This window comes from Capra hircus, chromosome 26 (genome assembly GCF_001704415.2).
Source record: "Capra hircus breed San Clemente chromosome 26, ASM170441v1, whole genome shotgun sequence".
NCBI lineage: Eukaryota > Metazoa > Chordata > Mammalia > Artiodactyla > Bovidae > Capra > Capra hircus.
This window is the reverse complement of record NC_030833.1, coordinates 13,355,892-13,427,980: the sequence shown is the minus strand read 5'-3', so window position 1 is coordinate 13,427,980 and position 72,089 is coordinate 13,355,892. Positions and strand designations below refer to the sequence as shown.

The 72,089-nt window shown below is 40.4% G+C and overlaps 1 protein-coding gene across 4 annotated transcripts; it reads right to left on the bottom strand.

Moving 5' to 3' along the window:
- On the bottom strand, positions 23,022 to 50,658 carry FAM204A (family with sequence similarity 204 member A). Of its 4 annotated transcripts, XM_018041524.1 has the most exons (9): positions 50,580 to 50,625; positions 45,034 to 45,071; positions 44,336 to 44,574; positions 43,727 to 43,814; positions 43,570 to 43,600; positions 43,288 to 43,387; positions 36,012 to 36,101; positions 23,939 to 24,045; positions 23,022 to 23,631 (listed from the first exon to the last, which is right to left on the bottom strand). In XM_018041524.1, exons 3-9 carry the CDS (start codon positions 44,567 to 44,569, stop codon positions 23,580 to 23,582), a joined length of 702 nt encoding a protein of 233 aa, XP_017897013.1. In that variant the 5' UTR covers positions 44,570 to 44,574; positions 45,034 to 45,071; positions 50,580 to 50,625; the 3' UTR covers positions 23,022 to 23,579. The 4 variants fall into 4 exon arrangements, with proteins under 4 accessions (XP_017897013.1, XP_005698583.1, XP_017897014.1 ...); XM_005698526.3 differs by lacking the exon at positions 45,034 to 45,071 and having other exon boundaries at positions 50,580 to 50,658; XM_018041525.1 differs by lacking the exons at positions 45,034 to 45,071; positions 50,580 to 50,625 and adding an exon at positions 50,216 to 50,261.

The window sequence follows — 72,089 nt, the reverse complement described above, 5'->3', positions numbered from 1 at the left end:
TTTTTGCTTTCTGATAGACCTTTCTTTCAGAGTTTTTGGAGGTTGGTATCAGTTCTGCAGTGTAACAGACCATCCAACTCTCAGTGGCTTAAAGTATCAATGATTTATAATTGCTCACGTCTTTGGATCTTCTTGGATCTGGCTGATCTAGTCTGGGATCAGCTGCTGACTGCTTCAGACATCTTGGTAACTCTCATTGTAGGTCTGTTGGCTGGTTGGGACAGCCACATTCCATATGTCTCTCATGGTCTGTTGATCTCCTGCCTAATGTAGGTATATTTCTCTTATAGTGATGGTAGAGGAACCAAACAACAGGCTCAGGATCAGAAAATACAAGCCCAGGATCAGAAAATACAAGCTCAGGGTCAGAGCTGGCAAATTGTCCTTTCACCCATATATCACTAACCAATACAGGTCACATGGCTAAGGCCAGATTCAAGGAGCATGAAATGATATTCTGCCATTCTGCTTGTGGAGCTGGTGAGAGAACTACAAAGTCACTAAGAAAAGATGAATACAGAGAGAGGTAAGGAATTGGGGCCAATAGTATGATCACCCACGGTGGTTCAAGGATAAACAAGAGATCTCTTGACTTGGGGATCTGCCTTTAAGGATTCAACAGAAAAGACCACAAAGAGATGGTCTGAGAGGAGGAAGGGTATGAAGGTGGAAGACTTCACTGAGGAGCAGCCCAGTCAATCTTATCTGTCTCTCTCCTTGTCCAGGGTTTCATCCCATCCTCCAAGGAATTCTCAAATCAGTTATTATCACAGCCTCTCATAGAGCCAGCTGGTTCCAACCTACTGATTCTTTCCCTTGGAGTCTTGCAAGGGAAAACCTTGCAATGTTAATTTCCAAGCCAGTCCAACCAAGCCCATTAGACCCTTCCTTCTGCATATGGATCCACTCTTACACATCTGAGCACAATTTTTTGACTGTGACTTCCTAGAAACCTCATTGCTTTTAATTGCAAATACATGCTTCCCAACTGGTACAACGAGCAACTCCCTAATGGGCTTCACTGTGGCAACGAGGAGAACTTTTTGTGCAGAATAAAAATAGTTTCCCCAGAGAACAGAAAGTGGGGAGATCCACATTGCTGAATATTTACATGGCCAAATTACACATATCTGATGATGATGCTTCCTGAAACTCAGCCACCCAAAATGTAGATATAAATTAGAGTAGAATTGTGTATCTCTACTTTCTGTAAATAAATTGTACAGAAAGAGTGAGTCCTGGGACAAGAGCTTGGGAGCTTGGGTTCTGGTCTCAGTTCTGCAGCTAACTAGTGTGTCACCTCCATCGGTTCACTGCTTTCTGGGTCCTCTTTCCTTTGTTGAAGACATAACCTACGTCAGCTAACAGCTCTAGCCACTAAGCCATTCTCTATACTGTGGGGTGGTATTATCACAACCACATGATCACAGTCTTTAAGGATTGATAAGTCTATGCAGTTGAGCAGACCCCATTTCTTTATACTGCAGGCTATCTCATTGGTAATTATGAGTAACAGAAGGCAGCAACTAGACACTGTGTGGTCAGAAATGAGAACCTAATGGAGAAAATAAATAAAAGTACAGCTATATGGGGATATTTAGTGAAGGTGTCAAAGTGCTGTATACATCCACCCCATGGACATCCCTGACATCACCATACAGATCTACAAATGATGATTATAGTGATTACTCTGATCCATTACCCAGTCTCAATTATGTTCAGTTAAATCTGGTTAAGAAGGAAGAGACATTTATCACTCATTTTAGAAATACTTCCATAAAGTGTTTATTTTCAACACTAACTATTTTAGGCTCCCTGGATAACCTATCTGTTTTATTTCATCTCCCAGTGATGCAAGATACATTGCCTCCTGTTAACTATGTCTTACACACAGAGTTAAAATTTACCCACATGTTTACTCAACAGGTAGAATGCCACCTCTGTGCAAAGCACAGTCAGTCCACGAGGGGTATACAAGGGCTAGTGGAGAATGGAAGCTGAGATCGACGGCCAACTTGAATTTCACGGAGGCGATAGCCCTTCTTCCATTGCTGTAATAGCTGTAATTCCTGAACAGCTCATGAACAGTGATAGGGGAGGCTCTTCTGGATCCACGAGTGTGAAGGGGGCTTCCAGAGAGTGGGTTTGATGTGACCAGAGGAGAGGTAGATTATGAGTGATGTGAAAAGATATGTGAATGCTCTTGGCAATAAAAAATATTGACTTTTACTTATAGACTATGAGACGTCTTTAAAGGTATGAGATCAGAGCTGTGCATTAGGAAGAATGTTCTGGAAGCAATGTGCAGGCTATACTGGCATAGGGAAAGGTTGCGGACAGCAAGACCCAGTAAGTGGCTATTGAAATAGCTAAATTAAGAATGAATGAGGGGCTTCTCTGATGGTCCAGTGGCTATCTGAGCTTCCAGTGCAGGGGGCCCAGGTTCAATCCCTGGTCAGGAAACTAGATCCCACGTGCCCCAACGACAAAATTCACAATCCACAGCTAAAGATTCTGCATGAGATCCACGTGCTGCAACTAAGAGCTAGCACAGCCAAATAAATAAATATTCTAAAAAAAAAATGAATGAGAGTTTCCATGCAAAGATTGGTGCACAAATCTTTACAGCGGTTTTAGTCATGATAGCCCCAAACTAGAAACAATGCCCTTTAGCAGGAGGATAAACAACTGGTGGTATACCCACACAGTGGAAGACTACGTAGTAATACAAAAGAGTAAACCACTGTCTATGCATCAACAGGAATGAATCTCAAAATCATTATGCTGAGTGAAAAAAAAAAAAAGCCAGACCAAAAAAAGAATAAATATTGCATGATTCTATTTTTATAAAGTTACAGAAAATATACACTAATCTATCATGATAAAAACACTATCCCCATGTGAGACACTGGAGGGAGGTTTGGACTGTGAATGGGGCACCAGGACTATTTGGGGGTGATGGAAATGTTTTGTATCTTAATTATGGTAGAAGTTTCTAGGTATATACTTCTGTTAAAACTAGTGAATTGCACATTTTATTTTTTAATTTTTAAAAAAATTGATTGATTGATTTGGCTGTGCCAGGTCTTAATTATGGCACTCAAGATCTTTAGCTGTGGCATGCAGGGTCTAGTTCCCTGACCAGGGATCAAACCCAGGACCCCTGGATTGGGAGCATGGAGCCTTGGCCACTGGACCCCTAGGGAAGTCTTTGAATTGGACATTTTAAATGGATGAAGCTTATTGTACATATATCACATTTCATGGAGTTGATTTTAAACAACTAAGAATTCTGGACAAGAACGGTAGATGGAACATATCAACTTTTATTCCTTTCACCAGATAGTAGCAAAATCATTTTTCAAAGGATGTATCTACAAGGACAATAAATAGAAAAAGAGTCATTAGCAACCAAGTTAATAGAAGCTGAAAAGAATAAAGTAAACCTGAGATGATTAGATCCTTAAGGGGCCAATGGTGAGAGCCAAGACCCACTCAGTACACACAGGGTATAAGACATTATAATAACTCCAGTCGCCTCTGGACATGGGGGTGAAGGGTGGTTGGACAAGTAAGGGGCACAGATGGAAAATCTGTTTATAAGCATGTGGCTTTTATGATATCCTTCCCCACCCTGTCTGTGGAGAAGACAAACAGAATGTCTTTGGACTGAGATATTTGACATGGTGGTGGTGGTGTGGTTTTTGTACTGGGCAAGTCATACATAACTCTTTGTGATCCCCTGGACTGTAGCCCATTAGGCTCTCCTGTCCATGGGATTTTCCAGGCAAGATTACTGGAGTGGGTTGTCATCCCCTCCTCCAGGGGATCCTCCCAATCCAAGGATCATATCTCCTGTGCCTCCCGCATTGGCAGGCAGAGTCTTTACCGCTGCGCCAACTGGGAAGCCCACTGGACATGGTAGGGGGAGGGAAAACACACCAAACCAGGGGGATAAGGGGAGGTACACATGCCGGAAGCTGAGATGCCCACCCATTTAGTCATTTAGGTCCCGGAGTCTTGGTAGGCAAGCCTTCAACCTCTAAGGAAAGAAAGGTAGAGTCTTCAGAGAATTCAACTCATTTGGAAGGAAAGACCTAAAACACTGTCATTGAAATCACAGCCCAGTTGGGTCATCAACACGCTGTGCGAGTGGGCCAGACTTATACTATACCTGACCTGCAGCTTTGCCCCTGACCTATCCACTCCTGGATTTCTCTTAGTTACCCCAACAGCCTCGAGCCTCCAAGTGTGCCACTTCCCTGCCCCAGGGGGCCTCATGCAGACTGTCCCCTTGTGTGTCCCCTCGCTTCCATGGACTCGCCTTTTCAGAGCTGAATCCCACTCCCCTGACCTCAAGGACGTCTCACAGGTCCTCCTGGATCTTGATCCAGTCATGTCCATTCATTGTGGCCTCGCCTAGAATCAAGAGTTCCTTTACACCATTTACCCCAGTTTTTGTTTGTTCTTTTAGTTGCTAAGCCATGTCTGACCCTCGTGACCCTATGGACTATAGCCCACCCAAGCTCCTCTGTCCATGGGATTCCCCAGGCAAGAATACTTGAGTGGCTTGCCATTTCCTTCTCCAGGGGATCTTCCCTGCCCAGGGATCAAACCTGCATCTCCCAAGTCTCCTGCATTGGCAGACAGGTTCTTTACCACGAGCCACCAGGGAAACCCCTTACCCCAGTTTACCGTTAATCTATTTGAGTGAGTCTGATAACTTTTTTCTCCTGCACTGGACTGTAAGCTTGCAGAGGAAAGTGATGGCAAGAGGGAAGCCTACATTCTCTTTTCTTTTTTAATGTAAAGATAATTTTTTAAAGAGCAGTTTTAAGTTTCTAACAAAATTGAGAGGAAGATTCAGAGCTGTCCCATATGCCCTGACCCCACACCTGCATAGCCTTCTCCATAATCAGTATTACTTCTCAGAGTGATACATTTGTTACCAGGATGGACCTAGACTGTCACATCCTAATCACCCAAAGCCCACCGCTGACCTTAGGGTTCACTCTCGGTGTTCATTCAAACGTATGACCCAGATCCGTCATTATATCATACAGAGTGCACTCACTGCCCCGCAGGTCTTCTGTGCTCCACATTTTCATCCCTTTTCTTGTCCCTCAGCCCCAGCCCTGGTAAACCCTGATTATTTTTACTGTCTCCAAATCTTGGCCTTTCCCAGAATGTCATATAGTTGGAATCATATGGTATGTATACTCTTCCAGTCCAGAAGAAGTTGCGTTTAGAACACGTGATACAGTCTGGAAGAATAACAGACATCTGAAAGGGGTAACGCGACCCAGCGTTTCTCTACAGTAGAGAAGCACTGTTGGTAGTGCCGGTGGCTTACTAGCCACAATAAGATAATAATAATGGTGACTGCAATTTACTATCCATTATATCGTTTAGTTCTCATAACAGCCCCGATGAAGTAGGTATTATTACCCTCACTTACAGATAAACAACACAGGAAAGCTGCCCAAGGTCACACAACTTATGAGCAGAAGAACCAGGCTTGGAATCTAGTTAGCTGCACGTTTCACTCTCCCAGACCTTATACCCACTCTCATTCCTTTATCTTGGATATGTGTGGAAGTGAGAGCTAACTTTATAAACGCAGCTTTAAGTGTTTGAGCCCCCGTCTGTGGAATTCACCTTTTTCCCCCGAATCCCTTCCCAGATAGGTCCCCTGAGCCAAACAGTGAACCCACTGAAATTCAAAAAAAGACCCTCTGTGCATGGTCCACGGCAGGCTAACAGTAAATCTCCTAGTTCTGATTCTGTACCCTTTTTGCTGAGTACCTCCTCATCCTCTTTTGTAAAAGTCACAAATGTATCTCTAAAACTTGAATGCACATGAGTTTCTGAACAAAGACTCATATTGTCTTTCGGGTACTTTTCATTTTTATGTTCCAGAAATTGTTCCTTACATAAACAGGTGGTCTTTCCCTATCTCTCTGCTCAGATACTGTGAATAACGTGATTTCAGTTGCCTGCAAAGCTGAGCAGAGCCAGAACTCCATTTCAACACCTTGAACAGCCATTCTTTGCTGATAAACTTGCTTCACAACAAGCTCTAGGTTGGGGTAGGTCAGAGCAGAGCACTGAGAGAATGAATCAAACTGAATCAATGTAAAAACCTGTGACCTTAAGGTTTACAACCTTCAGAGATTATCTTCTGTCTCCAGTGTTATTTTTGGCACAGGGAAACATGAGGTCAAGTGATGAAATGTTTGAGGGAAGAGGTTTTAGTCAACGGTCACTAATTTTAACATCTTACCCAAGAGTGATCTAACCTTTGCAAAAACCTTTACCTCAAATGCATTTTTAGTGTTAGGTCACACTGATAATTCTCTGTTGTCTTACCTTCCGGGTTTAAAAATATAAATTAAAACAATCTAGGAAGGCAGATAATGTTTAATGGGAAAGGGCAGAGCGATGAGCTAATGGTTGCCTAGCAACTACTAGACATTGTTTTGCCGCTTCACTCTAGAGAAGCCAAAATGGCGGCTCTAATCCTCCTCCAGCCCCCTGGACAGTGCAGGTATGAGCGACAGTTCCCTCCGGGCCCAAATCATTTTCTTCTTTGTCTTGGGCAGTAGATCATTCTCTTTTTTTAAGCTTCCAAATGGAGAAAATTCGCTGCCTAATTCGTGAATACGTGAAAGCCTATACTTTCATCCTAGAAAATCTATGCCTGAACTCTCAGGTTCTTCCTTTGGACAGTTTTATGTATTTTCATCCATTCCCCACGTCTCCCTTTGAGTTTTCCTGTCAATCAATCACCAACCCTGGTGAAGTGTTTTTTGAGGTTAAACATGGCACTTAATGTGATGTGTTTTAGAAAGTCTTCTCCCGTTCAACTCTCCTTTCGGCTTCCAGAAACGTCTTGACTGCCCAGCTTTCTAAGGCCCAGAGAAGGCTGATAATTCTTTGATCACTGGGTGTTCCCACAACTAGAGAATGGAAGGAGAGGGGAAATATAGAAAGTACATTAAGACTTCTCGGGATGATAAGCATGATCAGTGAGACTGAATAAACCTATTTTTACAAATAACATTTCCATGAGCTTATTCAAAGATCACAAGCCTATTTTAAGGAACCTAAAGTATCTGAATTCCTTCAGCTTGGCTCCCCTAAATCACAAGTAGATGGGAAGTAGGTTTTATGTAGACTTGGCTTTTGCTGTGGTTCAGTTGCTAAGTCATGTCCAACTCTTTGTGACCACCCACCCTACCCCCTGCACCCCACCATGGACTGCAGCATGCCCAGGCCTCCCTGTCCCTCTCTATCTCCTGGAGTTTGCTCAAATTCATGTCCATGGAGTCAGTGATACTATGTAACTATCTGAATCTCTGCCCCCCCTTCTCCTTTTACCTTCAGTCTTCCTCTTCACTATGACACGTCCATCTTGGGTCATCTTGGGTGGCCCTACACAGCATGGCTCATAGCGTTATTTGAGTTATGCAAACCCCTTCACCATGACAAAGCGGTGATCCATGAAGGGGGCAGACTTGACTAGAAGGTTGAAATGGCCACTGTGTTATATAGGTTGTCCATAATAGCTTGTTGATTTGGAACAGAGGGGATGGGCTTTCTTGGCCTTCTTATCTTAGTGGACTGTGTCCTGCAGAACAGAAGTGTTTAAATGGGGTCCTCTAAGTTGGATGGGTTTAGGAGAACCAAGAACCACTGGGCTCATGCCAGAATGCTGTGTATATGTTCACGTGTGTGTTTTTTCACAGAGAGGGTCTTTCTGTGGCCTCCACAAGTTTAAAAGCCAGTGGCAGAGAGGAAGTTGAGGAAATGAGGAGCTTTGTCAAGAATTGTTGATTTCAGAAAAATGTACTGAGGTCATTTTAGAGCAGAAATGTCTCCAAAGGAAGAGAAAATAGGAATTTATTAATTAGGGACTTCCCTGGCTGCCCAGTGGTTAAGACTTTGTATTTCTAGTGAAAGGGGTGTGGGTTCGATCCCTGGTCAGGGAACTAAGATCCCACATGCCACATGGCATGGACAAAAACCTTTTTTTCAGATTTTATTAATTATATAGTAGATACTTGGGTTTGTTGAGTCAGTCATTTTTTTTTTTAATTGAACCCCTGCTATGTGCCAGCCATTATAAAAACTCTTTGGGACACAGTCATGAAAGGGAATGGTCCACTAAACCACACTGTTGCAGCCAAGGGGAGTGAATAACATTGACTGAATATAAATTATGTGCTAGAGTTTTATGTACAGTAATAAAATCTTTACAAACAACCAACCATATAATTGGGAAAGGGGTAAGTTAAGGCTGTATATTGTCACCCTGAATATTTAACTTATATGCAGAGTACATCATGAGAAATGCCAGGCTGGAGGAAGCACGAGCTGGAATCAAGATTGCCAGGAGAAATATCAATAACCTCAGATATTCAGATGACACCACCCTTATGGCAGAAAGTGAAGAGGAACTAAAGAGTCTCTGGATGAAAGTGAAAGAGGAGAGTAAAAAAGCTGGCTTAAAACTCAGCATTCAAAAAATGAAGATCATGGCATCCAGTCCCATCAATTCATGGCAAATAGATGGGGAAACAATGGAAACAGTGACAGACTTTATTTTCTTGGGCTCCAAAATCACTGCAGATGGTGACAGCAGCCATGATATTACAAGACTCTTGCTCCTTGGAAGGAAAGTTATGACCAACCTAGACAGCATGTTAAAAAGCAGAGACATTACTTTGCCAACAAAGGTCCATAGTAAAGCTATGGTTTTTCCAGTAGTCGTGTATAGATGTGATAGTTGGACCATAAAGAAAGCTGAGCCCAAAAGAATTGGTGCTTTTGAAATGTGGTGTTGGAGAAGACTTTTGAGAGTCTCTTGGACTGCAAGGCGATCCAACTGGTCCATCCTAAAGGAAATCAGTCCTGAATATTCATTAGAAGGACTGATGCTGAAGCTGAAGCTGCAATATTTTGGCCACCTGATACAAAGACCTGACTGACTGGAAAAGACCCTGATGCTGGGGAAGATTGAAGGAAGGAGGAGAAGGGGATGACAGAGGATGAGATGGTGGGATGGCATCATTACTAACACTACTTGACAAATAAGATATTGAGGCTTACAGAATTCCCATAGTGAGTAAGAGTCCAGAACCTAGATTCAAACCTGCTTTTACCATCTTTCATGTCATCTTTACATAGATAATTTAACCTCTTTGGGTCATTAGGAAACTCTTTGAAGGCTGGAGTCACCAGGTATATTTTTGTTTATTATGAAATTTGGTACATAGGGGAATAACGGCAGCAACACTAACACATCTTCAGACAAACATTCATACAGTATCATCAAGAGCTCTGAAAGGGCTGAGATTTCACCCCACTTAAAGCCAGCAAGTCAGCTTGCTACTGTTTCATGGATGTTGGTAGAGGATACTAGACCCCTGGGTCAGAGACCAAGGACAATTTACTACAGTAAATCCCCTGCATATGAATGAGTTCTGTTCTGAGAGTGTGTTCATAAGTCCAAGTTGTCCATAAGTCCAACAAAGTTAGCTTAAGTACTCAGATAATACAGTCAGCTATATAGTACTGTACTGTAGTAGGTTTATAACGCCTTCACACAAATAATATATAAAAACAAAAAAAAAGTAAACATTTTTAATCTTATAGCACAGTACCTTGAAAAGCACAGTAGTACAGTACAATCACTGGCACCCAGGAGCTGGCAGTGAGTGAACAGGCAAGAAGAGTTACTGACTGGAGGAGGGGTAAGAGGTGGGAGATGGTAGAGCTGAAGGGTCAACAGCAATAAGAGACAGAGGGCAAGCTGCAATCTCGCTCACAACTGATGTTGATGGCATAAGTTCTGGTTTCTTGCTAGATTCAATTCTATCTATCCTGTTTTTTAAAAAAAGAAAATCCAGTATGTCTGAGTAGTAGTTCTTCTCTTCTCATCATAGAAGACACGGCAGCACTGGATTGCATTCTGTATGGCTGTTGCAACCTTCATGTACAGTTTTACGTTTGGGCCCTGTGTCTCAAAAATCTAACAGTGCCCCCTCAAGTCAAGAAAATCCCTTTGCCATTTCTTGCATCGTGAATCTCTTTGGTCCTTCAGTTACTTCTTCTTCCTCTTCTCTCTCTTCATCCTTCCTCAAGGCCTTCAGTTTTATCAGATCTTCATTAGTAAATTGCACATTCACATCTTTGAAAGTCCACAACTTGAAGGTTCTTATGTAGGGGACTTATTGTACTCACAAGCAATAGCCACTGTCTCAGCACTTTTCGCACTGATTCCAATAGTGTGATACTAAGAGGGCGCAGTGACACTTGTCCCTGCATGGCTTTCATTAAAGAAGTTCCTTAGAGAACTGGATCTTTATAAAGAGGGTAAGCTTGGCTGCCTCAGCTCCAAAGGAGGACATTTTTATTATTATACTGGACAGTAAGCATGGCTGGTCTTTGCCCCAGAGAGAGACATTATCTCAATCTTCTGAGGCTGCTTATACACAACGTGCATACATGTGCGTGCGTGCTCAGGCATGTAGGACACTTTGCAACTCTGTGGACTGTAGCCCACTAGGCTCCTCTGTCCATGAGATTTCTCAGGCAAGGATACTGGAGTGGGTTGCCATGTCCTTTTCCAGGGAATCTTCCTGACCCAGGGATCGAACCCATGTCTTGTGCATTGCAGGCAGATTCTCTAGCTGCTGAGCCATCAGGGAATCCTGTTTATATATAAACACTCTCACAAAAATAGTTTGCAACAAAGGGTAGTTAGCACCATGCTTGCAAGATGGCAGTAATGCAAGAAACCCCCAGAGAACTGTTTGCCTACAAGGATACGGTTTGCTATGTGTCAGGATCTTTAAACGATTTTAAACTATTTATTTATGTGTTTATTTATTTGGTTGTACCGGGTCTTAGTTGCACCAGGCAGGACCTTATTCAGTTTGCGACATGCAAACTCAGTTGCAGCATGTGGGATCTAGTTCCCTGACCAGGGATTGAACCCGGAACTCCTGCGTTGGGAGTACAGAGGCTTAGCCACAGGACCACCAGAGAAGTCCCCTGAGCACTTTCATATCCATCATTTTCTTTAATCCTCACAGTCCTATAAGATAGGTACTATTCGTATCTCCATTTTTCAGGAGGAGAGCCAAGACATAGAGAGGTTGACCTGTTTGAGGCGACATAGTTCATAGTGGGAGTGCTGATATTGAAATCTGGGCTCCTGCAGAGTCTGGGGGTAATGGCTTCACTATTTTAACATTTGCTGGTATCAGCCACATCCACTCTGAATGCTCTCCTTTTCTCCATAGCTTCTCACCACATGAGTACTCAAACTTGAGTGTACATCAGCGTCACCTGGAGGGTTTGTCATATCAGTGTCTGTCCTAGAACTTGAGAACATGCATTTCTCCACCTGCCAGGGGCTGCTGGCCCAGGAGCTCACCCTGGGAACCCCCGGGATGCTGTCTAGTTTGTTTATGATCTGTGTTCCCCACAGGAGCTCCATGATTTTCAGGATTTATCTGTTTTGCTCACTGCTGTATCCTCACTGCTTCCACTTGGACCTGGCACGTGACAAGCTCTCAATACATATTTACTGAAAGAACCAGGGAAGAACATACTAGTCCATTTCTTCTGGATTCTGTCATTTGCACGTTTGGAAAACACCCTACTGCCTCCTGGAGCAGTCAGTCCTTCCCGCCACAAGAATGGAGGCAAAGAAACCAGGACCGAGGTCCTGAAGAGGGCGGTAAGCTCCTGATCCACTGATGTCAGCTACAAAGCTTTTGACCTCGAGAGTTGTTGGAGCCACTTATAGTAATATATGAATTTCATAAAAACTGCCTTCCAAGCTGCAGAGAAACATCTGAAGATTTTAATTAAACCCTCCGCCATGGGGAATGGAACTTTTATGCACACGGACTTCAGATTTTCTTTTCTTTTTAAGCACTGCTGGCAAGGAAGCGAGGACCAAGCGAGGATTCCAATTGAGTTCTTTGACACGGAACCTTTCTTTTTCTGGCCTTTTTTTTTTCTTTTTCCTTTAGTGAAAGTGGCTTATGAGTAGAGCCAGTCTGTTTGGGGATATGAGCATTTATATTAATGGAATTAGACTCAGTATTTATACTGAGGTATCCCTCTCTCCCAATGGTTTGTGATAAGTGAAAGAAAAGTGAAAGTGAAAGTCACTCAGTCGTGTTCAACTCTTTGCAACCCCATGGACTGTAGTCCATGGAATTCTCCAGGCCAGAATACTGGAGTAGGTAGCCTTTCCCTTCTCCAGGGGAGCTTCCCAACCCAGGGATCGAACGCAGGTCTCCCACATGGCAGGAAAATTCTTTACCAGTTGAGTCACAAGGGAAGCTCCATCTTGTGATAAGATGTGCAAGTTTCATCGGCTTGTTTTCATTTCTTCCATCCCAGCTTCCTATACGGGGAGGTTTACATTTCTAACAGGTGATTCTTCTGCTTGCTGGTAGTTCATGGATCATACCTTAAGAATCACTGGAAGAGGGAGAAAGAGCAAAGGCCTGGCCAGGGCCCTAACCCCGGCTCTTGTATGCTATAAAGAGGGTCTGCTTGCTCCCAGCCTCTCAGTTTCCTCCTCTATAAAAAATATATAACATGTATCCACTTCTTTAGAGAGATGTTTCTAAGAATATAATGAAAGTATAATGAAAAGCATTTTAACTTTTCAACCTGCTAGACTTTTATATGATGCACGTAAAATTAAGGTGTCTCTTTAAGGCAGGAACATATACAATACAGTAAGTCCCCTACATATGAACCTTCAAGGTGAGAACTTTAAAAGATGCAAACGTGCATTTCATCGACATCAGGCGTGAGTGAAATTGCAGCTTGCCCTCCGTCTCCTACTGCTGACGATCCTTCAGCTCTAGGAATGAATTTGTTTGTATGTAGGGGACAAACTGTAATGATTCTCAACATGTTTAAAAGTTTTTTTCAGTATAACAGTAACAATAGTCCCAAGGCTTATATTCTCAATTAGCCATGATTATTTAATAAGCACATCAAGACTTCAAATGGTTTGACTGGAAGGACCAGGTATGTATACAATCACTCATCCAACCATCCATCCATCCACCATCCTTCGATCCACATAAAATATTGGCCTGTAATTCTGTGCCAGTCTAGCTGCATTAGAAACCACAGAGATCTTTAAAATCAAACAAAACAGCTCCGAGCCACATGCTCAGAGATTCAGTAGGTCTGGGTTGGACTCAGAAATCACACACTATAAGGGTACAGAGGATATGATCTCCATGCTCTGGAAAGAAATACCAAGGAAAACTCGGGAGGAAAGGATGGGAATGGGTGGGATTGGGGCGGGGGTGTGGTTCAGTGAAAATCCAAAGGCAGAAAGCACAGAGGCCCTTCCCAGACAGGTTTCCCCCAGAGCAAGAGAAGCGTTATATACTCTAAAATGTTACTATTCTAGATGTTGTAGATAGGTTTGTGTTTCCCAGAGTATTGTGAGTAAACATGTGGATTGTTAATAAGTGGTGGGTGGGAAAAAAAAAGATCACATTGTTCAACAAATTTGAGAAGCATTGTGATAAACACCAGCAGAGGGTTACTGACTTCTCAGAGGCCTTGAGGTGCTGATAAAGTCACAGCTGTCAAGGTCACAGTGGCAATAATATGCAATGGTTCCCAAATGCATTTGACCACAGAAACCTGTTTTTCTTAACTGCCCAAGGTTCCACTGAACTCACTTTGGGAGCTCTCCTGTCTGTAACTATATGTACATATCAAATATGTACATACGTTTATCTACCTATCTAAGTGCATATTTTAAGTCACTTGTGTCCGACTCTGCGACCCTATGGACTGTAGCCTGCCAGACTCCTCTGTCGATGGGGATTCTCCAGACAAGAATACTAGAGTGGGCTGCCATGCCCCCTCCAGGGAATCTTCCTGACCCAGGGATCAAATGTGTGTCCCTTGTCTCCTGCACTGGCAGGCAGGCTCTTTACAACAAGCGCCACCTGGGAAGCTGGAAAAAGGACAGAAATTGAAATGATCTGCAACTATAGGATATATACCTATTAAGGAAATGTCTTCTAGCAGTAGATGGTTTCAATTTTATCCAGTGTCCAAACCCTTGAACAGCACCTGCTGTACTCACAGTTGCTCATGGGTGCGCTTGCAAGTGCTAATGAGTTTTTTTTTTTTAATCTTTTTGCTGTGCCACAAGGCATGTGGGATCTTAGTCCCCTGACCAGTGCCCCCGCACTGGCAGCACAGAGTATTAACCACTAGACCGCCAGGGAGGTCCCTGATCGTGAGTTTTTAAAACCTTTAAGCAGCTCAATTTTCCCACATCTCAGCGACAGTTATTAAGGGGTTTCATTTATTACTGGAATCAATAGTCACTTCTGATTTCGAATCCAGCAGGCTTCTACCCACCACTACTAGGCATCTCTGTTTCTCATGTAATCAAGATATCAGACAAGTGAAAGGGAAAGTCACTCAGTCATGTTCAACTCTTTGTGACCCCATGGACTATACAGTCCATGGAATTTTCTAGGCCAGAATACTGGAGTGGGTAGCCTATCCCTTCTCCAGGAGATCTTTCTGACCCAGGAATCAAACCGGGGTCTCTTGCATTGCAGGCGGATTTTTTACCAACTGAGCTATCAGGGAAACCCTATCAGATAAGGGGCAGATTCTTTAAACCCTTCTGACTTCAAGCCACCAGCCCACGCTGTTGGTTCAAATAACCTCCCCTGGGTAGAGCTGAGCCCGCCACCAGGATCAGGACTGACCTGCGTCCACACACACATCCACCTCACTTTACTGCGCGTGCGTGTGTGTGCGTGTGCGTGTGCGTGTGTATGGGGCTGGTGGGGTTTATCCATCCCCCAGCTGCTGCTACAGCCAACAGCAGTGCCAGGCTGCCCCTCTTTGACAGAAGTGCCCTCCAGCAAGGGAGGCCCCCTTGCCCAGGGAAGTGGTGCACCAGGAAAGACCCACAGCCCCCGGCTGACTGGGTTGAGGGTGTGAGGAGCCAGCTCCTTTGAAGTGAGTGGTTCACAGAGCCACGGCCTGACCAGCTCTTTCACTTCCTCATGGGCTTCACTCTCTCCCTCACAGATGTTTCCAGAAATGCACACATTTATAAATTGCTTTCAGAAGACATCTGGGACATTACTTCCAGGAAACCTGATCTGAGGCACCACCTATTGTGATGCAGATTTAAATCTTGGATTTGACCCAGATCACCAGGCTTTCTGATGCCACTGTTACCTCGCTCAGTGGCTCAGCGGTGTTGTGTTGCTGTTGACACACCATCTTTTAAATAAGCCTCTAGCTGTTTTCTTCGACAGCCTTCTCCTCTGACCTTCCAGAAGGAAATTCCATGGGTGTTTTGCTTGACACAGTGTGTCTAAGTATCATCTACATTACTAAATATGTTATTGTTGTTGTTCAGTTTCTAAGTCACGCCCAACTCTTTGCGACCCCATGAACTGCAGCATGCCAGGCTTCCCTGCCCTTCTCCATATCCTGGAATTTACTCAAACTCACGTCCATTAAGTCAGTGATGTCATCCAACCATCTCATCCTCTGTTACCCCCTTCTCCTGTCTTTAATATTCCCCAGCATCAGGGTTATTATTAAATGTCTGATTTCACACCACTAAATTACTGAACTCTACCTATATTACCTGCTCTCTGCTACCTGCTTCACTCAACCCACATTACCATCCATGGGCACCCAACCCTACCACACCCCTGTGCAGTCAACAAATGTTGTCAAGTCTCCCCCCGCCCCAAAACTTCCAGCAGTCACGCTCTCCCCACAATCCCCATAACCTTGGTTTAGGGTCTCATCAGTTCCTCCCCAGGATACTGAAATACCCTAGCTGTCCTAGCTTCAGGCCTGACTCCTAAACCACCATCTCTCGTATGCCAACATGTACATTTCTTGTTTAATATATGCTGATGCATCCTCACTCCCTAGAGACCTAAGTCCAAGCACCCTCCCACGTCTCACGGTCCATGTGGAGGTGGGTTCCACCCACCCTCTCCAGCACCATCATTCTCCAGCTCCGCCACCACCCTCTCACACAGCCCCACCACTTAATTCCTGTGCTTCCTTCTTCCTGGGATGATCTTGTCTCAGTGGGTCCCCGTATGAAGTCCCAGTCTTAACCTCTGTGATTTAAACTAAGCATCGCCTTTAATATGCTGTCTAGTCAAAGCTATGGTTTTTCCAGCAGTCATGTTTGGATGTGAGTTGGATCATAAAGCTGAGTGCCAAAGAATTGATGCTCTTAAACTGTGATGTTGGAGAAGACTCTTGAGAGTCCCTTGGACTGCAAGGAGATCCAACCAGTTCATCCTAAAGGAAATCAGTCCTGAATATTCATTGGAAGGACTGACACTGTAGCTGAAACGCCAAAACTTTGGCCACCTGCTGTGAAAAACTGACTCTGGAAAAAAACCCTGCTGCTGGGAAAGATTGGATGCAGGAGGAGAAGGGGATGATAGAGGATGACGCGGTTGGATGGCATCACCAACTCGATGGACATGAGTTTGAGCAAGCTCTGAGAGTTGGTGATGGAAGGGAAGCTTGGCGTGCTGCAGTCCATGGGTTGCAAAGAGTCGGACATGACTGAGCAACTGATCTGACCTGACTGAAGCATCGCCTTTCTCATGACCTTGACCGACTTTTCAGGTGGCAACTACATTCTCATTTGGGCCTTGCTGAAACGTGACTCTACTTCAGCATTTCCCATACATCGTGGGAGATGCTTGAGACCTCTATCTACCATGCACATTACTTGTCAAATATGAGAGGCTTTTTGATCAGCTCTGTCAAAATATCCAAGTACAATGCTTACATCAAGTCACAAGTAGTAGTTTGTGGTATTCAACATCATGTCTTACCATCACCTGGATACCACATATCAAGGTCACACGTGATGGTCATGGATGTGGCAGACATGGCTGTATACTAAATGTATTTCCCCTCCTTCCAGGGAAACAGTCTACGTTCTCCAGCCTCTGATGCAGTTAGGTGAAGTAATGAGGTTCTAGCTGGTACAGAGTGAGCAGAAGTAACCCATTCCCCTTCTAGGCCAGGCCCATAACCTCCTCGAGTGTTCCTCTGTGGCTTCTTCCCCTCCTGTTGGCTGGGATGGTGACCCCCAGATTTATTAGGAAAAGAAAGTCAGAGAGCTGCTGTCAATCTGGATATCTGAATGACTGTGAGGAAGAGAGCCCCCCACTGATAGGGATGTCCCCCTTTGTCCCGTGAGCAGGAAATAGACTTCTGCTGTTCGAGTCATTGTAGTTCAGGGGCATATTTATTGCAGTAGTTAACAGCTCCCTACCCTGGGCAGGCACTGTGACATAGCCATGGTAGAATGAAGGACGTGTTGATACAGCCTAAGAAAAACTAAGCTTAAAATTACAGAGCACTGTGCAAAACAGCTGCATTCATTCCCAAGTTTCACCTCAGTGAGCCTCACCTCTGTGTGAGGCAACAAAATATGGTGAAAGTCAGGGTGTCAGTCCCTGTAAGGTGAGTGCTAAGCTACTGAATGACTGTAGCCAAGCTGACCAGTGAGGAGACTTCACATCCTGCAGAGAAAAGAAAGTGTGCCCATGTAATTAAAAATTTTACATCTAGGTTATTTATTACATGTAGGTTATTTCTTGGGCTTCCTTTGTGGCTCAGCTGGTAAAGAATCCGCCTGCAATGCAGACCTGGGTTCAATCTCTGGGTAGGGAAGATCCCCTGGAGAAGGGAAAGGCTACCCACTCCAGTATTCTGGCCTGGAGAATTCCATGGACTGTATAGTCCATGGGGTCGCAAAGAGTCAGATACAACTGAGTGACTTTCACTTTCACTTTTCTTCCGGGTTATTTCTTGGGTTTTCCAGGCAAGAATACTGGAGTGGGTAGCCACTTCCTCCTCCAGGGGATCTTCCCGACCCAGGGATTGAACCTGCGTTTCCTGCCTATGTGTCCGGCGGTGGCAGGCGGACTCTTTACCACTTGAACCACCTGGGAAGCCCCTTTGTATTAACAGCCTACCTGAATATCAAGTTGTCCAAAACATGCTTCCTAAACATTTCCCAGCAGACTGCGCACATTCACTTTTGCATCGGCATGAGTTAGCTTAGTGTCTAACAGGGTAGGTGTTCAGTGGATGTCTCTCAGATATTAAGTAGGGAGGAATCTGAAGCAACGCAAGGCTTCCTTGTTTCACTACTTGTGACATCCATAATTACTTCTTCTAGTATCACTCACATTACAAATGAAAACACTTTTTATTCTGGGCAGTTGTAATTGTATACTATCCATCAAAAAATATAATGTTTATAGCTGAGGCATATTCAGCCTGAAGATGAAGTGATATATTAACTTCTTGATCAAATGCCAGAACTTACAGATGATTATGAAACAGACATCAATAATTACAGCTTGTACCATAGCTGTTGGTTTCTAAACCTTTCAGTTCAATGAACAAGTAATAACTGGACAGACACACCTTTCAGAAATTAGAGGTGGGAAAAGATTACCTCATTCCATACCTGTCACAGGGCAGGCCCCCTGCAGCAAGTCAGCAAGAGGCGGCCCATGGGCCTTGGGCAGGGGTGTGGGCTGGACCTTCCAGAATGATGCCAGAGAGGACACAGGAAGGACCCTGGGGCAGGAGCAGCCAGGGGCCAAGGCTGTTCTTGGACACTATACCTTCCCTTCCCTTCAGTCCCTTTTACTCTGTTTCCTTAAGAAACCTGGTCTGGACATAAAAGGTATGTACTTAATTTTTTTTTCTAAATTCCATCCTACTCAGAAAAGTCTTATGCTTTCTTACTTGAATGTAAAAAGGAATTACTAATGCTAATAAAAAGATGATTATCTCTCAGCTAATTCTTGATCTGAAAAGCACGTCTAAACACCCAGCATACTGAATGGCATTTAATGGATAGTCCTATCAAAGGCCTGTGGCTGTGTTCCAGGGATCAAGGTCACAAAAGCTAGAGTGGCCGGAAGCTCTCTGATAGTACTGCTGTGTTTGAAGAAATTCTAGCAAAATGAACACACGTCTCTAGAACGCGCACGGTTCGGAGGAGATGAAGAAACAATACACTTCACTGAGACCCAAGGGCACAGATGGTTTGACTCCTGAGCTTCTCCACAGCATCGTGATCTGCTACACAGGTCCATGTTCTTAACTGGAGTTGAGAATCCTTCCCCCAGTCGCCCTTTGTGCTCATTACAGCTACAACACTGAATGAGTGCGTGCATACACGCATGCGTCTTTTACAGTGAGTAATATGGTGGGAGGACGAAATAATAAAGACTAGAGAATGCAGCTCTATTCATTTTATCAAAATCTACAGAGCACCCCAACCTCAAAAATGGAAAAGCAGGTCTGTCTCAGAATGTTATCAAGGTCAAGAATACATACATAGATCAATAAAATAATCTTTTGACAGTTCACTGAAATTTACTCTATAAAGATTCCATTTCTTAGCAGTTTAAAAACCTGAAAATCTAGAAAGATGCTCTGATTATTTCATAATAAAAATTAACTCCTTGAACTGCACTGTCCTGGCTTTGACTTGGCATTTTCAAAGTTCTTTTCTTTTTGGATCTATTCTCATGATAGAAGGCATTGATGCCACAAATACTAATCTACATTTGGTCTTGGAAAAAGATTTTCGTGCACATATTTTGTCCAAATATTACTATTTGTTTCATGGAAGTCAAGGCAAAGACTTTAGTAGAGTGTAAATTTTAAGCCAATGAATAAACAGTTGGCTTCAAAAAACATTAAATTGACATGCAGAGCATTTGCTGCTCTGCCAGATACTAAAAATAAAGCAACTTCTGCCAACATGGAAAAACTTGAATTATTTCAGTTGGTTCTGAAGTTAACCAGGTTTCACTAATTTTCCAAAACGGGGCCTGACTTAAGGTTGTTGTTTCCTCAAACTTTACCTCTGAAGTAAGATGTCAACTGTCAGCAACTTTTTAAAGGATAAACCCGATAGTTTCTTATAGTTTAGCAGGACATACCTTTCTAAAAATGAGACATATTTACCCAACAAATGAAAACTTTAACATCTGAAAATTAATATTCATCTTTCAAGAATTAAATTCAGGGCTCCCCTGGTGGCTCTGCTGCTGCTGCTGCTAAGTCGCTTCAGTCGTGTCCAACTCTGTGTGACCCCATAGACGGCAGCCCGCCAAGCTCCGCCGTCCCTGGGATTCTCCAGGCAAGAACACTGGAGTGGGTTGCCATTTCCTTCTCCAATGCATGAAAGTGAAAAGTGAAAGTGAAGTTGCTCAGTCGTGTCCGACTCTTAGCAACCCCATGGACTGTAGCCCACCAGGCTCCTCCGTCCATGGGACTTTCCAGGCAAGAGTACTGGAGTGGGGTGCCATCGCCTTCTCCGCCCCTGGTGGCTCAGTGGTAAAGAATCCGTCTGCCAGTGCAACAGACCCAGGTCCGATCCTGGCCTAGGAAGATCCCACATGCCTCGGAGCACCTAAGCCCGTGAGCCACAACTACCGAGCCCATGCTCTAGAGGCCCTGCTCTGCAACAAGAGAAGCCACCGCAACGAGAAGCCCGCACACAACAGCCAGGGCAGCTCCTGCTTGCCAAATAAATAAACAGATAAAATATATAAACAAGAATTAAGTTCAAACTTGTCTTATCAGAGTGAAGAATAAGCTAAGTTACTATAATATTTACAAGATAACATTTTAGACAAAAGGCATCAGGGAACTCGGTACATTTTAAAGATGAAGTTTTAAGCTGTTAGCCAAAGTTCAGGTAACATTTTATTCCTGTCCTTGGCCTGCTCCTTCCTTAGCTGTCTCTCTAAAAAAAAATAAGCGCATTTAAAATATGGAGTTTGAGATTTATGATCAGTTGCAGAAACCTGTTTAACTACTGATTTACAGTTTGGGCCACGGTATTTAGGTCTGTCATCAGAACTAATTATAGCAAACCTGAGATTATATATTCAAACTCTCCTTTTGGTGAAAGAAATGAGAATGTTCTGCGGAAAATCAGAAACATCCTGAGGGCTTCCAAAGAGGAATGCATTATCAACTTTACTTCTCAGAACCAGGGCTGCGAAGCCCAAAATTATTGTTCTTTAGTAAGGTGTTTTAGCCTGAAGTACTCAAACAGTAAATCACAGTTACATTAATGGCATACCCATGGCCTGAAACATATTAATCTCAGTTAACAATAACTGACATTTACATTACTAATCTAATTCAGGCATTCTGATGGTAGTAAATGCACATGTTAGAGCTTCAGGAACTGAAATTATTACTGATCCAAAGAGAATCCTTATTTCACTATCACCAGATGGAGAGGACAAATGACTATACTTTTGGGGCAATCTAGGTTTTCTAAGAATAATGTCCCCATTTTAATGCTTTAATGAGGAAAATTCAAATTAAAGCAGATGAAAAATGAAGTGGTCCCAAATGATATGCCAGCAGGGCTAACCCAAGAAAACCAGTGCCTTCCTCTTCCTCAAATCCTCTTCCCCTCCCGCTCCTTCTTCTGCTGGATGATCTTGGACTCTTTCACAAGCCAGGACTCGAAGAGAAAGGGACTTCTGCAACATGGCTCCTCTTATCCAATGAATCCCCTGAGACCTGATCCCACCATAATGCCGTCCACTCAGGGAAAATGTCCTCATCCATGTGGGACTCCTGAGAGGAAGGAATGAGCGACCGCTGGCCCCAGGGCAGGTGGAAGAAGGGTTTAGACAGCTGGACTTTGGGTCAGGGGCTCCCAAACCAGACCCTAAAGGTGACCACTCTGGCCAGGCCTCACCATGAGAAGAGAGGGGAAATGTGCCCACAGGGGTCATGAAATGTGCTAAGGAGGTAGATAAGCGGGGAAAGGTGAGCAGACAATGCAGGGAGATGACTGTCTTGGAGCCCTGTATGTGAGAACGTTTTCCATCTTTCAGACAAAACCAATGGATTGTGCAGTGGATATTTCCCCCATGATGAATCTTTTTTTTAGAGGAAAATCTCCTATAGTCTAAGTTTGCATTCACCTACTAGGAGCCTGAAGTAAGATGTTACAGGTAAAGGCTATATGATTATATCTATAAAACTCAACAGGGAATATTGTCTTAAAATATAAGAGTTTCCAATGTTTGGTCTGAATATTTTTCACAATGAAGTCCATAAGTAGGGGCACAATTTCCTAAAATCTCACTTTCTCTACTGTACTAATTTTCATCATCTAAGTGGAAGCAAGATATGATTTTTGTTCTTTCAAATAGCAACAAGTTGCTCACTTATTCCAGAATAGGAAAAAAACATTAAATATGTCACCATAAATTAGCAAAATTTGGTTACTATTTGTAAGTCTAAAAGTAACAAAATAATACCATCACCATGATTCATTTTCTATGTTCCTGAATTTATACTACCAACCGAGAGAAAGTTTTTATCAGATGGTTAGGAAACTTCTGATGAAGTAGCAGGAAGGGACAAGATGGAAACCACAGTAAGCAGTTCTTTACCTCGACTGGGCACCAAGAGGCAGCTGCCAAAATAACCCAGGCCTGCCCCCCACCGCCCGCCCACAAAAAAATCACAGCATCCAGCTGTGGGCTTGTCCACCAGCTTGAGACAATTTCTCAAAGCCCTTTCTAGTTGGGACTCTGAAACACATCTGTAGTGAAAACCACTTAGAAGGGCGCCAATCTTCTTTCTCCTTATGCAATCACTCAGTGCTTCCCAGAGCAATGGGGAAGAGGAGTGAAAACAATCAAATCATGTTTGTTCTTAGAAGGTTAAATGTCTTGAGTTATAACTGTCTAGTACCGTTATACCAATTTCTCCAAGAACCATCTCATACTTTAAAGAATGACACAGCTGAGAGAGATATTTAGGAAGACATTTCCAGGCAGAGAACCTGAATTTAAACCATTCTCCAAATACTGTTAGATTCTGTCCTTTTTTAAAATGGTGTTATTTAACCTGAAGGTACACAAAGATTAATCAACTGCCTTTATTATGTTACTATGAAATATCAACTCTGCTGCCTACAATAAAGAACTGATAATTACTTTTGTAACATTAAGATAAAGGCATCTGTAAACACAGGTTCTTTCTTGCACTTACGACTAATCCATCATAAACAAATGCCCATCTTAAAAACAGCTCCAGAGTGAGTGCAGTCACACTGAGTGCAGATAAGAAAGAACAAGGAGCTCACCGGCTCGGCTCCAGCAACGGAGGAAGAGCAAAACTGATTTTATGCTGGAGGTCTACACAAATAAATAGACAAAACCCTCCCCCCCCCCCCCCCACTATATACGCTTAGATTACTTGCACAAATAACGGGATAGTCCATTTCACTCACTTCAATGGGACGGACTCTTTAGAAAAAGACTGAAAAACGATTTGATAACCAACTCCCAGATTTTATGCTGATTTTTTCTATTTCCATCAATTTTCTGACATAGTTAACATAAGCAGGAAAATCTTTTGTAGTAAATTGAGCAACTGAAGACTCGAGTGAAGCCTCAAAGGTCTTGAAGAACTCTGGCAAGTCACATATATCCCATGTTGCTTTTGGTTTCCCACCTCTTCTTTGCTTCAAATCTAAAACGAAGAACATGAAAATCTTGATTCATTTCTAAATACTTCACTGAAGTAACATGTTTACTAAGTGCCAAAGCAAAATAAACTTAAAGAAGTTTTCACACACTCCATCAGTTACAAAATAAATATCAAATAGGATGAAGACTTGTCTCTATATTTATAATCTGATAAACATGCAGCAAAGATCCAAAGAATAAAATACATAACAATTATGCCCAAACTGGATTCACAAAATGTATCACAGGATTTCTGTAATTGCTATGAAGTTGGTAGAATCACTAATTTTACAAAAATTCTTAAAACTCACCCCCAGGCAAGTTTCTTCTTTTTTCGTGCAACCTGTGAATTTTCAGCCTCCTTTTTGGCTTTCACAAAGTTGTGGCAGGCAATAGCTTTGGCAATTTTTACACCAAGCTAAGAATTACAAACAAGAAAAAGTGACAATAAATATTCTAGCTGATACAAGAATTACAATGATACAGATACTCGAGAATTTTGGGTAAGAATGCCAGGTCAGCCTTACTTTACACGTGCTAAGAATGGAAATTCTTAATGCTTGGGCCTCTGAAACCGCCAAAGTGCCACCACAAATGCAAAGATGCAGTCTCTTTTCTCCTCTGCTCCCTCAGCCCTTCACCCCAGCTGTGCCAGTCTCCCGGATGGAGCTCCTTCCCACACCAAGGCCCCTTGAGGGCCCACCAGGCCTGTGGATGAAGATCTTGAAGCGCTTTCAGCATTTCAGTAGGACAGACAGGAATTTACCCTGATAAGGCGGTGCAGGCTGACACAGACATCCAGTGTCTTTGCTTTGGGCTAGAATTATAGCAATTCCGTATGGGCGCACCCGTTATCTCATGCTGATCAGAAGCTCGGATTGGCAGTCATAGATGTGATTAATAAAACACGGGAAAGCTAATTACTACTTGATAAACACACTTTGTGTGATGGGCAATCGCTTTTCACTCACTGACAGAAAAAAAGAATATAAGGGGTGCCAAGAGGCAAAAAGGCGGGGCCCCAGGACCACAGCGTTCCCTGCCAGCAGCCCCCTTCACACTCCTTCCACTCATCTGCCCCAGTCCTAAAGGTCCCAGCAGAACAAAGGGTCCTCTCAGCCCCGCCCCGCAAGACTCCTCGAACTCAACCCAACACCATCTTCGTTTTTGTATTTCTCCAGCCCTTCAGCTTCTACACCACAGCCTACGGTTCCAACACTGGACTCTCCACGGCCCTCTGGCTGCAGAGCTGTTCCTCAGTGAGTGTCTCCAGGACAGGCATGGGGCTCTTCTGTTTTTAGTGGGCTCCAATTTTAAAAACATCCGCCTACATGGAAGGCTCAAAAGTATGTTAAAACAACAAAGGCTACAAAATACTCTTCCTGGTGTTTCTTTCCTTTCCTCTACCTGACCGCAGCCTACTGCGTTTCAGCAGCCAGCCGACTTGTGGACAAGAGGAAAGGACCCAGAAGCCACTCTCTGGCCAAAGTATTAGAGCCCAAGGTTTGGGGACCTGCTTGCCGACAATGAGGCACGGCAGGCGGTTAGGGGCTCACGTGTAAGGGGAGACGCTGACCTAGGAAAGTGAGGTTTGGCTTGCCTGCCATTCCTTTCAGCTCACCTTGGAGAACAGCTTCTTTCAGGATGAAAGAAACAAGCGGTCACCAAGCACTGTCCAGGGTTTACAAACGAGAACAAAAACAGATCCGATCTTTCAGTCCAGGAACAAATACACATAAAGAAGGTAAGCAGATGGAAGTCAAGCCAGTGTGCTGAGGTGGTCAAAACCCAAAGGAAAGCCACTGAAGGAAGGAGGGTTTGTGGCTGGGAGCCCACCTGGGACAACAGACCAACCCAGAGTCTTCTGGACACGCAAGCCAACACTGCCACCACTACCATCATCACCATCTTTTCTCACAAGGAGCACATTCATGCAACCAATATCATGAGGGCACAAACGCATTATTTTGCCAGGCACTGTTGCGGGTACTGCAGACATGGCTCTGAACAAGAGGGCTGGGGTGGAGGGAGCTAGGGAGAAGGGGCTGTCAGTTACATCTGATGGCTTCAATCCCTGCCCTGTTCTCTTGGCTCTTTTCACTTTCAGTTCTTCACCACGGAACAGTTCATTTAAGTCAACTAAGAAAAGGATAAGAATCAAAGGGCTGTAGCTTCCTCATCGAAAGAGAAAACAAAGCTCAGAAGAATGCTGTGGCATCATTCATCATGAAGATGGATTTCCTATCGACTAAAACGCCATCCGTTTGTCATAAATGTAAAAAAAAATCAAGTTAGTGCCTGTTGGGTTAGGCTAGTCAAAACCGCAGTATCCGACACATCTCCGAATCTCACTGGCTGAACTTTTGTTTCTGCTTCACTCCATGTCAGCTGTGGACTGGCCAGGCTCTCCCTCTGGCGCTGCCCGCATCTCAACATGCGGCTTTCAAGCCTCAGTTGCGGAGAAGAGCTGGCTGGAGGGGCTCACGCTGGCTCTTCGGTGCCTTAGTCCAGAAGCGACACACAGCGTCTCTGCTCACAGCCCTCTGGTCAGAGCACAGTTCCACCTGGTGAAGGGGTGCTGGGGGACGCACGGGGAGCAGGAAGCGCACCTAAGGAACCGTCTACTCTCAGGACACACAGCTCGCCACTTCTGTTTAAGAGGTACGCCGAGTCTCCCCACATTCGTGCAGGACAGTCTCCTCTCCTACCTCCAAAAGGTGGAACACGGAATTCAGTATTTGTCTGTCTAATTATATTCCTACGTATTAGACAGCAAATACAAATCTGATGTATGATAGCTTTGCTGAGATCACCCCACCTCAGCTAGTTTATCTTCTATTTAAACTGAGCCTACACTTTTGAGTATGAAACAAAAATGACCTGAACTATACAGCTGCTATGTACCATTAACCATGAGACAGAATTATTTCCTGAAACTGTCGTAAATTAGGGTGTAGTTTATATTTGTAGCTTATTGAAACTTCCCAATATGGGTTTTCTGGATTTGGAGGAGACAAACCAAAGACCAACTCAGTATATCTGGATGCCGACTGTGGTCATTTGATTCACGTGGAACTCTTTCCAGCATAGTCACATACTCTTAGAAGGGAGATTTTCTAGCAACATGAAGGCTAAACCCAGCACAATCAGCATCACAGATAAGACTGAGAGCACACACACCACGTAAGACACAGAATAAACTTCTTAAAAATAATTCATGACAATGTAAGAAACACGTGTTTACATGAGAGGGCTCCATCGTTTTGTAGACGAAGTGAGCAGCGTAAGCGATTAGGTACAGAGGCAATACTTTCAAACAGACTTGTTTGTAGGGAAGTCTGTGTTTTCTGACTGTATTTTGCCTGGGGTTAGGTTCAATGAAACATTCTTTACCTGATAAACATTAAACAAGCCTGGTCTATGTATTTAACTGAAAGGAGATTTTAGCTTGTAAGGATGATGAAAAGTCCTATCGATGCTGGGGCCTTTGCATGCTTAAGATGAACATGTTTCACTTACTCCCAGGAAAAAAGAAAAAAGAACAGAAATATTTGGAAATCTGAAAGGATCATAAGATCTTCTATAGAAAAGACAGTTGAGAAGAAACATGTTTTCCCAGGCAAGAAGACTAAGCCAAGCTCCAGAAGAAAAAGAATACCACGCTATGTTTCAATATTACAAACAAACAATATATGTCCCCAAGAATCCCCCTTTCGCTTCTCTAAAAAGAGAAAAAGCATCTTTGGGCCCAATGTAAACATCACAAAAGCTTGGTCAATGGTTTTTATATTAAAAAACGGTTTCGGGTCATCAGATAACTAGAGCAAAACCATGTGGGAAGAAATTTTTTTTAAGAATAAAAATATATACAGAATTTCTTCTATGTGTCGTCAAAGTATCAGCATTTTCCATATAGAACATCCAATATTTTGCTGCATTTTAATTAAGGTGTCTAAACATTATCACAAAGAACTGCAAATTGGTCAGAGCAAGCGGTAAGGAAAATTAAGCTCTAAAGGCTTTTTATCACCATATTTCAGGAACCAAGGGTGTAAAATGTTCTAATTTGGGATATATTAAAAGCCATAAAAGGTCTTTCAAAAAGATTAATGGTACTTTGCTTGGATTTAAGATAAGGGCTTTAGCTGGTTGGAAAAGCAGGGCCCTGGCTGGACCCTTGAGGCATTCATCTTTACAGCCACTTGGAAGATTTGTAAAAGCGTCTGCATAACCTCAAGCAAATGCACGGCGACATTTTTTTAATTCCTTTCAATTTTACAGGTTGAGCATGTGTAAATCATATTGGGTTGTAAAACAGATATAATGGCACATCGTGTAACATAGTCAAGATTTTTAAAAGACAAACTTGCAAAATAAAGTTAGTTTTTCTCGCTACACCTTGCCCTGCTAAAGTTTGCTGATAATCATTTAAAGAATCTGATTCAAACAGCTTCATCTAGCATCACTGTAAACTTCTTATCCATTTCATAAAATATTTTACTCATCTTCAAATTACTAGCTTGTAACAGATTTATGAAGTTTCCCTCCCTTTTGCACACTTTCAAGGCACTTATTTAAAAATACCAATTATCATACTTTAACTTTTTATGGAATAATAGGTCTCTATGAAAAATATTTATGCCATTCTCTTTTGTTCTTTAATTAAATGAAAACAGATGTTTTCTGAAGTAAAGCGGAACCATTACTGGAGTACTTAAAGTGTTAAGGTCTTTAATTTTTATATCAGTTTGGTCGACAATTCCTGATTGTCTTTACTCAAGCTCAACATTAATGTCAAGCAAGTTACCTAGGAGACGAAAGAGATCAAAGAGACAAAAACCCCTCCAATGTCTGATTAATCAAGCCTGCAAACAGCTTATTTCTTTTCGCCTGCATGCAAGTATGAAAATGAGATTCTGGGAGCCGAACATTGTGCAGATTTGTTCATTCTTATCAGAACAAAGCCAGCGGCAGCTTATTTCATGGATCATTGGCACTGTCGTCAGTGCTACACAGAACGGGTGACAGCTCCTCATTTTGAGGCTTGAACAAAATTAGCAAAAAGTCGGCACAAATTAGCCTCTCATCTTTTTGGTAATATGACATTATTCATTTACTTTTTATCCAATTTTTAATTTTTTCCTTGTCAGCTATCCCTTTCTAGTGTCTCTTGCATGGCATCATAAAATGCCTTCTTAAAAACAAGCAGAGAAATAGCCAAAGTTGAAATAACATGCAAAGTTCAAACAGCAAAGAAGAAAAAGCACTTCCAAGGACCAATGATGCTTTTTTTTTTTTTTTCTTTTTAATAACTTCCAAAACTTTGCAAAAATACCGATTAACAGCTTAGAATACCATGAAGTTAAGTTTTATGAAATCGACAGTATATTTCAATAAACAATATGACGTGGCTAATGTGTTTTATTCAAAGCACAGGTTAACAGGGCAGGTGCTACAGTGAAGTCAGGATGTCTTCAGTGGGACTGGGACATTTCCACGGACATACCTGAGAGCCGAAGCTCTGAGGACAGAATAAGCTACGGCATATCCAGTCACTTAAATACTGACTTTAAATCAAGTCTTCTTCCCTCTGTCAGAAAGAACAGCCTAATTTCACTGTCACCTTAAAACGGGCATGCACACGTTTCCATGTTTGTGTACTACATATATCTATGCTGTGTGCACAACCGCACAAACACCTGTTATTTATTTTAACACCTATAACTTCAAATCAGTTAAAGCCAAATGGTTTTTACTTCACGGCATAACCCAACAAACCCTGTTTTTAAAATATAAGATATATTTGTATAGACATATTACATATACTGTATATTTACATGTATAAATATATATGATTCACCTTGCAATTTATATTTTAAAAAATGTATTTGGCCCATGACGTATGAGAAGATATATTTTGATTCATATCCTCAACTGTGATTTCATAGTGAAATAGTTTATGTAACACCTGGTTTAATGATTATTAAGGCTTCAAATTATATGTAGATTACAGTATTCCAAAGCGGGGAGAAAAGACGTTATACCGTTGAAATTACTCCTGGATAGAGACATTTACATTCAAGCAACTTATCCCATTCATAAGGGAAAAAAATTAACCATAAGCTGTTAGATGCTTTACACAGTCCCCATCAGAAAGACAGTTTTTCTTTTTTTTAAAGAACTGTAGTACTGTTTTCAGCAATTTCTTTATCTCTGTTCTTCTAAGTAAGAAAGCTTATTAACAAGCTTTGAACTTAAAATCACATTTACAATAATGTGCCATCAACAGTTTTATAAGCTAATTAGAAAAAGATTAATTAATGACTGGCTGCTAATAAAATGGCAATCATGAAGAAAGAAACCAAGGGTGCTAAGCTTCAACTACCACCAATTAAGAGCTAATTACAAACAAATTATATATGTGTTTTGCTGTGGGCTTTAATTTACTAAAATGGTTTTAATTAAAAGAGAAAACATGCTGATTAATTGAACTGCAGAAAAAATCTACAGTATAAACTGTGCTTTGTCTGTCTCTTTAATTAGACTTGTAACATCTGAAATCTTTTTTTAAGGTTTGTTAAAAGCACCATAAACATAATTAAAAGAGAGCATAAGAAACACCATTCTAGGTGATCACCCAATCATACCCCAGAGGTTAAAAGAAAATGCCCTCAGTGCAATGAGATCTAAAAAGCACACCTAAAAGCTTGAGAGGAAAACCCATCACTCAGTACCATGTTTATTTTTCTCGTATTAAAATGCTCCAACTTCAAGGATGTACACCATTTTTGATAGGAAAGAACGTATCTTTCAGCTCCACGTAAAGGAATTCAACTAGGCCTTCCCTCACCTGGACAGGCAGAGCTTATTTTCCATACACTGTGCTACCTGTTAATCTATATGAAATAACTGAATTACTTTTAAGAACTAAGGAGAACAAGGTTTCAAAGAATTAAAATTACCATTGAAAAGCCCCCCGGACTATGCACAGACTACAAAATGACACAAAGAGGAACGTTTAAATTAAAAACCACTGAGAAATGACCAAAGTTAATGGAAGTGAGTCATTGCCACATGATCCTTAAGGGAGGCACATACCCCTCCCGCCATGGCAGGCAGCTTCCCCAGGTGGCTGATCACAACCGACCAGCAACAGCCTGTTCAGTGAGGACTTCTTTTCCCCAGGGTCCTAGATTCCCTCCCAGTGCTAATCAGTGAAATATACTGCAGAGAAAATGGTCCTATACTCTGCTGTCAAAATGGAAAGACCAAAAGAAAGTAAAAGTAAGGGTGGGAGGTAGGGTAGTAAAATTTCAAAGAGGGACATAAAATACATTTTGCCAGACAGTTTGCAGGCATTAGATGACTTTGAAACTACGTATTCTTCATATACACTCCTTGAACTGACAACAAAGAAAATCTCCTTTCTGTGAAAATAAGATGTTGAAATGGAGAGATTCAATTTTAAATTCCTAGTATGTACCAATGGGTACTGCTTAATGTATTTGTACTTTGTTTACCCTATCTTCAGTGACTAGAAGTTATAATAATTAAGAAAATAGAAAGCACCTGCAGGCCTTCTTAGAGTCACAGGTTCTAGTGATAAACTCGGATAACAGCTAATTGGAATATATGTTCAGCTTCATATCTGAACAAATCATCTTACCTCTGGAATCATGGTTGTTAAGAGAGTTCTAAAAGTAGTCACAAAAACAGGAAGAAAATAATTTTGCCCTCTGAATTAGTGAATCAAGAGTTTAGAACCACAAGACTTTCTTCACTATAATATCCATCAACTCAGCTCTTTTTTTTTTTTGTATGTGTTGCAAGCAAACAACTTTCCTAAAATATCAGAGCTCTTGAAACAGCACTGATAGAAGCAACTTCAAACTTAACCAGGTTTGGCAGCATCTCTATCTCAAAAATTGAAACAAATCTGTCAGTTCTGAACTCTGGATATGCAAATACTCCAGGTACTTTGATAGCTACATCTGTCAAAACTATTCTGTTAGGGGAGGTTATTTTGGGGGGAGGGGGGTGAAGTGAAGCTCTTATTCCATCAAGACAACGCAGTATGTACATCGACATGAAATTAATAATCAAAATGAAAGGATGAATTACAGCCAGAATCCTCTCGAGGAAACTACAGCCCAACAATGAATTGTAATGGAAAAATTCTGAGTGCCAGAACAAGTGCTGTAGCATAGGAAATATTTCTGAGAAATAGGAAATATTTCTTCTTACACATTAACATAAAATACAAAAACTAACTCCTCAAATGTATATATATATCCCTCTCCAACAAGAACGCCTTACGATTTTTCTAGGAAATGGTTCTAAAAATAGAACTTCAGCAACAAATTAATAATCTGCCCCAAATTTAGAGAGTATTTAATGTATTTAGCTAGGAAAGAGTACAACTCAATCAACTCAAATACTGGTTTTTTAAAAGGACCATTCCTACCTTGCCCTATTTAAATATTAACAAACTATGACTATTTCAACATTATTAACTTCACCTATGTTTTGGAATCCAAAAATCTAAGTAGCCTATTTAAGAAATTTAATAAAGCTAGAATTAGATTTTCAGTTTAATTCATACTGCCAACGAAATATTTATCATTACCTATAAGAAGAACACTATCAAAGTGAGACACTTTCTTTTTTATCATTTGTACTTGTGACACCTTGATTAGATGCTAAACAAATACTGTGTTTAACAGTACTAAAGGCTGAAGTTATAAGTTGGTGCAAAAAGCTTTAAGATATGAAACATTTTATATCATTACTCCAACTGAAGGCTACTGACCTTAGCAAAGATAGTAGCAGATTATAAACAAAATATTTCAGATATGAATATTAATAACTTGCAATTATTTTTTAAATTACTATAAGTTACATAAAATAGTTGAACATTACAACATGAAGTATGTACTGATGTTTCCAAGGAATTATGTTTAGTTGGTGCTGTCAAAGATCATCCTATTTGAATCACTTACAGAAAAGGTAACCTTCAGGGGCATGAGCTATATACAAAGCTCAAACAAAATTCACTGGCAACCTCTCCTCCCCACTCATTTTTGCTCTAACATGGTACAGCTATAATTGAAAGCAATATATTTTCTAGTTAATGTAGGTGTGACTCATTCAATGGTAGAAATTCACTGTCTGCTGCCAAACCAAGTTGATTTTTATGTACAGCAGGCTAACATGAAGATGCCTAGAGACAAAGTCTGTTTTCAAAATGTGAGATTCAACTGAAATGCTGCTTACTTTATTAAATCTAAGCTTAGCACTTAATTTTAAATACTTGTTTCTACTGGTTTCTACAAATTGGTATGATCTGGACTGTAACAAAGTGTGTCAAAAAAGATAAGAACCAAAGGATGGCATTTTTGAGGATCACTATCAATAAATGGAATGTTCTTCCAGTTCAGGCCTGAGGTTAAGAAGCTATAAATGTGCTCAAACATGTGTGTGAATGTGCATGTGTATGTACACACACATAAATAGTAATTTTTTAAGAGCTATTTTTTTTTCAAATTAGAACATTTTCATCAGTATGACACAAACCCAAGTGTATTTTTCCACTTTTATCTCTCCTCCAAGATTGTTAACAACAAAGAAGGATTTAATTGATAGGATGGACTTTCCCAAAGCAACCACATTACAACATGGCAAAGCCAAATTTGACAGCACAATCTCAGTTTCCAACATGTGAACTTAAGCCATCCCCCACACCAGCTTACACCCATCTTTAATGTCATCATTAATTTAAGGGTATATGATTCTGGACAGATACGTGCGTGCTGTGTCATAATGCTCGTGCACTGACAGCTTTATTTTGACCCAACAGTTTGTTTTGTTTTGTTCTGTTCTGTTTTGAGGAACTGTTTTCAAGGCCCATTCTCAGACATGGGTTCTACTTCTGGCTTCACTCTTCTCAATATTGATACTGCCCTGTTGGTTTCACAGGCTTATAAATGTTAAACATCAAAAATTAGTTTCACTTATTACAGTTGGAAAAGGCTTTAAGAACTCTGAGATCTGTGCCTCTGAGCAAAGGCTTTATCAGCACATCCCACTCACTGCTTCTTGAAAAAAGAAAACGGTACTGATTAAAAACCAGTATACCTGATTTCCAAAAGGACACCTACCATGCATATATACCTTTAATTCATAAAGGGTTTCTGCCCCAAACTCACGATTACTTACTTCTCAAAATCTCATCTTTCATATCCACAGTGATTGGCACAAAGGAGATAAACATGAAAAACTTAAACCTCAAACTAAACTATTTATTCAAGAATTACATCTCGATTACTTCAGTTATTCTTCCACGGGTGTTTAATTAACATGTAATCAGTATCTCTTCCGTGTCTCTGTGTGGCCAGTAAACACTTTCCAGAAGTCTTTCCACTTATACAAGGAAAAGAGGAGGGCCCAGATTACTCTTTTTCCTTTTAACCAGAAGTCGTTAACTCCACACTAGATAAATTTTCTTTCACTAGAACAAAGCATTATGCTGGTACGGAAGTAAAAAGAACTCTTGAGAAAATGCTTACTACCCTTACAAGTGCTGAAAATGGGGTATATTTCTAAAGCAATCTCATTTGTCATAAAGCATGACAGGAAAGAATAACCTAAATGGTTATTATCATTTATTTATATAAATATTATTATTATATTATATATTATATGATATCATTATAATTATTTATTATTATTATTAAAATGGAAAATACCTAGTCAGTAGTATGCAATTCCCATTTCAAAAATAGCAGTACGACAAATCAAAACATAGAAATAGAAATTCAATACCCTCAAAGGAAACACACAGGTCTGAGGCCTCAGAGGCTCTACTTCTGCTGGCTCTGACACGTGGCTGCCTGCTCACAGGTGACCACTGATGACACAGACAAGGAGGGACTGAACATGCAACCCTGGTGGACACAAGGCCCCATGACCCCAGCCCTCCCAGCACATCACGTAGGGAAAATAGATCCATCACGTAGGCAAACTATATCCCAGCTGTCCAGGTTACTGGGAGATTTAACATAGACACATAACAGATTCTAGAATCCAGTATCTCACTGAAGACAAATTTCAGATCTGATTTGCCAGGTAAAGATGAAAAGTACACTCAAATAATGTTTTCAAGATCTTAATTATAATAGTAGTTGTCTCACGCTGGAAAACAATCAGCAATGACTGCTAAAATAGGTAGGTAAGGAATAGTGAGAAAAAGGTAAAGAATAGTGAGAAAAAGAATATTCACAGAGTCTCAAATCATCTCTCACCTCTCTGTGAGATACGTATTAATTTACACAGGGAAGAATAATGTTTGACAGAATAAACCTGGAGATACCACCTTAAGCAAATAATCAAAGGAACATCATCAATAAAGTAGACAAATGCATTCTGATATCCTGCACTGAGGATACTTCTGTGATTTTCCCACCAATACACGCATGACATGAATCTAATCATGAGGAAGCGCCAGACAAAGCAAACTTGACAGACATCCTACAAAATCATCAGCTACTCTTCAAAACTACCAAGGTCCTGAGAAACACAGACAGACTGAGGAAACACTCCAGATTAAAGAAGGCTAAAAAGACACAACAACAAAACTCAGCGCCCGAGACCAGAAAAAAGAAAACTTTTCTCTTATTATAAAGGCAATCACTGACATATTTGGCAAATCTAAATAAGGTACATAAATCAGAAAAGAACGATCAAGCAAATATTGACTGTTAACATTTCAGGTATCTGAGTGAAGGGCAAACAGAAATTGTTTTCCAAATTTTGCAACCTTCTCCCGGAGGGTGCAAGTGAGAATCTTCTGGATGCCTTGGTACTTGGGAAAAGAATATTCAATACACCTATTAGCTTTATACTACAGTCTTTAGGTTAAAAAAAGGCTGAGATTTCTTTAGGGCTGAGGGAACTATTTAGAATATGCAGTAAGAAACCATTCTGGGGAGAAAGGGTTAGGAACACACTGAGAGATGTGTCCCCAGAACACACGGCTGTCCTCAGGGAGAGTTAAACTGAGTTAAAGATGAAAATGGAAAAAGAAAGCTAGCCTTTTCAGTACACCTGGCAGACAGAGCTCTGAACTAGATGAAATCTAGAGGCTGAAGATCAACCGTGGATTATTTCCAGCATTGATTTATATAAGAATAATTTATTAACATTAAAGACAAAAATAAAACCCGTATTTTAAAATAAATGGGAGATTAACAGGGAAGAAAATGGACAGAAAGGAAAATCTTAGATCAAATATTTGAACACTGCACTTACTCGTGATCATGCAAAGAACGTACACTCATTTCAGAAGATTTGAAAGCACAGCAGAGCATCATGGTGGGGCCGACTCACCTCGCGAGTGGCTAGCTGGTTGCTGAGTTCCTCGGCCTTTTCAATGTTCCACTCTTCCACAGCTTGGTCTATCCTCTTTTCAAGTCCCGACTAGAAAGAAAAGAAACCTCAAACTTAGAGGCAGGAAAGAAAGGCAAACCCTTGCTAGCAAAGACTATGTCACAGGACCACACCAAACACATTATGTACTTAGACTACTTCATTCTCACAATGACTGCATACGGTAGTTGCTACCACTCCCATTTACTGATGAGAAAGTGAATCAGCAATATGAAATGACTTATCCAGGGTCAGATTAATTGAATTAAGAAGAAGGAGATGCAAATCCACATTTCTGTGATTCTAAGGACTACACTTTCCCTTGATAACAATATGTTAATAAGTTAGAGATTATGGCATCCTTATTATAGAGCACATCCTTTCTCACTATAAGAAAACTCATTTAATCCGTATAACAATTTGATGAAATAAAACTGTTATCCTGTTTTGAACACAAGGAAACAGAAGCTTGGACTCATCAATTTATCCAAGTCAGAGTCTGTTAAGTGTTAAGCCATCACATGAATCTATTAATAGATTTGCCCAGAGCCCATATTCTAAACCACCCTTTTCCTCTGCCTCTTTCTCCACTGCCCATACTTTCATTCACCAGCCCCTCCTAGCCTCTGACTATGGGTATTAAGTTGGATATTAAACACAGGAGGAAAGTTATACTTTACTTTCTTATGGAAATGCTATTTATTACCTGAAGATACTTCATGAAGTCATAATTAAAATTTTCATGGGATTACCAAACAGACTAGGTAGGATATATCATATCCTATGAAAAGATACTTGTTAGACTTAAATAACTGAGTTTTAGTTTGTAGAAATAGTTACCAAAGAAAACACAAACTTTTTAAAGAGATAGTCTAATATATATTTCTTAGACGTTTATCCCAATGGTTTATCTAGTGTATCTTCCTCATTTTTGGTTAATAGACTTCTCCCACTTAACCTAATAAAAGAAGTCCAAGCAATGTCTCTTCCATCAGAGCACTGCTTGATTATAAGAGAAACTTCACTCCCATGGAGCCTTTGTTGAAACAAGACTTTAAGAATGCCCATGCATAATGTGCCTAAAAAGATTACTACGGAAGCAAAGACCAAGGAGGCTATCACTGATGACGTCTGTGTTAAGTGAAGACTGTTCCTTCTCACAATCCTTCACCCCACCCAGGCCTGGGGGACGATGTGGTTTTTTCCTTGCTCTGGACTGGCGCTTCAGAGTGTCATTCAGTAGCCTCTCAGAGGATCTGAGCCCAGGCCATGCTGCCCGACTGTCTTTTTTCTACCCTGATCTTGTGATCATCCACCAGTCTTCAGAAATTTCTCTTTTTTGTATTGCTGCAGAATTCCTCTCTTGATGATCCAAACAACATCCTGGACTCACTCTTCCAACATCCTTCATCTTCAGGGGCCACTAAATAATACCCCCACCCCCCACCCCAAACCTATACTCGAGGCCAGGGACTCTACAAGTGTGGTCTATGTTCCAGTTCAAGTCTGCAAATGATGCCAGTCTGTGAACTGAGCTTATGCCAGAATGCAAATCAACTACATGACTATGCATAGGTTTGCCTAGGTGATTTTTTTATTAGAAGAGGATGGGTAAGGAATGATGAGGACAATCAGACTTCTTCAAAGAAAGAAGGCGTATACTGGGTTACACTCAGGCACAAGTTCTTCATCTCCTGGAACCCTTGAATACACTTGCTCTAGGCCACATAAGAGCTTTACAATGTAGAATTCTCTCCAAACACAAGATTCAGCCCTTCCACTTACCTCGAGTCCTCAGAGAAAGTGAACCTGTCGGGGCTTCATTTGGACCCCATACTCTAGCACCATCATATTTATTCTCATAGTCCTTCAGCCCCTTCCTGAGTCTCCTCTCCTCCCTTTCGGGCCTGCAACTCATGAATAACCTTTTCAAACTAGACTCTAAGCCTTAAGCTCTCAAAGTTTGAGTCTGAACCAGCAGCATCGGCACTATTTGAGAACTTGTTAAAAATTCAAATTTGAATCAGAAAACTCTGGGGGTGAGGCCTAGAAATCCATCAACTTAACTCCCTTTGGTTACCGTGGAGACACAGCTTACAGTGAAAGTCCCCAAAATGGAAAACAAGAACATTCCCCTTTTCTGGAAACATGAACTGCTGAGCTGATGGCTATAATTTTCACTGAAAAATAAATGAGCTAAAATTACAAACCTCTCTACTATCAATGAACTCCCATTCCCTGAGGCATTCCAACCAGCCTCTAATACAGCGCGAAGAGCACTGGGCCAGAAGTCAGAGAAGGTGATCACAGCACCGGGCAAAGGAGGTACTTAACCCATAAGCTTCAGTTTCCTTAGAGAAAATCAGAGTCGGCATGGACGACCAAAATTCTCCCCTAGAAATGAAATTCTAGAATTCCCCTTACATGTTCAACTTTGCTTTTAGCTCTTTTAGAAGTTTTTTTTTTTTTAATATCAATAAAAGTTTCACTAGATATGACTGCTTTTTTCTCCCCCTTTTCTCCTTTCTTTTCTTTTTAAGCAATTTATTTAAGTAAAATAAAATAGCTCCTTTTGGCTTTGAAAAATTTCTGCTTCCATACACACACCCAGATTCTGCTTCTATACGAAGATATAACATTCCAAATATTTTTAAAATTCTTAAATAGTAATAATAATAAAAACCCTGAGGCTAAACATTTCTATCACCTTAAGACCAAAAGCTAACAACAGTTTAAAAGAACACAGTTGCTGAGGTCAAATCTGGATTCAAATTCCAGCTCCTCTACCTACTGGCCAAGAAACCCTGAGTTTTGTTTCCAAACCTCTATAGGCTGCAGATCTCTCACCTGTAAAATGAGAATATTACCACATTCCTTGCAGAGTTACAGGAAAGGCAAAGAATACCTAGCAAAGTTTTTAGAACATAGTAGTCACTCAATAAATAAGGTATTCACATTGTATCTATCAGGATACCATTAAAACAAAGAGAAGGTTCTCCCATGGTTAGAGAAGCCTGGTGGGTTACAGTCCACGGGGTCACAAAAAAAAAAAAAAAAAAAAAAAAAGATGGACACGACTTAGCAAATAAACAACAAAGTAAAACTAAGTTGGACTATTTCTTCAGAAGAATCTAGATTTGGGACCATTTTCCTTTTCAACCTGCTCTGTTTTCTTAGACAAATCATGCTGGGCTTCAGTTGTTTCATCTGTATTATGAGAATAATAGCTGGTGAGTATTAACCCATCCAACAGGGATCACATAAAGATCAAGAGAGAAAACTCGGTACCTGATACCAGGGGAACATTGGGTACCTCTACATTCCCACCACCAGCCACCTGATTCCCTCCCACTCCAGGCAGCCAGCCTGTGATCTGTGTACCGGATCTTCATGTGAGAGCCTAGTAAGAAAAAGTATTCTTCTAAAAAAACAAGTTTGAAAATAGCTACACAGTACAACAGCAGCTTCCTCTCATAAACAAAAATCATCAAAGACCTTGTGCAGTTACTCTACAAATTATTAAACGTACTTTTGGTTTTTCTTGCCAAAAAGTACCCATTAAGAATACATAAACTACTCCCAAAGATGACTGCTAACCAATCAAATTGATGCAACTAAAGAATACTTAAGGCATTTATAATGAAATTAATGAGTAAAATTTATTCCTAAAGAAATTCCCAAATAGATTCAACATTAATTATGTTGCGATTATAGAAGTTTTGTAAGACCCAGAACTGCTGCCAGAAACACAATTATAGCTGTATTTAACACAAGAACACTTTAAAACAGCTCTATATATTAGGAAGATTATATTTTAAAATACAAGCCTCTCTGCATTGTCAGGGAAGCAGGTGACAGCAGTGTTATAAATATACATCCTTGGTTGAGCAAGTTTCAATAGTCTGGAAGTGTTCCAAAAAAAAGAGGGGGGAAAGAAAAGAATAAAAAAGATGGATCACACAACAGACTTAAGAAGTTCGTTTTGTTTCACCAATCTTGAGAGTTGAGTAACTGAGGGAAAAGGGGACTAAAAAGGGTTGAGAAATAAAATAATGGAGCAGAAATCCATGCTGGTTTTGTCCAAACTGCATCAGGGATTTTCATGATCCTCTCTAGGTTTCTCAGGCAGTAGCTATCATCTGGTGGACTGACATTTATTCTTCGCTTTTATCTTGGTGGCTCCAATGTGGACATCTTTTACTGTCTATTTACTCTGTTGGCTTCACAGTGGAGACTCTGGCATGATAGCCCAAGGGGGCATGGAAAACAGTGATCCCAAACCAAAGAATAAGTGTGAACCAGCTGGCATGCAATTAAGCTGAACTACCAAGAGAATATGAAATCATCTGGCTTCACTGAATCCTTCCTTTCCTCTTATGCTTACACTTACTAATAGAATATTAAGTGCTGGCAACATCCTGGGAGATACTAGCCTGGCCAGCATCAGTTTCCTTGTTCAGGAGATGCCATGACTTTCTTCGTCAGGTGTCACACATACAGAAGAACACTGCTGTTAAGAAAACCCAAACTTCTAAAAGAGATCAGTGAGTATATATAAAAGGATTTATAGCAGTCTTCCCTTAAACAGAAATCTTTTTAAAATGGAGCTTATCATTTTTTTCTAGAATACATCTAATATACAATGTGAAACAGAATACTAGTTCTTAAAACTGAGCTGTACAAAAGTCTTTGCACAAGGAATCCTAGTATCCTTTATTAAAGTTACTCCTCATGAATTCCAAACTTTAGACAAAGAATAACTTAGCAATATCTTGCCAATTATCAAGAAGGTACAATTTCATACACGTAGGGAAATAATACTCTAATACAGATAGACTGTAAAAAATACTCTCATAATTTCTACATTTTGGAAAGGCTAAAAGACTGAATTTTATAGCTTTAACTTCACTAAGAAACAATCTAGATATTCTAAAGTAAATACAGGATTCCCTGGTGGCTCAGAAGGTAAAGAATCTGCCTGCAATGCAGGAGACCCAGGTTCAATCCCTAGGTCAGAAAGATCCCCTGGAGAAGGGAATGGCAATCCTTTCTTGCCTGGAAAATCCCATGGACAGAGAAACCTGGCAGGCTACAGTCCATGGAGTTAGAAAGAATCAGACATGACTGAGTGACTTACAATATAGTTACGAGAAAACAAATATTGTAACAACTGAAGCTCAAAGACCACCTAATTCACAAGCACAACTTTAAAAGATATTTCTGATGAGAACCAGTATTTCACCATTTCTGGGAATTCCCTGGTGATCCAGAGGTTAGGACTCAGCGCTTTCACTGCAGGGGCCCAGGTCTGATCCCTGGTTAGGGAACTAACAGCCTGCATGCATGCAGCGTGGCCGTAAAATTAAAAAAAAGTTTTTTTGAATTAATCATTTTTTCCCTCAAAATAACAATCTAGTCAGCAGTTAGGACTCTAAAGCAGGTGGGCCAGAGATGGCCTGGGGACCACTGCTGTCAGCATGAGCCTCCCACCTCATGCTTTGGAACAGGTTTGCTGCAGTCAAGAGCATCCTCTCCACAAGATCCCTCCTCCCAGCCCACCAGAATCACAGTGGTCAAGAGCATAGCAATCATGTTAAAATGCTTATCAGCCTCTTGGATGGTGAAGCTGGAGAACTGAGAATGGTGGAATGAAGCCTGGGTTTTAGTTTCAGCTCTAACCAGTGATTTCTGTAAGAAATTTAGCATTTCTGTACCTGCCTGAACATTTGGGAAAAGGAGATTGCTCAACATCTCTAACTATTTGCAGTACAAGGTAATCCTGGTACCAATTCTCCAGTGTTCCACAGACTAGGTGACAAGAATTCTTGGCAAAGTTGGAATCAATGGTTCACAGGTAAAAACTCTGTTGTCAGTTCTTTAATGCATGTGCCCTCAATGAGGCACCCAATTTTAAACCCCAATGATCGGTTTAAAAATCAAGCCGTTTTAAAAAATAAATAAATAAATAAATAATAAAAAATAAAAATCAAGCCGTTTTTCACAAGAAATACTGATGAACCAGAAAACAGTAATGATCTCTACCTGCATAATAATAGTATACAGCAATGATCCTGTCCGTATATGCAAGACACAATATCCTTGGGCTTTAACCAGGAGGCCTCTGTACTTCCATTCTGGCCCAGAGCTCAATTCCCATGCTCCTGAAGTCTGTCAACATTCCCCTGGATAAATGTGTAAGTTACTCATTCATTCTAGCCTCTATCAAATATTAACACCATCTACAGACTGGCAACTGCCAAGCATGTGCCTAGAGACTCAGACTCTCCTCCAAGCCCCAGCCTCATTCTACCAATGGTCTACTCTACTCTGTTCACTGATACCACCCACGCACCAAAATGAACTGTGGATAGGCCTCGCTCTAAATCTTCTCCCCTGCAAAGCTTTCTCATCGTTGTAATCAATGTGACTATTCACACCACTGCTTAAGTAAAACCCTGAATGGTTCTCTCCCATCCTCCTGAAATTCCAATCTCCCCACCACCTCACAAGCGATCCAGAGGCAAATACCGTCCGTTCTACTTCTACAGTGCACCTCAGATCCAGCCTCTCGTCTACCTTCAGCAGCACCATTCTCACTCTAGCTCCCATCATCTCATGTCTGGCTGAGTCTCTTAACTGTTCTCATCTGCCTTTGCTGCTCCAAGGTCCATCTTCGATGTAAGATGCAATCTTTTCACGTCACTCCCTTCACATAAATCCCTTGAATGGTTCTCAATTGCATTGTGACGAAAACCCAGTTCCTTAATGCATCCTTTAAGGTCCTGCACAGTTTGGGCTCTGCCTGCCTGCTTCTCCAGTCTTATCTGGGGTCATTTACCCTCCTCCTCGCTGACTCCATCCAGCCAAGCTGACCTTCTCACTGCTACTCACATGTCCATGATGGCTCTTCCTCCCCAGCAGGATCTTTACCCAGGTTATCACCTCTACACTAGTGGGCCTTACATAGATGGTTCCTTGCCATCCTTCGGTCTTAATGAGACAGGCCTTCCCAGACCACTCAGCTAATGTGGGGCCTCCATATTAATTTCTTCACAATACCCTGTTTCTTTTTTAACAGTTTTAAAAAATGATTTGTAACTATATATTTACTTGTTTATCTAGCATCCTGCACACATTAACTTCACTGAATGAATTATTAAGGAGAAATACCTTAGGCAAGACTAATTGCAAACTGTTCCCACTGGTGAATAGAAGATGCAATAAAAAAAGATCTTACCTTTTCAACTTTTTTCCTTTTAACAGGGGGGTCAAATCTCTCATTGACTCCAAAATACTGGGTAAGCTCCTTCCACTGGGTTTCACTTGAAGACTGTTCACTGTAAAAAAACAGACAATAACTTATGTTTCACACAAAATGTACTCATTATTACATTTACCGTTTTTAATTCATTACAATTATATTACATCAACTACTTCTTAGGTTTCAGAGGTAATTCAACAATTTGTACAAGTTCTGCAATACTGTCTAGGACAGACAGATATTTTAAATTCCACCTACCTATGAGATTCTTCTTCATTCTTCAATTTGCCTGAAAAGAATTCACAAAGTGTCAATACCTAAGCATTTGGTTATTTCAAAATGATGGTTATTAAAAATTGTTCAGTCCAACTGGTCACAATTTAACACTATTGACAATTAACCTGAATTAAAACACCTTTTCTGGAGCGTTTTCTTTTTTTCTTTTCGGATCTAGAAGCTGAAGTTTTCTGTTCAGAATGCTTTTTATGCAATTCTTGAAATTTCTACATAAAAGCAAAAAAAAAAAAAAAAAAGAGCAAATATGTCTTGAGGCATAGTATACATCTGAAAAATAACATGTTAATAAAAACTATATTCTTAACATTTATAGAAACACAAATATAATGAAAGTAGTTTAGTTCTTCTTAAGATACTCTATTATCTGAGACTTTTACAACCTGAATTATCTTCATTTATTTCCAAACAAGTCAATCTGATAATTTAGGGGTAAAAGTCAATGACTCATAGACTTTGTAACAAAGAGATTAAGACTGAAACTCCTTGTGTATTGTGTTAAGGAAAGTAGTTAATCTACGTTTTTTTTTCTTACTCTTTTCATGAAAAACAAAACAAAAATGAATGCAAGTATCTGAGTGACCGAATGAGTTGGCCACAGACCCAGAGAGTAATAAAACCATTCAGAATCAATCTTCCCTACCTGTTACCACCAAGAACACACACATTCTGACCCTGGCAGAGACACACAGGCACAGACTTCAACAAGAACATATGAGAGAAAACCTACATTCCACATATTCAAGGGGATTCCAGAGGGACACTCTTCATATGCATTTATATTTGCCTCTGCTTCAGTGTTTGGTCCATCTGTAGGAATATCTACGATCTCTGTCTTTTTAAAGGTCCCATCTTCTTCACCCTCTTGTAAGTTATGTTCAGAGCTCTCTAATGTGGTATCATCGTCAGAATTCAATTCAACATCACTTTCATTTAGGCCAGGAGGTAGCAGCCCACTCCACATCTTTTCTGCTCGAGGGAAAAAAAAAATGAATTAAGATATATAAGGTAAGGTAGACATGGAAAGAATTTTAAGACCATTAAAAGATATACCAGGAATCTAATAATTATAGCAATGGTTTGGGAAAAGTCCATTTATACTTTTTAAAAATTGGTATAAGGCAGGATACACCCTCCATATCAAAATAATTTAAATATTTTGCTTATATAAATTTTTTAGAAGTGTAAGATAGTTTAAGTAAGTCTGTTACGAGACACACCTACAGCTGAATGACTTAATGACAACAAAACCTTGATCCTCTAATACGTGAATAATTTTGTCCAAAAAAAAGAGGAAATTCAGTAAAAGCATTCATAGTTCAAGAATGTTAAAAGCCTAACAATATATACTGCAGGTAACTTAAGAATTATAAAACTATATTTCAAGCTGTAACAATTAGGAAATAAAAATAAAATTGGATTTCTCACCTGTATTTGAACATATAAAACTTCAGAGGACTTATTATCTATGGAGGAGGAAAACAATTACACAAAGGAAAATGTTTAAGCTGTGCAAGCAGTTTGAGAAAAGTATGGTGGTAATAAGGATGTCCCAGTTTTACACTTGACACTGCTTGTTAAAGTAATACTAAATGGAGTATAATCTTTACAAATTAACAAAATGTATAGCTTTTTAAAGTAAAAATACTGTATTCGGAAAACAAGTTCAGGGTGATTTTTATCATTAGTTATACAGCCCACTGGTAGAGAGAATCATTAACTATTGTTAAGTCTAATAAAAATAATTTTTAAAAATTGAAGTTGTAATCCTTTTCTAAAATTATAATTGAGTACATTTCATTCTTAATCTCCATGGCACAGTCTAGTTTAGTATACATAATAAGCCAAAATTAGTTCATTTAAAAGATGCCTAGAACAGAGAAGCTAGTTCTGCTCATGATTTACCGTCAACTGAAGGAATAAAACGGAAGGGTGGAAATCTTTTTCCGCTATCTTTCTGTCCTCTGTTGTGTTAAAACCACCAGCACTGTCTCTGAGACAAAGTATCATGGCATTTTGCATACTCTGAACAATGGATTCCTGATAACTTTTAAGGACCTCCTCCCAAATCCAAAGAATCAGCTCTCACTTCTCACAGTTTGGGTCCAGTCTCATCAGCTGCTGGCTCTCTGAAAAACATCCTTACCAAAACACTGTCATGGCTTTTTCAGAGGAAGATTTCTAACATCAAACTACTCTAACTGTAATTCTGAGGAAGTCATTTTTAACACCTCTGACCCTGTTTTTTCATCTGTAATACGGGGCTAATTACCCTGCACACAGGGTTATTCTCAGAATGAAATGAGGTAAGCTACTGAAACATTCTACACGGTGTTCAGGAGGTTCTGGGGACTTGATCAATGACCGGTTCTTTCTGCCATTATCGTTTATTTCTGTGGCCATGTACTGCATTTTTATCATTTCTATTATGGGTGGCAGCATCTATACAAGGTATTTTTCAAATTTCTAATGTTTGAGGTGCATTCACTTAGTAATTGATACAAGTCATTTAACTCCCTGATTTCCACAGTCTGACATGAACTTTCAATTAAAAATGTTGATGTTTGGTTTTCTGAATGGAGCAATAAAATCAGAAGCAAATTACCAGGAAGATAACAGAACCTAAGCTTCAAGGCTCATCTTTTGCATAAGTTCTTCGAAAGCACTATACCTGATTTTGTATTTTGAATCTGTATTCCTTTTTTTAAAAGAAGAGGACTCAAATCACATAAATTCCAAGCCCTATAAAACCTGCTATGTGTGTGCGTGCTTAGTTGCTCAGTCACGTCCAACTCTGCAACCCCACGGACTGGAGCCCATCAGGCTCCTCTGTCCATGTGACTTTTGAGGCAGCTGGACTGCCTGAAGTTCAGACTTTTCTGGAGTGGGTTGCCATTTCCTCCTCCAGGGGGATCTTCCCCACCCAGGGATCAAACCCACCTCACCTTCACTGTAGGCAGATGCTTTTACCACTGAGCCACTGGGGAAACCTGAATCCATCCCTAAATCTGGACTGAGGATTTTAAAAGTTGGAGTGGAGGTAGTACTGAGATACTGTTAGCACAAAAGATATGACATATAACATGCCAATATAGAAAAACAGGTGTGGAGCTATTAATAAAAACATTTCTACTGTTCTGCGAAGCAGGAGGAAGGCTGTGATAATCCGCTCTACCAGGACTTTGCCACTGGCATATAATACACCTTCAGACTCACTATCCATTTCAGGACTTTAGGATGGTAACAAGTTTCAGAGTTAGCCTTCTCCTCCCTGTCCACAGCATCTTCTCCATGTCCACTGTGTGCCAGGCACTCTTCAAGACATAGAAACAGCAGTATACAGAATGGGCAAAAAAGCCTAACCTGATGGAACCAACATTCTTATACAAATGGCAAGCTTCGGTCCATCAGCAGCCAAGTACCACTCAGCCCAGACTTCAGCTGTGGCAGCTCAGATGGGCACAGTTCTTCCACTGGGCCACTGCTGCAGTATCTTCACAGGGTGAGTCTATGTTCACTCGGCACCCCAAGAGGCTTCACCTTGGGAAGCAGGGCTAGTAGCTGTGGAGAGGGCATGCCTTTCTTCATCAGCCTTTAATCATTTTTGATCACTTTTGGACTTCCTCAACTCCATCTATGTTTAATAAGTTCTTGCTGCTGTGGCATTAAGAACTGTCCTCAGCAGGCTGTCGGCTAGTATAACTTCCTGTGTGTGCCCATGGTGGGGGAAAAACTAAAATAAATTTTAAAAAGTGGACTCTATGTCCAAATCCGTAAAAGAAGGCGAAGATCAAAGAAGACATGTCTCTGCACTTAATCCCTAAGTATCTTTGAAGCGATGTGCCATTCTCCTGCGACCGTGACATACACACATACACAAACAGCAGGACAACTTGGTGGCCGCTGACACACACACAGAGTCGACTGAGCAGCCTGCAAAATGAGGCTGCCCACCTGAGCAGCAGCTCTGACTGCAAATCAGCCGATGTGGAGTGGCTGCTTTGTGACTTGTTTTGGGCTTAGGTTCAAAACCAGTGTCTTTCTAGTCAAAGCATATGCATGTTATTTACACATTTCCAGTTGTACTACAGTACCAGTTGGTCCCATTAGGCCCCCTGTTACTTCTGTTTGGGGTGCTCTGGATTCTGATTCTCTAGTTCTTTGAAGCATCTCTCATCTCATACCTTTCAGGGTGCATTCTTTCATTTTAAAGCAGAGAACCCTTCAAACGTGGGCATTACTCAGCCATTCTCAAAAAACGTCACATACCAGAGACCAAGAAACAAGTGTTTTAGTGTAGATTATAGTTAAGTCTATATAACAGTCCATGTGTTGATATATTAACTTTCATGTTTTCAGCCGGTAAGTCAAATACTTTAACCATTTAGCCCCAAAGAAGATGTGAATCATTCAGAATCCCCCTATTCGCTGTGATTTTGAAAATCAGCTTCTCCATTTCACATACTCTGTACTGCTGGAGTGAAGATTCTTCCCAATCCACAGTTATTATACAAAGAAAAATTCAGTGTATGCTATGCAGTCCAGGGTTGACATGATTTATGATGAACAAAAATATTTATGTCACATCCTAGTCTGAATGGCTGGGCTTTCTTTTGCCCTTGGAAACTAAGCGCAGCTAGTGCTTAGCACACCTGGGCAGGTATCAGTGTATCTAGAAGAACATGACACAGCTCAGCAGTTCCTCACTAAGGGTTTTTCAAAGTTTTATGAAGACAGTAATGGAGATTTTTAAGCTAATTTCAATACTCAAATAGACCAACATATTTCATTTTCCCTCAAACAATATCATGCACCTTTAGGTTAGGAAACTAAAATTCAATGAAACATTATTCTTCACCACATTTTCATTCATCTGATTGGTAGCTAAAGGCCTGAGTTTTACTAAAAAGGAAAAAACACAAATTAATGGGTATAGTCTAGTAGACGCAATATTTCAAAATTCAGCATCCATGGAGAGATCAAATTACAATAAATGGGATTCTAGGTTGTGAAAGGATTGGGAGCCAGTGTTAGAGCAGGGGAAAAAAACAGTTTTAGAAGTCAGAAGATGGGTTTCTAGTCCTGAACAACGTAACTGTGGAAAAGCCACTGCATCTGTCTGGGTCTTCACCCTTAACCTAAACCATGAAGGGTGTGATCAAATCTCTGAGATGTCTTGAGGCTCTAATATGCCTTTTTATGGATCTCAATATTATGTGTGCCCAAATGCCCAGAATCACTCATTCTTTGATGTAACACTCCATTCTCTCTCAGTCAGAACAATACTAATTAAACCCCAACACCCTAGAAGATAAGGTCTCTCTCCTAACCCAGCCACCACAGCCAAGCTTGCTAGTTTTCAGTAAGACCCTGCACTTCAGAGAAAATACCTAAAAGATGCTCTGGAGAAAGGGAAAGAGACCCCACTGTGACAGAAGAAACAGAACCAAAAAGAAAAACAAACCAGGTCATCGCTATAAACGGCATACAAACAATGTGACAGGCACTGTTTACCCTTTACCCTCACAATGACCATTCCACTAGGAATTATTATCTAAACCCCTTTTACAGATGCAGTAACAGACTCATCCAATGGTTAGTGATCCACTAATCTTAGAAAAACAGAACTCTGTAACTCAAAACTCTATAGAGTGCAGAGTTTAAGTAGTATTATATTCTTGGTGACAGAGATTTGAGAGTGGGTCTGAAGAATGTCCCCAGGCTGTAATTCTGTTAAAATTTGATCAAGAAGAAATTTTTTCTCACTTTTTAAGGGCAGAAAGCTATATAAAAATGTTATACCAAATTGAATACAGGCCTGGGTAATAATACCACATTTTCTGAAGTCCAGGTAACAGCTTATAATCAAAACTCAACCTAAGCAGTTTATGGGTAAATGTCCCCTGACGCTCATATTCCAGACTTTCAATTCCATTTTTACTGAATGAAGTTGCCTTATCTCCCAAATTTTGTAATCAAGTAGAAATAATCACAGAAAACTGAAAATCTTGTCTGATCTGAACTTAAATCTCACAGAAATCGTAAACCACCACCTACCAATCTGAAGACCCTGTTAAATAACTTACACAATAATCAGTTTTTGTGACTGGGCATTAATTACTTAACTGAAATACTTCTAAGCATGTTATCATCATTAATGCCCTGTTCACGTTTAAGAAATAAATGTGCTCCGTTTTCTCAAAAAGGTACAGAAAGTACAACGGAATCTCAGGCCTGACTTCGGATTTAAGTTACCAATCCGATTACCCAGATAAACTATTTAGCAGGATTTTGCACGTATGCATATGTCAAAGCGAGTGTCTTGTTCAGCCTAGGGCCAGAAAACACTCCCCGAGAGTCAAGAAAGATTCACAGGTAGCCAATAATACTTCGAGGTCCATTTTAAAATTGGATGTCTCCGTGAGAATACTTACAGGGTGCAAACCTGCAAGAGGGGCGGCTCTAGAAACGTACACCTTGCGCTGCACGGCTCAACCACACGGAACTCTGCAGGCTCTCCTGCAGCTGGGCCACACTCCGATGCCCAAATGGGAAGAATCCCCTCCCGGCACAGAACTAAGCTCCACAGATTCTGCTGTAGGATGTTTACCTTGCTGACTCTCCCATCAACTGCAGCTCGTTTCCGGGTACGGCAACTGTAAACAAGAGCCCGTTTCCCGGGTCGAAAGCCTTCTTATCCTGTCTCACTCCGGCCGGGGTGGGACGGAGAACCCCTCTCCCACCAACAGAACGGGGACTCCGCCGCGACGCCGCGTCACAGCAAGGCGGAGGCCGGTTCAGCCGACGCTCCCACGGGCCCGGTCAAAGGCTTTGCGGGCCTGACCAAAGGTTTTACGGCTCAGCCGAGAGGCTGTGAGGCCGCCCGCACTTGCTCCCTCGATCCTGGCACCCTGCCTTCCCTGGGTCCGTCTCCCTGGAGCCCAAGAACCCGCCTCACAATCAGCCGTACTCACCAGTCCGGACGGAGCCGCCCGGCAGCCATCTTAAGACCTGCCAACATAGCGCCTTCTCATTGGCTCCGACATCTCTGCCAATGGGCTGGGGCCGTTCTGGCCTGGGTCGCCATGGTAACCGGTCGCGCTTGGCTCGCCTTTTAAATAAACGAAAAAGAGCGATTAGTTTCCTTCTACTTCTTCCCCCCACCCCCCACCCCCCCGCTTTTCTCCCGGCATTTTCTCCTTTCTTCTAGACGTCTTAAAGACTTTTTTCTTTTTCCATCCCCTGCCGTACTCTGGTGCCCTGTGGTGAGAAAAGTGCTTGGCATAAACCTTAAACTGAGTTCATTCCCCAAAGACCGAGACTCGCTGCAGAAGCTCTCTAGATCCTTCTGGGAAGGTTTCCATTCATTCAAACTTTCCCCCCGTTGGCTTCGTTACTTTCCCACCCCCTGCCCGTACATATTTTTTTGAGCAGGCACCGTGCCAGCCTCTGTTGAGAGCAAAATGGTCTCTACTCCTGCTCTCGTGGCGCTTAGCATCTGCTGATGGTGGCAGCTGCTGCTGATGGTGGCAGCTGCTACAGACTGGCTGTGTGGCCTTGGCCAAAAGCTCACTGAGTTCCTTTTCCCTGGCAGCCACTGACTTAGGCTCTGAGAAGAGGGTTGGGAGGAACATAGAAACTAAGCAAGGGGAAAAGAAATAACCAAAAAAAACTATGAGGAAAATAAAACAGCATATGACCATGATGGGAGTGGGACTATTTTAGAAATGCTTTCATATTCTGAAATAATGTTCTGTAATAATAAAAATACATTTCTCTTTTCTAATGTTGTAAGGATCATGTAACAAAACACATATAAACCCCTTAAGGCATTACCTGGCCCGCATTCATTTCCAGTCTTTCAGCTATTTGTTGTTATTGTCACTAACCTTATCAATAATGCCTTTGAAGCGTTCCAAAAATGTGTAGAAATTGCATATGGCACTCGATAACATGTCATGATTTAGTATAAACAGATGTTTAATTCTTAACTATCCACTACCTAACCCCCATTGTTTTCCAGAAGATGTGCTAGGTGTATGGAGTAGTTTTCTATGCCCCCCAAATGATAGCAAAATCTGAATTGACAAGCTTGGGTCACAAAGACCCTTTCTTACATTCACATTCTCTGATTCTAAAATAGAAGCAGGGCTGAATGATTTAAGGATCTGTATGAAACTCTCCAGGGCAAGTGTGTCCAGCCTCTCAATAGTGTTTCCCCTGCATCCAGATACCTAAACAAGCAGTTAAAGAAACAGTGTGTTGCAAAATTCTGTTGCAACTGTTACATTAAGCCTCCTAATTGCTATCTTAGTCTGCTGGAGTTGCCATAATAAAATATTACAGATTAAGTAGTTTTGTTGTTATTTAGGCACTAAGTCCTGTCTGACTCTTTTGTGACCCCATGGATTGTAGCCTGCCAGACTCCTCTGTCCATGGGATGTTCCAGGCAAGGATCCTGGAGTGGGTTGCCATTTCTTTCTCCAGGGGATCTTCCTGACCCAGAGATGGAAACCTCATCTCCTGCATTGGCAGGTGGATTCTTTACAATTGAGCCAACAGGGAAGCCTATATAGCTTACACAACAAAAATTTATATCTCATAGTTCTGGAGGTTGGGCCATCTCAGATCAAGGTGCTAGCAAAGTAGATTTCATTCTGAGACCTCTTCTCTTGGCTTAGAGGCAGCATTCATCTTGCTGTGTGCTCATAAAATCTCTGTGCACTGTGTGAGGAGAGGAAAAGGGAGAAAAAAAGCTCTCTGGTGTTTCTTCTTAAGAAGACACTAATCCTATTGGATCAGGGCCCTACCCTTGTGACCTCATTTGACCTTAATCAGTTCTTTAACCACCCCATCTCCAAATACAGCCACCCAGGGTTTAGCATTTTAGTGTTTGAATTTTAGGAGTACAGGAACAATCAATCCATAACAAATGCTGAGAGGGAAGAACTGGGACAAAGGATAGGAAGGAAGTATTGTCGGCCTGTTTAAGAACTGTCTGGATTATTTCTGTATAAATTCTATCACAGAATACTCATTATTTACTGAATATAAATCTGCAAAGGATAAATGGGGAATATAAGTACTCCAAAGACTTATAACCACCAGATTTCATATCAAAGATTTTTGGAAAGTCCTACCCCCAAAATACATAGTTTAGAATGTTCTCAATGTTAATTTGAGAATGCTCAAATATCTGATTAACTTACTCTTGTGACATTATTGGATTTCTATAATACATGTAAATAGCTCAGACTTTTCTTCTGGTTTTGGTTGTAAGACTTTCAGTCTCTGAATATTATTATTTTGCCAGTTTTCTAAAGGAGATGTCAGTCATTTGATTTATTTTAATCAATAAATTTACCTTCCCTCCAACAAATTCCTGCTTTGGAAACCTGCCAAACCATGCATTTTGTGAATGAAATACTTGTTTTTGTGAGATTTCTATGAAATATAGAATTACTGAATTCCTTTTACTAAATCGTATTAAATGTGATTCAGCTAGATAATTGTGCTTGAACTGTGTTACATCTGGCACTAATTTCAAACATGTAAGTTTCATTGAAATTTTCAAACATCTTAAAAATCATAAAGGAGTTTTTCTTTGCTAAGAAATATTATAGTTTATGAATTGTTTTTCCTCCTATTTAGTAATATTTGGAGAAGGAAATGGCAACCCACTCCAGTATCCTTGCCTGAAAAATCTCATGGACAGAGGAGCCTGGTGGGCTGCAGTCCATGGGGTCGCAAAGAGTCGGGCATGAACGAGCAACTAACACTTACTTACTTACTTATCCTAAGCGTAGAGATTACAAGTCACACTCATGTTATAAAAGATTAATTGTGGAGGTCTTTTTTTGGTAGCTGCTAAATCTCTGATGAAAATTTTCCCCAATATATTGAAGTCCCTTAAATATGTCTCAGTTGGAAAAAGTAAATGCAACTTTGTTGAACATTTGATAAATGTACTTCTTGCTGAAACTGAGAAAGAGAACAGTTCCTTCCATCTGTATAAAATGCCTTACTTTCTGCATTGAAGAAAAATTAGGCTAATGACTTATGCAGAAAAATAGAATCAAGGGAGTTCTGAACTTAGATATTGTATGACAATTTCTCTGTCTGGATTTTTTAAACTTGCAAATTGAAGCATCTCTAGGTAATGTTAATCTTCCAAGAATATATTGAACAACTAACACTATGACATTAGCAACAGTTGACATTTGAGGAAAGGAAATTTCTGTAATATAGGATGTTGCCAAAGAAAAGTACTGTTTCTTTATTCATCATGCCTTACTTTTAGATTCTTCTGGTCCAACTGGTTGTACATAGGAAGACAGGAGAGGAAACATTTCTGGATGCTTGCTATTATGTAACTAATGTCATATAAACCCAAGAGGTGGTTATTATTGTATCCACTTGACAGACAAAAGAAATTAAGGCTTCAAGAGTTTAAGAAACTGATCTAATGTCACAAATATAGTCATAGGTCACAATCAGTTCAGTTCAATTCAGTTACTCAGTCGAGTCTGACTCTTTGCGACCCCATGAACCACAGCACGTCAGGCCTCCTTGTCCATTACCAACTCCTGGAGTCTACCCAAACCCATGTCTATTGAGTCGGTGATGCCATCCAACCATCTCATCCTCTGTCGGCCCCTTCTCCTCCTGTCTTCAATCTTTCCCAGCATCAGGGTCTTTTCAAGTGAGTCAGCTCTTCGCATGAGGTGGCCAAAGTATTGGATTTTCAGCTTCAGCATCAGTCCTTCCAATGAACACCCAGGACTGATCTCCTTTAGGATGGCTGGTTGGATCTCCGTGCAGTCCCAAGGGACTCTCAAGAATCTTCTCCAATGCCACAGTTCAAAAGCATCAATTCTTCAGCACTCAGCTTTCTTTATAGTCCAACTCTCACATCCATATATGACTACTGGATTTGGGATTTGATCCCATACTGGATATGGGATTTAATCACTCACTATTTACCATGACTAGACGGACTTTTGTTGACAAATAATGTCTCTGCTTTTTAATATGCTATCTAGGTTGGTCATAATTTTCCTTCCAAAGAGTAAGTGTCTTTTAATTTCGTGGCTGCAATCACCATCTGCAGTGATTTTGGAGCCCCCCAAAATAAAGTCTGACACAGTTTCCACTGTTTCCCCATCTATTTCCCATGAAGTGATGGGACAAGATGCCATGATCTTAGTTTTCTGAATGTTGAGCTCTAAGCCAACTTTTCACTCCCCTTTTTCACTTTCATCAGAGACTCTTTAGTTCTTCTTTGCTTTCTGCCAAAAGTGTGGTGTTATCTGCATATCTGAGGTGAATGATATTTCTCCCAGCAATCTTGATTCCAGCTTGTGCTTCTTCCAGCCCAGCGTTTCTCATGATGTACTCTGCATATAAGTTAAATAAGCAGGGTGACAATATACAGGCTTGACGTACTCCTTTTCCTATTTGGAACCAGTCTGTTGTTGCATGTCCAGTTCTAACTGTGGCTTCCTGACCTGCATACAGGTTTCTCAAGAGGCACAATAATAACATGCAAAACCAAGATCAGAAAGTTTCACCAGACTTTGAAGTTCCTGCTCTTTCCACTGTCGCACACTGCCCCTTTCACAGTGAAGTTCCTGGTAAATCCCAACACAGCGCAGTCAATAAAGCATAGACATCATTACTACCCAGTGGGATGTGTACTGGGTGGGAACTCATGGAAAGAGAGGCTTCGGGAGCAAAATGTGTCTTCTCTCTACATCTTTCTCGGTATGTAGTGAGTGATCTAATCCCATCCTATTATCAAATCCCATCCTATTCAATAATTCATTGATTGCTGCATTGAAATCCATGTTACTCTCCCTTTTCCTAATAACTTCATCTTCCAAAACAGCCCATTGTCTGCTTAATCTCTCTAAATGAAGAAACACATGTAAAGCTTTTAACATTCATCTTGGAATGTAGTTAATAGTCAGTAAACACCAGTTTCCTCCCTTTACATGTAAAAACTAGGGAGTATGTGTGTGCATGTTTGAGGGGAGGGGAAGTGAATAGGCAGAGCACAGAGGATTTTTAGGGCAGAGAAAATACGCTATATGACACCATAATGATACCATAAGCATTTGTGCAAACTCGTAGAGTGTACCACACCAACAGCAAACTGTCATGTAAACTACGGACTTTGGGTGATTATGATATATCACTATGGGTTCATCAGTGGTAACAAATGTAACATGCTGGTGGGGAATATCTGTCATGGCGTGGGGGGAGGGCGATTCATATATGGAAGAATCTCTGTACCTTGCTTCAATTTTGCTGTGAACGTAAAACTGCTCTGAAAATACTGTTTACAAATCATCAGAGGAGAAGGCAATGGCACCCCACTCCAGTACTCTTGCCTGGAAAATCCCATGGACAGAGGAGCCTGGTGGGCTGCAGTCCATGGGGTCACTAAGAGTCGGACACGACTGAGCGACTTCCCTTTCATGCATTGGGGAAGGAAATGGCAACCCACTCCAGTGTTCTTGCCTGGAGAATCCCAGGGACGGGGGAGCCTGGTGGGCTGCCGTCTATGGGGTCGCACAGAGTCGGACACGACTGAAGTGACTTAGCAGCAACAGCAGCATATATAAAGCTGATTCAGTTCATTGTACAGCCAAAAAAACACATTGTAAAGCAACTATACTCCAATAAAAATAATATATTAATAATTATATTATATAATATATTATAAATATTATATAATATATTATATATAATACATAATGTATATAATATATGCTATATATTATATAAATAATATATGTTATATATAATTATATATTCATTGTACAGCTGAAAAGAACACAACATTGTAAAGCAACTATACTCCAATTAAAAAATAATAAACAAATGAAACCACAAAAAAAAAATCATCAGAGAATAAGATTACTTGTGAAAACTCCATGAAATCCAAAGTTTAGTGACCATAAAGTTCTATGGGAACACATACATGAGAAAACCAAGTATATAAATGTTGACAGATTTGCCAGATTAATCTGTCAGCATCTTTGTGGTCCTTACTTTGGACCTAATGCTTAGCATTTTGCTAAGGCTTGAAGAGAATACAAATGAAGTATGTAAACTGTCCTATCAAGAAGTCTTTAGTGCAAGAATTGTAATGTAGTTTTAAATGATGCATTTTGTACCTTAATTGCTAAAATTATGAGGTCTATGACATAAATAGAAATTACACAAGTCCCAAAGAGGAATTTTTTTGACTGCTTTGTATAATGTGTGGGATCCTAGTTCCTCGGCCAGGGATCAAACTCGGGACCACTGGAGTGGAAGCACAGAGTCTTAACCATAGGACTGCAGGGAAGACCCACAGAATGGAATTTGGCATGTGCCATCTCTTTTTCCTGGAAGGCTTATCTCTTTATAGCTGGTGAGCTCAGAACCTATATCAAAATATTATCTCCTCAGTTAAATCTTTTCTGACATACAGTTCATGGCTTTCTTTTCTGTGCCTTTATAATAACTGATGCACAGCACAGCTAGGGCTTTATCACACTGAAATGCAACCAGTGGTCATAGCTGAGTCCAACCTTGATGGACTGTGAGCTCCTTTGAAGGCAAAGCGCTTGTCCTGGCACAGACATCCAGTAAGTGTTTGTGGAGAAGACAGATGGATGATGGAAGTGATGTCAAGGCATGAGATGAAGAGAAGCAGGGAAGGTGTGAAACCAATCTAGAAAGGCAAGAATGCTGTGGTTTAGGTCAGACACAAGAAACCAACTTGGGTCAGCGTCTTAGGGGACTCCCCTAAGGCAAACACACAATTTCTACCTGGATACAGAGGAGGGAATCAATGGATTCTGATCAAGGGAATAATTAGAAGAAGCAGGTACTCCAACGAGATTAATATTATAGTCTTGTGAATAAGAAAGATGATTTTGGAAGTAGGTGAACCAACATGAAAGAGGTCTAGCTAGAAGACCATCGTGGGATAAATGATAAGCATCTGGATAACAGTAATGGTAATGAGATAAGAAATCTGATCGCCAAGGGTAGTTCATTCATTTATCCCCTTTCATTCTCGTGTTCATGCTTTTGCTCTTTTACTGCTCCCTCGTTTCTACCCATTCCTATTCTGCATTCAGTTTGATGAATTCAACACAGTCTTCGAGGATCCCTTTCATTAAGGAGCTCCCTTAGTCAAATCTGACTTTGAACTAACCTGCTCAAGCAAACATGCTTGGTGTATGCCACCTCTCAGCTCCCTTCCACCTTCAGTACCTCATCCTCAGTTTATTCCAAGAAATAGCGAAACTGTTCCAGGCAAGCAGTGGTCATGTAGGTGGCCTGCTTGGAGGCTGGCCAACACATATCCTGTGGTGCGGAGAATGGAAAAAGGATGCTCTGTCTCCTCTTCAATCTTTACCATTCACAAGATGGAAATTCCAGCTAATCTCTTACTCATAGACACAGGTACCCCATTTGGAAACTTCTTTTCCAGTTTTAACCCAGTAATATTGGTGTCTTATTCTCCATCATCTTTTTTTGTGATGCATCAAACACCACTACCCACCATACTCATCCTGACTGCCAAGCACAAGGTGATGATGTGCTGCTGAGAAAAGAGAAAGCTGGAAGTTTAAAGTGTGGGAACTAATTACGGAACTAGCTTCTCACCTTGGGTGTGTCGAAAAGAGCCTTTCAGAAAGCTCTCCAGAGTTTCCATCATTCAGAGTAAGCAAGAATCATTTCTTATTCAGTATTATTGGTTATTTTGTTTGGTTTTTATTGCCATGTGGCTTCGTTTTCTATGGCCTGGGAACTGAATTGGCATTTAGGATATTGTCTGTCTCTAGTGAAATCGCTTTTCTGAACTTCTTGTAACTATTTGGAAACAAACACTTGAAACCATGTATTTGCTAAATTGAGGCCATCCTGAGTGATCTGTCTCATACAATTTTAACCTTGTTAGGTTTTAACTTGGACTTTTTTTTAAATCACTTTCTATCATTAAACTGTGGGTAAATTTGCTTATTTAATTCCAGTTAAGAAAAGCTCATTTTCAACAAGGACCTACCGTATAGCACAGGGAACTCGACTCAAAACATTTGGTGGGCTTCTCTGGTGGCACGGTGGATAGGAATCCGCCTGCCAATGCAGGGGACACAGGTTCAAGCCCTGGTCCGAGAAGACTCCACATGCCACAGAGCAACTAAGCCCATGTGCCGCAACCACTGGGCCACACTCTAGAGCCTGCACGCACAAGTGCTGAGCCCAAGTGCTGCAGCCACTGAAGCTTGTTTGCCTAGAGCCTGCGCCTGGCAACCAAAGAAGCCGCCACAGTGAGAAGCCCGAGCATTGCAACGAAGAGTAACCCCTGCTCCCTGCAGCTAGAGAAGCAGGTGCAGAGCAATGAAGACCCAGCAGAGCCAAGAACAAATACATTAAAACAATATTTTGTAATAACCTGTAAGGGAAAAGAATCCGAAAAAAAGAATACATTGAAAGATGTATAGAGATAGATACAATCTCTGAATCACTGTGCTGTATCCCTGAAACTGACAGAACACTATAAATCAACTATACTTGAATCAAAAAGAAAGGAAAGCACATTTTACTCCATGGTTATGTTCTCAGCCCATCCAACCAAATCAGTAACTGAGTCACACAGACTCTGCCATCCTGCCTCCCAGCTCTGAGCCTGACCATCCCCAGAGCAGTGTCTTCCCTCTTTCCAAGTGCATTTCCTAGGTCCCTTTCTAGAATTTCATTTAAACTTATATATTGGCATTTTATTTTTACCTCTTCATTTTATATTTTGGTGGTCACTCTAGGGGTTACAGTATTCATCCTTACCTATTCACAGATGACTTAAAGTTAGTATTTTAACAGTTCATGAAAAATATAGAAACCTTGGAGCTGTACAGGTACATCTGCTGTTCTGGACACAACCTCGATATTGTCACAGATGCTAGAGCTACACACATTGTGAATCCCACGATCCAGTGTTTGTTTTAAACCATAAACGTGTTTTAAAGGAATAAAGAGGTGGAATTTGTTTTTTACATCTACCTACATATTTAGTATCTCTGATGCTCTTCACTCCATCTTATGGATGTGAATTTATATCTGCTTTCATTTACTTTCATTCTGAAGAATTTCCTTTAGCATGTTCTCTTAGAGTACGTTTGCTAACAATGGATTTACTTAATTTTCTTCTACCTGAAAATATCATTATTTTCTAAGTCAAGTTCATTGAGGTAGAATTTAAGTTCAATAAAATTTACTCCTTACTGGTTTTTAAAGTATCTTTGATATTAATTCCTCATTTGAATGCTTTCTTCTCTGCAATCACCCTCTGTGTTTTTTCAGTCTTTTAAATTTATCGAGGCTTTCAATGGCTTTGTCAAAGATCTCTCTTGGTAAATGTCCCATTGCACTTGAAAATATGTGGGTTATTTTCAAACATCTTTTGATATTGATTTTAAACATAATTCTACAGTGATGAGAGAACAGACTCTGACTGCTTTCAATATCTTTAGACCGTGATATCTTTGCACCTTGCTTGATGTTCCTGGATATGTCCCACTGTCTCCTGGTTTATGTCTATGGGAACTTGAATTTGTGTCCTACTGTTGTGTGAAAATTGTATAAATCCTAATTGTGTAGAGTTAGATCATAGTACTTTTCAGGTCTAGTATATCCTTCCACTTTTTTGTCTATTCATTCTATTAATTTTTGAGAGTTTGATATTGAAACTGCAACTAAAAACCATACTTTATCTACTTAAAAATAATTGTAATATACAGTGGAGCTACCAATATATGTAATTTTGTTCTGTATTTTCCAAGTTTCCTGTAAATGTGTTATCATACTGTCATAATTTAAAAAATAAAAAAGAAAGGAAAAAAGATTTCTATTTCTATTACCCCTGATAGTGTACTTTCTATGAAATCTGCAAATGCATATATTCATGTAACCAATTGATACTGCAATTGATACATGAAATTTTGCCATCGGCTCAAGTTCCCTCATGCCTCTTTGAAGTTATTTCTTCCACCCACAGCTCTTGCAAACCACTGAGATGCTTTCTGTCCTCATGGTTTTGCCCTTTCCAGAATGAAGTTATACAAGTAAAATCTAGTTGTGTGTAGTCTTTTAAGTCTGGCCTTTCTCATGTAATGTAATGCATTTGAGGATCATTCACGTTGAATCCATCAGCAGTTTGTTCATTTTTACTGCTGGGTAGTATTCAGTTATGTAGCTAAAACACAGTTCATTTATCCATTCACCAGATGAAGCATATTTAAAATGGTTTTCATCTTTACCAATTCTGAATTACAAACAAAGAATACTGAAAACACTGATGTAGGTTTTTGTGTGAATAAAGGTTTCCATTCCCCTGGAGTCAATACCTAGGAGTGGGATTGCTGAGTTATATGGTAATTTGTGTTTAACTATATAAGTAGCCACCAACTGTTTTCCAAAGTGGTTGTACCACTGTTTATTCTCATCAGCCATGGGTGAAAGCTTCAGTTGCTCCAAATTCTTGCCAGAGACACGAAAAAGAATTTTAGCCACTCAAATAAATGTCTAGAGTTCTCTCTTTATGGTAATAATTTTAATTTCCCTAATGTCTAATGAGGTCTGTGGTTGTGTCTTTATTTTCTTAAGTGTCTTTCAAAGCACAGAAATTTCCTCACATGCTTATAAGATTGCTTCTTTACCTTTGGTTTTCAGCAGTTGGATTATAATGTTTCTAGATGCACATTTTAGATTTTATATGCTTTGCTAAGTGCTCACTGAACTTCTTGAACCAAAAAATTTATGTCTTTAAACAAATTTGGATAGTTTCAGCCATTATTTCTTCAAACACTTTTTATATTCCTCTCTCTCATTCCATTTCTCAAATATTTGACGTTCTGATATTGATCTACAACACCCCGAGGCTCTGATCATTTATTACAAATGTTTTCCCCTGTTCTTCAGATTGTATGACTTATAATGATTAATCTTCAAGTTCTCTGAATCTCTTTTTTTTTGTCATACTGCTGTTAAGCTATGTAGTAAATTTTTCATTATATGTATTTTGTTTCTCAGTTCCATCATTTCTATTCAGTTCTTTTTATGTAATTTATATATCTTGACTGAGATTTCCTAATCTCCTCACTCATTATAGTATAGTACTCTCCTTTCAAGTCTTAGCATAACTATTTAAAAATTTTTATTTTTCAATTCCATCACTGGGGGCATTCCAGGTTAGTCTCCATTGACTTCCTTTTTTTTTTTTTTTTCTCAAATGTTTCATATTTTCCCATAGACAATGAAAAATTTTGGATTTCATCCTGGAAACTGTGAATGACACATTGTAGAAACACTAGATTTTCTTATGTTCCTCTAAAGAACATCGTTTTGTTGTTGTTGCTTTGGCTTCGTTTCAAAGCAGGCAGTTAACTGGCTAAGCTCAAAGTACAAGCTCTGTCTCCCTGTGATAGGTGGCAGTTAAAATCTAAATTCAGTTATTTTAGTGTTAGTTGGGCTGGTGGGAATCTGTCCTTAACTTGCATAGTTCAAGGATCATCCAAACAGTGTTGCTGTTGTTGCTGCTTAGTTGCTAAGTCACGTCTGACTCTTTTTTGCAACCCATGGACTGCAGCCACCAGGCTCCTCTGTCCATGGGATTTCCCATGCAAGAATACTGGAGTGGGTTGCCATTTTCTTCTCTGAGGGATTTCCCAATCCAGGGATCGATCCCATGTCTCCTGCATTGGCAGGCAAGTTCTTTGCCACTGAGCCACCAGAGAAGCCCTGTCCAAAGATCAAGGCATAGTTTATAAATAGAATAGAGAGGGCTTACCCTCTCTTCTTTTTGAGACACCTTTTTACTTTTTAGCAGCTGTGATTGACCCAAACTCTTTTGAACTGAACTGAACTGAACTGAATGTCTGCCTGTTCTCTTGTCCTATACACTGGACATTCAGTCAATAATTACATGATGAAAAATGAGTTAATGTAGCATAAACTTCCTTCAGTTCAGTTCAGCTAACTTCAGTCACTCAGTCGGGTCCAACTCTTTGTGACCCCATGAACTGCAGCACGCCAGGTCTCCCTGTCCATCACCAACTCCCGGAGTTCACTCAAACTCACATCCATCCAGTCAGTGATGCCATCCAGCCATCTCATCCTCTGTCATCCCCTTCTCCTCCTGCCCCCAATCCCTCCCAGCATCAGGGTCTTTTCCAATGAGTCAACTCTTCGCATGAGGTGGCCAAAGTACTGGAGTTTCAGCTTCAACATCATTCCTTCCAAAGAACACCCAGGGCTGATCTCCTTGAGGATGGACTGGTTGGATCTCCTTGCCATCCAAGGGACTCTCAAGAGTCTTCTCCAACACCACAGTTCAAAAGCATCAATTCTTCAGCGCTCAGCCTTCTTCACAGTCCTACTCTAACACCCATACATGACCACTGGAAAATCCATAGCCTTGACTAGACGGACCTTTGTTGGCAAAGTAATGTCTCTGCTTTTCAATATGCTATCTAGGTTGGTCATAACTTTTCTTCCAAGGAGTAAGCGTCTTTTAATTCCATGGCTGCAATCACCATCTGCAGTGATTTTGGAGCCCAAAAACCAAAGTCTTCAAGAAAATTAGAGATACCAAGGGAAAATTTCATGTAAAGATGGGCTCGATAAAAGACAGAAGTGGTATGAACCTAACAGAAGCAGAAGATATTAAGAAGAGGTGGCAAGAATACACAGAAGAACTGTACAAAAAAGATCTTCACGACTCAGATAATCACGATGGTGTGAATACTCACCTAGAGCCAGACATCCTGGAATGTAAAGTCAAGTGGGCCTTAGAAAGCATCACTACGAACAAAGCTAGTGGAGGTGATGGCATTCCAGTTGACCTATTTCAAATCCTGAAAGATGATGCTGTGAGAGTGCTGCACTCAATATGCCAGCAAATTTGGAAAACTCAGCAGTGGCCACAGGACTGCAAAAGGTCAGTTTTCATTCCAATCCCAGAGAAAGGCAATGCCAAAGAATGCTCAAACTTTTCCTTACCTATATAGAATACCTTCTTGTTGAGAAAATTTTTTCTATACAAGAACACTTAATTAATAACAGGTATTTTTCATTAAAAATGCTACTAGAAAAAAAAAACTTACAATTCTTTCAAAAATACAGGAACCTACTTTCCTACATTTTTAAAATGAAGCTTTAATGCAATTTATTCAATATTGATTTAATTTCTACTAGATACAAGGACCGTGGGAGACATTAACTATTTTAGAATGAAAGGGAAGGACAATTAAATGAGAAAGATAAGAACATGGTCCCTGCCACCCAAAAATCCAAAATCTTGTTGGGGAGACAGACAGATATAAATAACCCTAGCATATAAAGCAGACAACAGTAAGTGCTATTTCAAAAACAGAATAAAGTGTTATGATTGCAATAAATAGGAAGCAATGAAATCAGATTGAAATTCCAGGACAGTTTCTTGGTAGAGGTAGGATATACACTGGCCTCGGGGAAAAAAAAAAAAAAAAAGAAAAGGAAGTAGGAGGATAAAAACAAGTTAATAGGCATATCTGGTAGGGAAATTCATTCTAGGAAAGTCTGGGAAATTATAGGTCTTATTTGGGGAAAAGTAGCATGGTTTAGTGATAAGATCTTGGACTTTGAAGTCACAAAGTCACATATGCTAAGTTGCTCATTAGTGTCCGACTCTTTGAGACCCTATAAACTGTAGCCGACCAGGCTCTGCTGTCCATGGGATTCTCCAGGCAAGGATACTGCAGTGGATTGCCACTTCCTCCTCCAGGAGATCTTCTTGACCCAGGGATCGAACCTGTGTCTCTTACATCTGCATTTCAGGGAGGTTCTTTACCACTAGTGCCTCCTGGAAAGCCTAAATATATGCATGGCTCTGCTCAACTCCTTAAATTTCCCTGAGCCTCAGTTTCACCGCCAGAAGAAAAAGGGGAGGAAGTCAAGTAGAGATCAAATTATGCTAAGTCACTTCAGTCGTGTCGAACTCTGTGCTACCCCATAGATGGCAGCCCACCAGGCTCCGTCGTCCCTGGGATTCTCCAGGCAAGAACACTGGAGTGGGTTGCCATTTCCTTCTTCAATGCATGAAAGTGAAAATTGAAAGTGAAGTAGCTCAGTCGTGTCTGACTCTTCACGACCCCATGGACTGCAGCCCACCAGGCTCCTCTGTCCACGGGATTTTCCAGGCAAAAGTACTGGAGTAGAGTGCCATTGCCTTCTGCAGATCAAATTATGGAGAGGCTTAAAAGACAGGTTGATAGAAGCATGTAGACTGAAGTTGGGGAAGCCTTTTAGGAAGCTATAACAAAAATCTAGGTAAAAAATGCTTGCAAGACTAAACCTGAAAACAAAAGACTGTATTTTCGCTTTCAGCCACAGGCTTTGGAAGAAATTGAAAATGAGGATACAAATATAAACAACTTGGCAATAGATTCTACGGAGGAAAGAAAGAGTGAAAACTCAGGGAATTTAGTGGAAACTCGGGGAACTTAATGGAAACCAGATTGTAGTTTACAGTAATTTTGTTAGTATGATATATATGTAGGGTTCCTTTTTGCAATACAGAGGCAATTATCTGATTCATATATTAATATAATATGTAAACTATTTTTAAGTGGGACTTTAAAGAGATTGAAAGAATAATTTTCAAAGTTTTCCAGTTTTTTAATTAAAAAGAAACTCAAGGAACTTTCTTCATAATTTCGCTTAATAATAGAATTTCTACATTTTCTTTTCTCTACTTTCTGGTTCATTGAAGTCTTATTAGCATATATGTCATACTTTCAGATATACTAAATTTTTCTTTTTAGTAACAACCCTCTTACCAGCACCTCCATAGCATTTCATTAGAATGTTTGCCAAATAATACTGTTGTGGTTTCCTGTTATTGTTTATTTGTTTTGGATAGTGGAAAAATATTTACGTAAAGAAAACAGGATTTATGATTCATAAACCTGGAAACTCTCAGTATTTAAATGCAAACAAACTGACATTCATATTTAGCCAAGTGACTATAAGAGGCGATTTAATATTTAGAAAACTGTGCTGCGACCTCAAATATGTGTATGTCTTTTGCCTTTGAATGAGTGAGTGCAGTTGCTCAGCTGTTTCTGAAGGGACACAAAGTACACAAAGGACCTAAAAGTCAAACCCGAGTCTCTTGTGTCTCCTGCATTGGCAGGAGGATTCTTTACCACTAGCACAACCTGGGAAGCCCTTTTGCCTTTATTGGCACCAAAAATAACAATTCATTAATGTGCACTTGCCAGGTACAAAATGCTTTGCTAATCATAGCATATGCACAATCTCAATTTTCATGACAGTAAGATAAGATACTTTTATCACCCTTATTTTATAGTAAAGGAAATAAAAGTTCAGAAAGGCAACGTGTCCTCGATCACATAGCTAGCAAGTGGCAGAATCTAGATCTGCCCTCTGCCAAGATCACCTGCTTCCCAAACCCACGTGTTTTTCCTATGCCACCTTGCCTACCCCAGGAAGAAGAGGCAGAAGATCCACTAAATGCACTGAGTACCATTCCAACCGCTTTTACACATATTAACCAATTATATCATCACCACATTCATGAGAGAGATTTCATTTTTATCCTCATTCTGTTTAAGAGTAAATTATCCCCCCCCCAAAAAAAAGAGAATTCTAAGTTGTCACACAGACCAAAAGAGGAACTGGCATTCAACAATTGAACTGGCATTCAACATCCTCGTGGCATTCAACAATTCAGCAGCTAAAATATCCTTAATCCCCAAGAACCTGGATCCAAGTCACACCGTTCTATGGTCACTGGAAATGTTTACCTGGCGCCTAAATATTTTTTTACCAGGATTCATTCCAATCAAAATGAAGGTGATCCTGAGAGAGAAAACCTAGGAAGCACTATTAGCCACTGCCCTGCATTGTGACTAAATGACCAGCTGATATCGAGACAGGAGGACTTAACAAGGGGAGGGGAGATGAGGAGGTCACAGGGCACACAGGGAGAAGGGCAGGGTCGACTGGAAGGAGGAAGGAGGGAGACTCTTCTGGGGATGGTTGAGGCGTAGAATCCCAACCCTGCCCACGTCATGCTTCTCAGAGCTTGGTCACTGTAGAACCACGCCTGCACTTGAGATTCAAGAATGGAGATGAGACAATGAGGTGAACATACTGTGATCCAGAGAAGATGCTCAAAGTACATCTGGTTTTTATTAACAGAACATACAGCACCTTCTGTGAGATGAGATATTAAGAGCTGTACGTCTGGCTCTGCCAAATATCAACTCGGGTTAATTGCAGGCTGCCCAATCTATCATGGGCATGACATTTTCAAACTTTCAAGTGATAGATTAAATGGTTTCTCTAGGTTGATGTTCCTCCCATCGCGTATGTCACATGTGACGTGCCATCCTCACTCCCCGGGTGTTTACCACTGTGAGTGACCCTCAGACCAAAAGAGAAGCACAAACAGTGGGGAAGGGCTCAGCAGCGTCTCACTCATACTACGTCCAGGCGTCGTATTGAATTAAGTTCACCTGTGAGCATTTTCTGACCTGACTGAAAAAAAAACACCTCATTTTCCAAGAAGTTGTTTTGACTTTTCAGCAGAGGATACTATAAAAGATAGACTATTATAAACTCTCCTGAAGCAAAATATTTGCTTTAGGTAAATAGCCTTCTTACAGCTATAAATAATTTAAGGAAAACTCAATATAAAATAATGTACGAAGCTCTGAGTTTCTAACCAAAAAGGTTTCCAAAGCTTTACCTTTGGAGGGATCTGCCCTTAAGCAGAAATACTGAAAAGACCCCAAATGGCCTAAGTTCCAAAGCCATACAGGACAAGGATTGAAATGAAGAGCACTTGGGTCCAGAAGTCACAAAGACCCGGGAACTAATTCTTTTCTCCCGGGAAGGCGGCTTAAACTCTGGTACCTGAGATGCTTTCATATGTGAAGCAGGGACAACTGCACCTGCCCCGCCTGTTCTCACAAGGGGTTGTGGAAATCAAGGGCAGAGACAGCAATGAGCATGAAACAGCACCCATACCAAGAGAACACCACGTATGCAAGGTCTGGTCAAGTCTGGTGCAGGGACCCAGCCTGCAGACCGTGCCTGACATGCTTGTGACTTGCTGTACTGCTTGTGAAAGATTATTCAGGAAGACGGTAATCGCTGAGAGTGTTTTCAAGCTGAAGCAGGAGGAGAACCGGCTTGAATATTCTGTTGAGGAAACAGGGATGGAAGGAGCCAAGGGCTCAGCCCTTGCAACTCTGGGAATCTCTCCACTTTAGAGGAAGACAGCAAATCGCATCTTAAAATGGGTTCATTTGGAGACTTAGGAGCAAACAGGGCAGACGCTGCCTTGTCCTAGAAATGGGATGAAGAGGGACCTAATAAGACCGGTGATTTTGCTGCCGTCTTAAGAGCTGATGTAAAAGTGTGTAGAAAGCTAGTCTGTAAAAATGGATATCAGACATTATCAGTGACTATCGCGAGGTGACAGGATTTTTTGTGAGTGTATGTGTGATTTTTACTCTTTTTGTTGATCTATATTTTCTAGCTCTTCCATAGTGACAATGTATTCCTTCTTCTCCCCTGGTGGCTCAGATGGTAAAGAATCTGTGTGCAATGCAGAAGATCCGGGGTTCAATCCCTGGGTCAGGAAGATCCCCTGGAGAAGGAAATGGCAACCCACTCCAGTATTCTTGCCTGGAGAATCCCATGGACAGAGGAGCCTGGCGGGCTACAGTCGAGGTCACAAAGAGTTGGACATGACTGAGTGACTAACACTGTCACTTTCATCTCTTCATAGCATAGAAAAATGCTATTTCTATAAAAAGTAGACATACATTTAACATTTCATACTATAGGCAAAGACTCATTTTTAAAAAAATTATTAGGCATATTACTTCATAGGTAACTTCTTTTAAAATGGAAACTGTGTTTCTTGATCATCAGCCATTGTTTATGACAACCAGTCCTTCACTTCTCATTTGGAAGGCTACATTGGCCTCCTACTGCACTTGAGGACTGGTCTGCCAAGAAGGGATTGGTTGCATGAAGGGGTGTGGCACCAATAACCCTTAGGAATCCAGGCCACAGAGCTAATGAAGTGCCCCAAGGAAAGAAAGTCTTACCCATCAGCGATGAGTTCTCTCCCCCCACACCAGAGACCTGAGGGCACGTGACCTAGGAATGTGCATCCCAAGATAATACTACCTTCAGAGAACTCTACTTATAGGTAAGTAACTCTCCTTTATAGGAGGTATCTTTGTGTGGCAGACTGTTTATGGGAGCAATTTGAATTGAACTTTAAATGAAAAAGGCCTATCTCTGTAAGTGGTAATAATTTTAGTCATCTCGCTGTGGCTAGGGGTTGTGGAATTCATTAGCACAGATTAACATATAAAGTGGGTGAGATATCTCATAGCAAACGGAGAGGTTTAGGGGCCTTAATTCATCACTGAATGAACAGCGTGTACAGTATTAGGGACTATGAAATTTTTAATTTACACAAAGTGTCCAAGAATATAGGGAATAAATTTAAACCCAAAACAGATAATGGAGCTATGCCCTGCCTGGCTGGCAAGTTGAATTGTTTTTACACTGAGTGAAGAAAGCTAATTATCCCAAGCACAAGGAGACTGCTAAAAATAATAAGATTATAAGGAATAATTTGCTGATATAATTACAACAAAATTGGGTACACACAATCGTCAGATACATGTATTGCTTGACCTGGGTGAGAAAGTGAAATAAATCCTTCTTCTATAGCCTTCGTAAATTTGTTTTTATCATCTCCAAGTGGTGTTTGCACAGGCAGCACAATTTGCATGTGTAATGTGGCTGTACAAATTGACAACAAGTAAATTATTCAAGGAAATAGGCTGGTCGCGGGTCTGAACTATCTCGCAAAGCCTATTCATTTTGAAGAATCACTGAGACGTGAAGCTCATACATCAACCGTTTTCTGACAATCCTCAGACTTATTGTCTCCTAAAATGTCATTATGGCTATTATTTATGAAGCTAATTCATTTATTAATATATATTTAACTCTGACTTGCCATGCACCTTAGCAGACATTCTGTGCACTGCATATTTTTGAATAGATGAAAGACTTTGGCATGCTTTAATGATTACTGTAAGCCGCTATAGATTTATAGAATGCAGCTTTATTATCTACTTGCATTAATACCTTTTATAACTTTTTTTGCTTAAGGCCATCAAATATAAATAGCAGATGACATATTCAAAAGATTGTATGGAGTAAGATTTTCCAAGAGTGTGTTGAATTTTAGAACAAAATGGGCTAGCTGTCAGTTAAGACCTAATTCACCTAAAAAGATGGGGATATACCAATTATGTTGAATTTTTCTGCAAAATATAGGCTGCAATTTTTCCAGAAAAGGGAAGAGATGCATGATTCATTGAGCTTTTTCCTTCTATGTGCTGAAGTTGAGTAACAGTTCCCAAGGAAGCTGGCTTTTAGGTGTTCATGTTTCCCTGGGGCCTTGCACTGTGCCCTTCACGTTATCTTTAGCCAATACATGTTGTATGAATGAAGGAAGAAATGAATGACCTCCAGCCTTTCCGATGATGCCATGAGCAAAATCAGTAGAAATAAGCATCAACCTAGAATACTACCTTATGCATGTCTGCTTTAACATTTCTCACCTCTAGAGAATGTTCTGTGACCCCACTATGATTCAGAAATAAACCATATATACATGCAATCAAAATATACAACACATGTTATTTTTATACAGTGTCTAGGAATGTGTCAGCTCTATATTGGACCCATAAAGTTTGCTCTCTAGCATCTTCCACTGTATGTGACCATGGCTACTCTGTGTGCATACGTGTGTGTGTGTGAATATGTGTGTGTGAGCGTGTGTGTGCACATATGTATGCGTACATGTTGGTGAAGTAGAAGGAGCTGGAGAATGAAACAGAAGGACAGTGGAGTTGCTTGAGACGTTCTGCTCTGAGCATGCTTCACGCTAACCATTGACAGAGTCACCATTTTTCTAATGTAACACGTCTGCATTGGAGTCGGTATAGATATAGAACTTTCTGGTACTAACCAAATAGAAGGGCAGCACAGGCAAACATAATACTATGTAACTTAATACTGTAACTTAACAATGGATTTGAAATTATTGCAAATAAGATGCTTTATTTTGAGGATAAAATCAGTGAGAAGATAAAGAAAAATGTCCTTACCTAAGTATTGTATTGACTGTATTGGTTTTAATAATGTCATAATATCACCAAACTTTTTAGATAATTAAATTATCTTTTTTGAATAAGATAATGTATTTTTTTAAATTCTGCTTAATCTATGGACACAAATTAGGTTAGTAGTTGTCTTGGGCTAATGAAGTGCAGAAAATGGCAAGTGATTGTTAGTACGCAGAGAATTTCTTTTGGGGGTGATAAATATGTGTTAAAATTAGATTATTGCGATGGATACACAATTCTGTGAATAGACTAAAAACCATTTAAATGTGTAGACTATGTGGTGTGTGAGTTACATCTCAACAACATACTACTGGACAGGTGCCAAATTACATATTTTATTATATATATACCCAACATCGTGTACTATAAATAGTAGCATAAGGAAATAACTATTTAGGAAACTTGACTGCAAATGAAACTTGAATGAAATATAAAGTAAGTAATCTATCCATAAAAGGATAGGAAATAGGCCTACCTTTCAGAAATCCAGCCTTCAGCAAGAATAGTATTCATGTTAGGTGATCTGATAAGAGGAAAAAAAATTTCCTGCATCTCAAACACTGATATAAGCCATCAAGAACAGTCAAGAAAAATCTTTAGTAAATACATAGGAAGGTACTATTTTTCATTTAGAATTATTTTATTTGGTCAACAAAGCATCAAGAATCCATTTTTAAAAGTAATTTTCTTACATAAAGTATTCTCTCAAAAATGCCCTATTTGATAGGGAAAGCAAAACACACACATACAAAATATCTTTCTCACTACATAACCCTGGCAGGGAAGACTGATGACATTTTTATTAGTAATATTAATCACTTGCTTAAAGGGAAAAAATGTCTCACTTTTCCAAGAGCTATAATATTTACCTATTTACACCTTTTAAAATTTCAATAACTCCAACTCAGAACCCTTAACCCCCATAACCTTCAAAAAACAAGTAAAATGAAAATTAATAAATGTTCCCTAGTGTGCTATGAACCATTAATTGTAGGTTGAAAAGCTTGAGTCTAATAAGAAACATGCCTTCAGCAGAAAGGATAAAGTCATCTGTGATGCTCATGATTTAATGATAAAAATGTGCAGTCAATTTCCAATGAAGTAAAGACCTATAACCCAGGAATATTTTAACTCACAAATTCTTGCAGATACCTGAGGAACTCGGAAAGGTGAACAACCTCAAGTACTGAAATG

Excerpts from the sequence above, each read along its gene's own strand:
- FAM204A (XM_005698526.3), bottom strand. The coding sequence starts at position 44,569 with ATGTGGAGTGGGCTGCTACCTCCTGGCCTAAATGAAAGTGATGTTGAA. Across the intron at positions 43,815-44,335 it reads TCCCCTTGAATATGTGGAAT|AAATTTCAAGAATTGCATAA; the intron begins GTAGGTTTTCTC and ends GCTTTTATGTAG. Across the intron at positions 23,632-23,938 it reads AAGAAGAAACTTGCCTGGGG|ATTTGAAGCAAAGAAGAGGT; the intron begins GTGAGTTTTAAG and ends TCTTCGTTTTAG.